At 37.7% G+C, this 60948-nt stretch overlaps 4 protein-coding genes across 5 annotated transcripts in view; 3 read left to right on the plus strand and 1 right to left on the minus strand.

The window, feature by feature from the left end:
* Nucleotides 1–3853, plus strand: part of FGG (fibrinogen gamma chain) — a 7944-nt gene extending 4091 nt beyond the window's left edge. The window contains exons 8-10 of the mRNA XM_045831676.1: nt 1279–1556; nt 2952–3121; nt 3633–3853. Of these exons, the coding sequence (XP_045687632.1) occupies nt 1279–1556; nt 2952–3121; nt 3633–3647 (463 nt within the window). The 3' untranslated portion in view covers nt 3648–3853. The remainder of the gene's footprint in view (nt 1–1278; nt 1557–2951; nt 3122–3632) is intronic.
* Nucleotides 3854–12681: 8828 nt separating this feature from the next.
* FGA (fibrinogen alpha chain) lies at nt 12682–21299 on the plus strand. The gene is made up of 6 exons (XM_045831271.1): nt 12682–12838; nt 15117–15242; nt 15700–15883; nt 17691–17836; nt 18419–19655; nt 20390–21299. Exons 1-6 carry the CDS (start codon nt 12710–12712, stop codon nt 21097–21099), a joined length of 2532 nt encoding a protein of 843 aa, XP_045687227.1. The 5' UTR covers nt 12682–12709; the 3' UTR covers nt 21100–21299.
* Nucleotides 21300–29603: 8304 nt separating this feature from the next.
* Nucleotides 29604–37400, minus strand: FGB (fibrinogen beta chain). Its single transcript, XM_045831668.1, has 9 exons — nt 37264–37400; nt 37011–37034; nt 34548–34754; nt 33865–34048; nt 32706–32933; nt 32073–32186; nt 31356–31481; nt 30868–31153; nt 29604–30275 (listed from the first exon to the last, which is right to left on the minus strand). Exons 1-9 carry the CDS (start codon nt 37330–37332, stop codon nt 30044–30046), a joined length of 1470 nt encoding a protein of 489 aa, XP_045687624.1. The 5' UTR covers nt 37333–37400; the 3' UTR covers nt 29604–30043.
* Nucleotides 37401–45034: 7634 nt separating this feature from the next.
* PLRG1 (pleiotropic regulator 1) lies at nt 45035–60436 on the plus strand. 2 transcript variants are annotated; one of them, XM_045831774.1, is made up of 16 exons: nt 45066–45170; nt 46551–46657; nt 46914–46989; nt 47682–47824; nt 48730–48783; nt 49897–49990; nt 50196–50262; nt 51873–51974; nt 53782–53874; nt 55553–55702; nt 55791–55892; nt 56454–56556; nt 57647–57755; nt 58815–58954; nt 59452–59645; nt 60199–60436. In XM_045831774.1, exons 4-16 carry the CDS (start codon nt 47695–47697, stop codon nt 60256–60258), a joined length of 1398 nt encoding a protein of 465 aa, XP_045687730.1. In that variant the 5' UTR covers nt 45066–45170; nt 46551–46657; nt 46914–46989; nt 47682–47694; the 3' UTR covers nt 60259–60436. The 2 variants fall into 2 exon arrangements, with proteins under 2 accessions (XP_045687729.1, XP_045687730.1); XM_045831773.1 differs by lacking the exon at nt 46914–46989 and having other exon boundaries at nt 45035–45170.
* The last annotated feature ends 512 nt before the right edge of the window (nt 60437–60948 follow it).

Genomic DNA, 60948 nt, shown 5'->3' on the forward strand with positions numbered 1-60948 from the left:
CCAAAGAGATAGATCCTATGTGGGATGGATCTGAGTATTTTGGTACAATCTACTTTCCCTAGAAGTGTACAGAATAATCACTGATATTTACTGAGCACTTAATATTTATCAGAAACCAAGCATGAAATTATAATTTAATCTAGTCCTAATGACTCTTTCATGAAGCAGATAATATTATTACTCCCATTTTACAAATTAACTTTCCCAAGGTCATATTGCTATGACAACATAAAGGTGGGACTTGAACATAGGTAGTTTGACTCTACAGATTGTCTTCTTAACACTATCCTGGTTGAAAAGTGAATCCAGCCTTTTCTGATTTCCTGACTACCTTAAAATTAAATCAGCTGGCTCCTTTAGTGAGGTGGATCCCCCTCTATGCTCAGAGCTATCTGGGGGCTTTGAGCATTGGATACCTAATGAAAATTCAGAAAAATGCTCAACTCCCTTTTTATGAAATAATGCAATATGTTTTGTGTCCAAACACATATTTTTATTTTTTGAAAATCTTACCCGGAAAGTACCATAGTCAGTATATCTGTTCCTATGAAAACATCTTCCATTTTGCAAGTACTGGAGATCCAGGAAGAAGCTAAATATTTTCTGGAAGTCCCTGTTCATGTACCAAGGCCCAATCTTCCCTGAGCTCCATAGAATTCTGGCCCTCATTCATATTTTTCCCAAGGGAGAATCTCTCTCTGTTTCCCCAGTTCATGTTTTGTGGGCCACACAGGGCCCCCTTCTTTCATGTGACATTCTAAGAAGCCCTCCTTATTGCTACTACCATGTTACCTTGGGAAAAAATAGTCCCTTTAGGATTCACCCTTCGGATTGTGTGAGTAGCTAAAGGGGCTGTAGCTCCTTTGAATTTGGCGCATTAACTAATGGTTACTCAGTGCCAGCTAATTACTGTGGTTTATGATACCTGTGTGAACAATGCTAACCACTTAGATGAAAGTGAAAATATAAAATCAGTCACATTCATCCACACATCTGATAATAGGATCCCATAGGCAAAAAGCATTAAAATGGCTGAAGGTTTTAGTTTTCATTGAAATGCCAGGAAGGCTTCTAGAAACCATTCTGGGTGGTGCTGATGAGCTCTGAACTGGCTGATGCAGCCATTGCCTCTTGCCAAGTTTGCAGAAGACTTCATTCAGTGAGCGCATTTCAGACTTAAGAAGCAAAGTTAAAAATTCCAAACAATTGTCCTATAGGAGAGGAAACTTCCGAGATCCCTAAAGAGGCTCAAGATATTATGTGTCTATTTCTTTCTAGTACTGCGGACTATGCCATGTTCAGGGTGGGACCTGAGAGTGACAAATACCGCCTGACATATGCCTACTTCATTGGTGGAGATGCTGGGGATGCCTTTGACGGCTTTGATTTTGGTGATGATCCTAGTGACAAGTTTTTCACATCCCACAATGGCATGCAGTTCAGTACCTGGGACAATGACAATGATAAGTTTGATGGTAACTGTGCTGAACAGGATGGATCTGGTTGGTGGATGAACAAGTGTCATGCTGGTCACCTCAATGGAATCTATTACCAAGGTATGACTTTCTTCCTTAGATACATGAGTTAATGTGTAGTCTATATTTTTATAAAAGGTAAACATAGATAAAAGGAACTGAGAAATAATTAGTAAAGATATTAGGGGGCTTATTATATGGTTCTTGATTTTATACCAGAATTGAATAACTATGCTTATACCTCAAATTGGCCCCTCTGTAAGAACTCCACCTGCTGCAATAGAGCCAGTGGTTTGTCATCACATCTGAAATTACCACCATTAGAGTTGACACTTTGGACTATGGGATCTCCTTCAGATTTACCATATCTATGATCTGGGTGGACTAACATTGCCATATTTGTGCTAGTTAACACATTAGCCTGGCCCAGCTACACACAAGCAGTGTATCAGATATAACCAGTGAGCAGCAAACTGGTGTCTGGAGGAATGGAGTAAAAAGCAGGAGGTGTTGGTAAGGACAGGGGTCCATGGGACCTTGAGAGGAGGAGAGTCCTGCCTAAGAGTCTAGACCCTTACTTTAAGATGGGGGAAAGCAAGCTATAGTTGGCGCTAAGGCTGGAGTACTTGTGAACACTGGTTTTACTTCCTGACAAACTACTGTTATTATACAACAGTTATGTATGAGGAAGCCCTACTGTTGCTAGAAGATCCATTAAGATGAGCCGTTATTTCCTCAGGACATTGCCCTAGCCAATAGGTGCCTTAAAATCCTTTAAAAATGATTTAAATTCACCTTTTGGCTTTCACAAGTTTCTTTTTTTTTAAGAAGCTAATTTATCTTTGCATCTACAAACCATATAACTAGAAGACATTCTCAGGGAAGGAGCTCGATCCATATGAACCAGAGTAGCCATGTTGATGGCCGGTATTGGACCCAGATATTGTTACAAAATTACCCGAGATCTGCTGCCCATGGACAAGGAGAAGGCCAGTCAACCTAATCTCCACTTTATAGTGGAGATGTGAAATAACATTCCGGAACTGTTTTCTAAAGTCCCTCATACTTTCCAGACAATTGTGTTTTCAGATGACTCGAGACCATCTGATCAGGAATTGTGACATTTCTGCCATTTCAACTTACTTGCAGAAAGATGGTCCATAGTAGCTGAGTCCAGATGGTCACACTCGGGGAGAGAGACAAACTGGGGAAACTGGGGTTCTAGCCCTTTTAGTAGGGAATATATTTAAAGAATGAATGTAACTAGAAAATGTAACACAGGATTAAGGGGTTGTTTAAGAATCCTCTTATTTTTATTGTAAATGAAGATTTCAGGACTCCTTAGGGGTATTTTCAGTTAGTTGCTAGCACTATAAATTTGATGTGATAATGGCATCATAAGTGACAGTTCTGTACAGACTCTCTGAGGTACGGAAATGCAGGAGCAGTGATATGTCCGTCTACAATTTGTCTCAGGTGGCACTTACTCAAAAGCATCTACCCCTAATGGTTATGATAATGGCATTATTTGGGCCACTTGGAAGTCTCGTTGGTATTCCATGAAGAAAACCACCATGAAGATAATTCCATTCAACAGACTCACCATCGGACAAGGGCAGCAGCACCAGCTTGGGGGAGCCAAACAGGTCAGCCCGGAACACCACGTTGACATAGAGTATGACGAATAGAGTTTCACACTGAGAATCAGTGTTCATTTCTATTAACCCACAACATTTCAGAAACTTTTCTGAAAGTTTCTTTTCATTTTCTCTCAACATATTCATCAATTTTGTCTTTTATTAAGAATGTTAAGCCTTAAATGGAAATTATAACTTAGTTTGGATTGTATTCCCAAATTACTGAACTCAGAGTTATTTAAAATTTATTTTATGCAATAACATTTTGTATATTTTCTAGGTATATATGAAATAATTGCCATATTTTTTTACATTTTAATGATCACATGTTGTTTTGTCTTGGTGACTTAAAAATTATGTCTTAAATGTTTTTAGTATATGCTAGCAAAATAGGAGTAAATTCTAGCATTTCCAATATCTTAAGTATTTTCCCTTGTGTATTATCTTAAATACTTTATATTTAATTATTTTTAAATGGAGACAATTATATCTTTTTAATATATTTTTGTTTTGGTCATAGGCTGGAGACGTGTAAAAGACCATTTCAAAAGTGATTTACTTTTTCAAAAGGACTTTATTTGAACAGATAAATGTAATATTTTTCATATGGGACAATGGACTTGTAAAGCCTCACTTCGTTTTAAGAGAACAAAAACCCAGGTTGAAAACTCCACTGACAGTTTTATGCTGGTGATAATTTATCTACATGCCATTTCAATAAACTTTTGTTTCCTAAGATTAGATACATGGTACCTTTTATTGACCATAAAAATCACCACTCTTCTTCAATTTAGTAATTACAGTTGGGCAACCATCAGTAGTTCACTTTACACTAAACATTATACCTGCCTGTTGGGGAGTTAAATGAAAAAAAAAATCATGGCTTTTTCCTTCCAGGGGGTATAAAAGAAACACAGAAAAATACAGTAACCCAAAGTGACAAAATTTGATACAAAAACCAAACACAAGTCATAATCACATAACAGATTCAAAGTCCCTGAAGTGCAGCTGGGACACACGGGCTGTTTGGAAATTTTCCCAGCAGAACCTTTTAGCTCCGGACCCCTGAGGCCAGATGCTGGCACTCTGAAAGGACAGGAACTCAGAGCAGAGAGCTTTAGGGAACGATCTGCTCAGTCCCTCCCTGGTAAACAATGAGGTCAGTGGAGGGGAGCCCTGGCTTCATTCTGAACCCAGGGATATTGAGTTCTTAGCAGCCGGAGATGAGGGAGCACTGACTTTCTGTAAGGAACTCTTCAGTCTGTATAAGCCGCCATAAGATTAACCTCGTAAAGCAATTGACTAATTCTAGGAGGGGAGGATTGGGTTGTTCTGAAATCCTGAGGTTTGGCCTTGGATTCCCTTCTTTTCCACAATTTCTGTCCTAATTGTCTCACTTCCTTGTTCTCATGAGTCTTGATTTTAAAATATCCTATTGAGATTCGAGTAAATACACAACTGAGTACCTGTGAGACTTTGGGAAACAGGAATGCTTATTCAGTGTTTGCAGCACCCATTGATGCATGTACCTGTGAAGGGTGTATAGCACTAACATTTATTGAATGTGTTTGTTGCACTAGACACTGTGCTGAATGTTGGGGACACGGCGCATAGTACTATCCTCCTCTCTCCCAGACCTGCTCTATTCCATCCAGTTCTCAAGTTCCAAACAACCAAGAACTCATCCCCTGGTCTTCCTTATTCCTCCCTCCCCATGTCACCAAGTCTGTCAAATCCACCAACATATTTCTTATAGTCATTCCCTTTGATATACCCACTGCCACATGCTAGGTGGGATGCACAGCATCTCCTGCCGGGATAATGGCGCTCACCTTCTTCCTGCCCTTCATTGTGCCCCCACCCTTGCCGCTCCCCCACCTCCTCATGCTCCAAACTGCTTCCAAACTCTTAATGCACACAGTCTACCCTGTAAAGTCTTTTAGGTGAGCAATTTGGTCATACATAGGAATAAGTATATAAATCTTAATGTTTTGATGCAGTAATATGATAGTGATTTAGCCCGAGAATTACTTTTGAAAAAGAAAATAACTTCACAAGATCTCAGAAATATGAATATAGCCATGTATTTAATGACAGTGGGAAATTTAGAAATTATTTAGCAGTGGAAGAATGCACAATCAAGGTAGTTTATTAGTACAATGGAATAGAAAGCAATGACTGCATAATAAGCATTATATCTGAGCATGAACATGGAAACATTTATGAAATAAGTGAAATCTTAGGATAAAAAACAATTCTACAATGATAATATAAAAAGTATATAAGCACATACTTTTCGAACAAAATATAACCTTGATATATATGCACTATTTATACATATTTGTTCTCTCCCAACCAATATATAATATAAAATTTAATAAAAATACTAAACCCAAAGTAAATATAAAGAAATGTAAATGTTTCTGCTTTTTTCCATGGTCACTTGTCCAATGCTCCTTCTAAAACATCAAATAAAAACATCTTTCAGAAACATTTTGGAGTCCTCTGTTTTGTGGGTACCCTGAGTATGTTTGCTCCGTGTGTTGCATAATCCAGCATCGATCAGTAAGGCAGAGCTTCTAACTTGCCCTTCATACACCCCTGCATTGCCTGACTTGTTATAATCAGTACACACTAATTCTGTCGTTAATTAAAAATCCCAATGAGGTGGAGAAAAACACGAACTTCAAAATTCTACTTGTTTATTTATTATTGAAGGGCTACAGTTTAAGAATTAAAGTATAAAATATACATTCAGACTCAAATGGATCATGTCTCCACAAATAAAAGGAAAATTGAAATGATTATCTTGATCAATTAACGTTTTGAAATCCACTTTTAAGTGAAACAAAGGCTTTGGGACTTCCCAGGCAGATTATTTTTCCTCACAACTCAAATCACAGGTGACTATTACTCAGTCTTTCCCTTCACTTTCCCCGGCATAAAAACTCGGGTCACTGCAATATAGGGAGGCTGAGTACAAAACAGTGTGCGCAGTCACACGCTCTGAAACACCTACAGAGGGAAACTCCCCAAAAGGAGGGTGCTGGTACCGAGGTGCTGATATCACGACTTCAGGTCATGCAGCTACAGGGCAGCCTTCTGTAACCACCAGACAGGGGTAATCATTTATCGGACAAATATCAAGATTTCTAAATATACCTCTGAAGTGTTACAGCTTCCCCCCCCCCACCAATTCTCCTCCTGTTTAGTGGTTTTACTTTAAAACCAATCTTTCAGATGTGTGGGTGGGTTGAAAATGAGTGGAAAATGAAGAAATATAAGTACAGACAACATATCTGAGATCTTTACAAGATCTAAAATTCTTTGCCTCTAATCAGTGGACACTAGCCGAGGTATTAATAGTAGGTACCTTGGGTTTATGTAGATGATAGGAGCGAAAACCACAGTACACATTTAATCCAGAGGAAAATATATCTATGTGAGGATTTCTTACCAGTTTGCTGTAGCTCAAAAGAGGAGGAGAGAAAAGAGTTGATGATAATAAGACAAGTTCAAGCAGATGGAAAATAATGAGTGACAAAGAGACCAAGAGTGTGGGAAATACTGTTTCATGTAACTTTTTGCTGTGTGCGCGCACACATATGTTTGTGTCTGCCCCTCAGAGGCAGAAACTGAATTAGCAATACTCCTAGTACACCACCCTCATTCACCTGTGTGCTCAGTTACTCTCTGGATTGACTGATTCTTTTTATCCAAACTTTCTTTTCTTCCCTTTGTCCCCATAATAAATAATCATTCCAATAGATTTGATGTGTGTTTCTTTACTTTAAGGCATTCATATAAATCACAGATTTTTCTTTTGAGCTATTTATTTTCAAATTACATAAATGGCATTATGCAATAAATCAATGTTACTCAGAATGCTGGTCCACAAGTTCTTTGTTATTGGCCTGCATTAAAATAAGTGAAATAATAGAAAATAATCATGTAGAAACATTTTTCTAAATTATGTTGGCTCTGATCACATTTAAATTACATAACATATAATTTTATGACTTTGGAATCTAATAATAAAAATTTGGGCTTGTATTTTGTATGTACTTTTGTAAATTTTATTTTTCTAGGAATTAAATTTTATAACCTAATAGACCTGCAATAGGTTAGAAATGTAATAAAACTAGTCCTCTACTACAAATACTTTGAGAAACACTGTTTAGGTTTTCATTGTACTCAGCAATGTCCACAGTTTGAGTCTTTTATAATTTTTCTCAATTTCCTTTGGAACCCAATGGTTTTAAAGTGAATACCATTTGGTTCCAAAGCTTGTAGCTTTTAAAACTGTATTTTTAATTAACATCTAAATGTATTGCATCATGGTCAGAGAACATAGACTTGATAATATTAATTCTTGAGAGAGAGAGAAAGAGATTTCAGAAATCATTTTGGAACAGAGAAATTATCAGAGAATTAATTGGTCCCATTGAAGTGTATGTAATATAATCAGTCTCCAATAGTGGTCTATATAACAGAAGGCTATTAATACTGTTTCCTTTAGGGAGGAAAATGAACAAACTAGAGATAGACAGATACATATTGGCTTTGTAAACATGAGTTTTGGCCAAATGGTCCTGTAGCCATTGGTCAAATCAGGAACATTAAAAACAGTTTTGACCATTGGCCTGTATGTAGAACACTCCTCTGGATCAGGTTTGAAAGCTTTTGGGAAGGCTGGCTCTCACAATTTCAAGCTCTTGCTCTTCTCAGTTTCACTGGGAAATATTTGAAGTCACAGATAAACTCAAGACCATAGCATTTAATCAAGTCTACAACTGGGACAAACACGTGTTTCCTAAATGAAAATCCAGAATCCTTGTTTCCTACCCCCATTTCCCAGGCGCTCATCCAGGTCTGTGTCTACTGGTGATTCCCAGAACACAAGTGACCTGAACTAGACGAGAGCCCTCCCTAGATAAATTTGAACATTGACTCTGCCTAAATAAACAGCGTGGGCAGAGTCCACTCCGTGATGATAGTGGCCTCTTTTAAATCCTCAGGGAAACGTAGTCAAAGTGTGACTTAAAATATGTATAAAACAACATGTAAGAGACCATGGGCTGGAGATGTTTTCCTTCCTAATTTTCTCTCCTTATATCTCAAAGCTGTGACAAGGGTCAAATGACATATCATGAAATTGCTCTAGACACAAAAACAAAATTGAACTGGTTTTTGCTGTTGAGATTGGTATTTCTGTGTGGGATTTGATTCAATGTTGGTTAAGTGTGGAAATATAATTTTAAAATTTAAATATTTTTGTGTTTATTTTTAATACCCTTTTCATTTTGAAATAATTTTCTTATTTACAGAAAAGTTTTAAAGATACTATAGCTTCCTATACCCATCACCCAGTCTCCTCCAAAGTTAGCATCTTATATTAGCACCTTACATTGCCATGGTTCATTTGTCCAAACTAAGAAACTGACTGTAATAGTTACTATTTTCTAACTTCTACCCTTCATTCAGAGTTCAGCAGTCTTTCCACTAATGTCTTTTCTCTGTCCCATAATCCCATCCAGGATACGTTATATTTAGTTGTCACATTTCCTTAGCTTTAGTAATGGTTTCTTAGTCTTCCTTGTTTTACATAATCTTGATGTTTAGAAGAGTATATTCTGGTACACTGGTCTAGTATTTTGTAAAATGTCCCTCAATTTGGGTTTCTCTGCTATTATTCTCCATAATTTTTTACTGAATTTCATATAAGCAGATTTTTACCCAAATGCCTTTTGTAAGTTACTTTAGTATTAGTATAGAACAATCCATTACAAATAGATTCCAATAAGAACCACAGAGAATTAAATGGATCCTGCTTTTCATAAAATTCCTTGCTGTGGATAGTCTAAGTACCTTACAGATGCTATTTCTCCAGGTCTCAATACATCACTATTAAATCAACACCAACTGATAGATTTTGTTTGCTAAACTTTAATAAAAGAACCACAGTGAACCCAACAGAGAAGTGTGTCAAATGTAATGAATTTAAGGTGTATGATGTTAGAATAATCCATAGTGTAGAAATTAATGTATCAATTGGTTATTCATGTATATGATGGTTTTACTTTTCAAAAATAGCATTTATACTTTAGTAAATGTTCAATGAAAAATATTTGATAAATCAAGTTAAATTTAGTAAAGCACATTATAAGTAAAATTGATTTATCTTGAAAACGGAACTATTTAATTGATAATACAGTCAAAAATAAAAAGAAATAAGGCAGTGGGAAAAACTCAGGACCTCACTTTCACCCAGTTCTCTCTCTGTCTTTCACACGTACACACTCGTGTACACACACATAATTACTCAGTGGAAACGTGATTAAATTTGCATGAGTAAAAGACCATAAAAATTATACATAAAAACAGCAAACAAGAATTCTTGTTTGGTAGGTAGAGAAAATTATATTACTAGAAAATTATAGAATTTAATCTCAAAAATGCTAAAAACTGATTTAATTAAATGAACACTAATCTGGGAACAGTTCAGCTATAAAATATAAAGTGGATTTCCTTCCCAAATAAAGATTTAAAGAGAAATCAAACACAATCAAAATTTTTTTCTCTCCTCACTTCCGTAAGTACAGTTTAGAATCATTTCTGTGTATTTTAGGACATCGTCATCTTCTCTCCACAGCTACAACTTCCAGGACAACCGTCCGGAATCAGGGTAGTGATGGAGTCTAAAAATAAAATTCCCATCAGTTGCTCTTGCACAGATCACCACACAAACTCATTCACCTTCCACAGGAAGCAGCTTGGTTAATAACAAACCTTTACAACAGCCTTGACGTGCAGGACGCAGGGGGAGAAAATAAGACAAAGCTCAATGGCCTTGCCAGCGTGCTCCAGTTAATCCTTCAGAGGCCTGTGGCTCTTGTAAAAACCCGAGACAAAGGCCCTGAAAGAGTATTTTAAGTGCCAGAATCCCCTAAATTTTTATAAGTCATGAATTTCAAAATTTAGAAATTAATTTTAGTACTTTCCTGCCATGCATTTAATACCATTTTAACAACATATTTCCTGTCAAAGTACCATTACCTTCATGTTATCAGAACAATAATAAGTGCACATGTTCATACAGATTTTTATGCTGGAAGACATAACGAGTGTTTTTCAGGAGGATCTTGCATTTTTTTTACCAGAATTAAATCTGATATTTTAAGGAATGTTTCACACAAAATGTAACAGAAAACAATGCAGAAGTGATATATCACTCCCTGCTCTGTGTTTCTAACAGTATTTTGAATCAACCACATGGAAGTTTTTCCATTGTTTTGTACTAGTTTAAACCATATAAGTTGAAGATATTCATCATTTTGATGTACGAAAATGGCAATTTTCTATGGTTTCACTTCTTTCCTTCATAGGCACCTAATTTGCTCACAGCTGTAAGCAACTTGAATGCACAAGATTGCACGTCGTTTGTCTTTCTCACTCAAGAACATTGTGCTCGGGACTAACAAATAGTAAACATAGAGTAAATGGCCATGACATTTAAATGAATGGATAAGGAACTGAACTGCTCTCAGAATTCAATACATTTAAAATCAATTGGTAAAGAAAAGAATAATCCTCGGCTTTCCTAGGAAAGGACAAATACTGCATTCAAAAGAAACATGAGGGTTTTGTTTATTTTTTGTTTTGTCTGCACTTTTAAGTTACGTTTGCACAACAGCAAATACTTAGATGACTGGGTACATATTTTAGTCTTCATGTGTAAGTTTTCATAGGTAGGCACAGTTTAAAACTGAGACATATTTACAGCTCTAGAATTTCTATTCTTTTTTACACTCATTATTCCCCATACAAATGAAATCCATTCCAGTCTTGCCAGGTGGGGTGGCATAACGAATGTGAGAACCCCTGCATGTAACTATTCGTAATTTGTGGAACATCATTAATTTCAAGACGATTAATAAGTGAAACATCCTTTTCGAGATTAGAATGAAGGAAAATAGGATATAGTCTTCTTGGAGAAAAACATGGAGATTGTGATTTAAGAAACTGGAAATTGCTCAGATAATTTTCCCATTTGTAAACATATCCTTATTGTCACATGCTTTAAAAAAATGTGATACTCCTGGTACTATTTGTTGCCTATTGATCTGCATGGCTTTCTGTCCAAACAAAACCTATTTTTCCATAGTGGATAACATGGCTTGTTCAGGGGGTGGAGAGACCAGTCTGGGGGCTCAGGGCAGTGCCAGGCCAAGACAGTGCCCCACCGAAGTGCCCAGTTGGGGGATCCTGGCACTGGAGAGCTAACATGGGAGCTTTCTATGTGGGGGCATTGGGGCATTCTAGGAACAATAGAAGATACCATTCCCAGGGCTCATAATGTGTATATCCCACATGTCATACTTCACAACAACCCTGCAAAATAAATATTGTCATACTCATTAGTACTTGCTTGCCTAGCCTTGGACTAGACTGTATGCTGTGGCTTCATGAAGCTAAATGTGGGAGAGACATGAAATAAAGAAATAATTTCCTGAATACCTCTTGTCCAGCAGTGATAAAATACTTTGAAGTAACACACAACCAGACTAAGGGAACAGCACCTGCGGGTGGATGATCTTAGGATGGAGTGGCAAGGGAGGGCCTCTCTGAGGAGGGGCCACTGGTGCAGAGCCCTGGAAGACGTATGGGGGTCAGAAGCGCTGATCCTAGAGAGAACCATGGAACAGCAAGGATGATGCAGGAGACCTACTCACACTAAATGCTATTTGTTTCTTATCTGAAATTCAAGTTTAAGGTGGGCATCCTGGATTTTTGTTTGATAAGTCTGGCAACTCTCAGCCAAGGAAACTTGGAGATGGAGATGAAGAGCAGGGAAAGGGAATTGGCATGTCCAGAGGGGCAGAAACAGAGAAAAACGGGGTGCTCCATGGCACCCCGATGTTCTCCAGTGATTGCTGACGCGTACTGAGCACTGGACTTAGCGTGTGGCCATCGCTACTCTGAGGGCTTTACAAGGATTAATTCGTTTATTCTTCGTAAAACATGTGTGGCAGGTTATCATTATTCCCGTTTTAAAAATGAGGAATCTGAGACATAAAGAGGCAAAGTAATGTGTCCAGAACCACAGAACCGGGAAATGTTGTAGCTAGGATGTTAAACCCATGTTTGGAGTCGGGGGCTGCTGTCTTTTGGATAGAGAAAAGATTACCTGTTCCAGGTAAGCTTTTAGGGGGCCTTCCGTCATTTTTTAAAGGTCAGATCACCCAGCCACAATTCCTACATGAAGTGAAATACCATTTGTCTAAACTCTGCTTCACCACGGGTTACATACAGCTGGCTTGCCTCAGCCCCTCTCTGTATTCCCTCAAGCACTCGGGTCTGGGTATGTCCTCCCACAGTTCCCCTTTGGATTCGAAAATCACCTTGTTCCTGGAATGTGGGATCTGCCCCTCTCTGTCGCTACCTTCGCAACAGCTTATGGGAAGCAAACAAGTGTGGAGCAATTGAGCAAGAACTTCTGGGACACCAACCTTGGAGAAGAAGCAAGGAATGTGGAGTGCATGTTGACCATCTAAACAGGACAAAGATAATGATTAATCAAATCTCCAGAAGGTTTAAATGAGATGGGCACTGGGAGTGGGGGCAGTCCTCCTTTCTTGCCGCTCCTTGGGAGCCACCCCACCCTCAGGAAAGATGTCTACCGTGAGGATCTTTTGCCTGGTCCTGAGCCTGGCAGGCACAGTTTGGGTATGGCTTCCTTTGCTTTCTCTTCTTGCTCACTGTCTGGTGTTTGTTTCACAAAGAGCTTGCATGTCTGAGTCGACTTTCCCTGTGTCCTCACCCTGTTAGTTCTCCAAACTCTGGGCCGTGGAGGTGAGTTCCCAGACGGGCTGAACACCTCAGCAGTGCTGGGTAATATGACCCTAAGAGGGAGACTTGGGGGGAACACAACAAATTCACAGGGGAAGCTTTAACATATGTAACTCAGGCTTACAACATCTTGGTGGTTTTTTTTAAGGGATGATATCTATGTTGCTCTAAAGCCTTGAGATGGTTACTACTAGTTAATAGAAAAAAAATTCACATAAGTTATTTAAATCTAATTATTATTTTCTTGCTATATGTTCAGAATAAGCAGAACAGTGGTTTAATATAGTTTTTCTGAAAGATTGTTTCTGTGCTTCTTTTAAGACAAACGCAAAGCAAATTAGTTGTCTTTGCAAATATATTACATAGCAAAGTCAGATGAGACTAAGTAATTAGGCAATATGCTTTTTGGAAGCAATTATATTGTTTTAAGATAATTACTAAACATTACAATAACTTCTAAAGTTTGACTCCAGAAACCTATAGAAGAGAAACTTTATTCAACAAGGCTTTTGAAACACTTTGATCTTCTAAAAAAACATGACAAATATGTTTACAAACTCAGTTACATCGAGGCTGTGAATTACTCCAATTTATTTCTTTTCCTTCACCGCTCATAAGCTTTTAAACCAGAACAGAAAAAAAAAACTAAAGAGGGTTTCTAACTTAATTTTCTCTCTTAAAGTAAAACAAGAAGTAAATATTTTTATGGGAAATAAAACTAACATAACTTGCTAAGATGATATTTTGGATAATGCATAACTTTCAGTTATTTTTCCCTGTTATTGGCATAAATATTCAATTTTTGCCTGCTTTTATTCTTGTGTCATTTATTCTTGTGTCTTATATCATCTTATTTCTTAGACAAAAAGATTACATTTGTTACTTTAAATAAATTGTTCTTGATTGCTTGAATTAGTATTGATATTATGGTTGAGGTATTTTTTAAATGAGATGACAAATGTTAGCTAATTATAAGAATAAGCTGTCTGAGATCAAAATAGTCATAGTCACGGACAACAGTGTGGTGGGTATGGGGGGATGGAGGTAGAGGAGGGTTGGGGGGAATCATGACAATGGAAATAATACAATGAAATAGAGTAGTCATAGCAAAATCCTTGTAAGTTGGTGGTACAAAGTAAAAATAGCTTAAACCTAAGCCTTGCATTGATTTGTTAGCTTATAAAATCTTATTAGAATACTTTCATGTCTTCTTTTATCTCATAGATCACAAGAGAAAATTTTTTTAATCTGAATTTCTAATTATAAGATGTCCAAAAATGTTGTCAGTTGTGAACCATTATCTATGCTTTCATTCTATTTTTCTTCATTTTAAACACAAATAAAATATTAGATGAGTGAGCAACCTAAAAAGCATTTCTGAATCTGAACTGGCCACATTTGTGTCCCTGGTAATATTTGCTCAAATTATGGACCTCCAAGGCCATAGCAGAAACTTAAAGGAGTGACAGACATTAAGCCAAGATAATGGAGACTTTTTCCTATTAAAACAGGAATTATAGGAGAAAGAACTCCTTAAATTTTCTGTGATTGATCTACAGACATTAATGAAAATTAAAAAAATAAAATTTAAGTAATTTCGTTCATTCAAATAATTTTCCTTTTATAACAGAGCCTTTAAAAGGTCTACCATTTACTATATGACTTAGTGTCAAACACAGTTAAGAAATTTCTACACCTTATCTCCTTTCATTCTTACACCTTCCAAAAATGGGCTTTAGGGTTTTCATTTGAAAGATAAGGAACAGCTGGGGGGTGTTGAGATTGAGCAAAAAAGAAAAAGAACAGATGGACTTGGTGATTGTGTGGGGTGGAGGTGGAAGAGGGAGTAAGTGGGAAAAATGGTAATGGAAAAATACAATAAAGTTATTAATAAAATAAAACAAAGTAAAATAAATAAAATAAAGTAAAGTAAAATAAAATAAAATAAAATAAAATAAAATAAAATAAAATAAAATAAAATAAAATAAAAATAAAAATAAAATAAGAAACCCAAAGCTTGGAGAGCCCCCAGAGCTGGTGCACTCAATCTCTTGGAAAACCCCTCCTCTACTCTGTGCCTGGCAGGCATTCCAAGTGTCTTTGCCTTATCTGCTCACTGTTCCTTCCTGTTGTGTGTGTGAATGAATCCTTCCAGACTGCAGAGACGGGCCCAGGTGAATTTTTAGCTGAAGGAGGAGCTGCGCGTGGCCCCAGGCTGATGGAAAGACAGCAGTCTTCCTGCCGAGAGACAGACTGGCCCTTCTGCTCCGACGACGACTGGGTGAGCCGTGGGCCTGGGGACGGGGCACCCTTCCTCGTGCTGTGAGAGATGTCTGCCGGCTGACCCCAGGAGGTCGCAGAAAACTTGCTCAATGGAAATCATCGAATGACTCCTTACATGTTAAGTGAAAAGGAACCTAGTCCAGAGAGCATTGTTTAAATTACCTCCCATACTCTGGTCATCAGTGGGATAAAGAGATTGGATTTTAACTGCATGTTCAGAAAGATACTCAGAATCGGAATATTATGACCTGAAGATTTCATGGGGTCTAGTTTGGGATTGAGAGGGTCCTCATTACAGGGCTTCTCATGAGCTCTGACTAGTCCTCTTAAACAACTTTTAAATCAATAGATGATCTGAAGGGACAGGGAGTGATAAGAGCTTCATGGAAACCTTCAAAATTGTACTGAACTCAAGAGATAGACCCTTAATGTAAGTTTTTTCTCTTCACTTTCAGAACCAAAAATGCCCTTCTGGCTGCAGAATGAAAGGGTTGATTGATGAAGTTAATCAAGATTTTACAAACAGAATAAATAAGCTAAAAAACTCACTATTCGATTATCAGAAGAACAACAAGGACTCTAACTCACTGACCAAGAATATAATTGACCTAGTGAGAGGGGATTTTGCCAATGCTAACAGTGAGTATTACATATTTAGTGTTTTGACTTTATAGCACACAACAAAACAACATCAAAAATCCTAAATATGGTGTCTCTTTATGGCAACTGAGGTTATACTTCATGTAAAAACACGTACTGTGTTTCTAAGAGTACATTAAGGTGTAAGTGAATTCTTAAGGAGGGGTTTGCAATTTTGTTATTGTTATAATGTAAAAAAGGTCAGCTTAGAATTGCTTAAGATCACAATGGAAGTCAGAATTCTGGATTGAAGACTAGAATTTAAGTGTTTTCTTTCCAAGGGTATATACTGAAAATAAGCTGGGCCCACCCTTTTGAGTAGATACGATTTGTTTCTCTCTTACAGAGGAGGGAACTGAGAGGTCCAGGGACTTTCCTAAAGACACAAAGCAGTCATGTGATGGAGTTGAGTGCAACCCAGAGACTCCACTAGGCTGATTATGCAGTTGTTGTTGTTGTTGTTGTTTTTAATTTTAAAATACATAGCCATGTTATAGCTTTCTCACGGGATGAGGGCTAGGGCTCATTAGGATCAGGAAACATTGGGTTTGTTCTGCACATGGGCAGCAAGTTTAGTGAGGCCCCAGTTCCTGAAGCCTTGCTGGACTCTTTGTATCTTCAGGAGACACTTAACTAATCTAAAGTCAATGGTGCAGCAGTCATTGGCAAGTGAGTGATCCTGTCGACCTAAATAAAAGGTTAGGAATAATTTCAAATCCGTGGGTAAGAAGAAAACTTCAGTAAGAAAATCCAGGAACACATCTCCCACTACACTATGTCTGGCTATCAAGAAAAACACATGACAAGGCACAGCAAAAGGCAAAGGGCATGCACTGAAGAGGCAGAGCCAGCATCAGAGCCAGACACGGCAGGGAGGCTGAAACTATCAGACTGGGAGTTTAGAGCCACTAATGGCTAGTATGCCAAGGATTCTAATGAATGAAGTAGAGAATGTGACTATGCAAGAACATGGGCAATGCAAGCAGAGAAATGGAAATCCTAAGAAAGAACTAAAATTAAATGCCAAAGATTAAAAATAATGAAACAGAAGTGAAGAATGCCTGTGACAGGTTCATTACTAGACTGGACATGGCTGAGCTAAGAATCTCTGAGTAAGATGATATACCAATAGAATCCTCAAGAACTTATGCATTCATCCTTCTACTAGTACAATCCCATAGAATGTACAGCAGCAAGAGTGAACCATAAGGTAAACTATGAACTCTGGGTGATTATGATGATCAATGCAGGCTCATCCTTGATTTAAAAAAAGTGCCATTCCAATGAGTGATGATAACGAGAGAGACTATGTATGTTAGGGGCCGTGGGTATGTGGGAAATCTCTGTACCTTCTCGATTTTCTTGGAAACTTAAAACTGTTCTGAAAATGAATTGATAAATACACATACACACAAAGAAAAAACATAGGAAATTATGAAAACAAAAATCCAAGCACATGTTTGAATCCCCTGAGTAAGCGTATGATGAAATAATTGGAATGTGATAAAACCAATTTTTTATCTCTTAATCACACCTTTAAAATTCCAAAGAGATTTTTTCTTCTGCAATTATTTGGATTACTAATTGCTAGCAGGACACCTTAACTGGCATCCATGATGACAACAGGGCTTAACAGTGTCCAAAAATCAAACGCCTAAGAGACTCGCAACTCACAAAGTTAATATCCAGAGAACAAACTATTATGAAAATAAAACAGGGAGTATTTTTAAGTAGATTTCCTTCTTTTGTTGGTTATTACAAGCAGATCATGCAGCAGCTACTTTAATATCCGTATTTTCTATTTCAGACCATGATAATACATTCAGCCAAGTGTCGGAGGACCTGAGAAGCAGGCTTGAAGTTCTGAAGCGCAAAGTCACAGAACAAGTACAGCATATCCAGCTTCTGCAGAAAAATGTCAAGGCTCAGTTGATAGATATGAAACGACTGGAGGTAAGGATGTGGCTCTATCACTGGATTTCCTTATTTTTGAATAACAGGGAAGAGCAAGGCAATAGCCATTCGCTGGACTGCCTACTACATGTAGAGCAAAGCGTTATATGTCCCTCATCTACCTACAAAGTGGGTATTATTCCCCCACTCTACAGATGAAGAAAAAAGCTCAGTGATACTAAATAAAATTTCCCAGGGCACATAAAGAGTAAATTTCAAAATCAAATATTTAGTCCCTGCTTGTCTTATTCAAATTCCTGATACTGCCAAGCCTCTGAGCCCTCAGCCTCACTGAAGATCACTTCATTAGTGTTGCCTTTCAGAGGGAATAGCAATTTGCCCTTGACCTGTTCTAGGATGAATCCAAATAGTTCCTATTGCTTCTCCTGGCCAGCCTTACAATACCCTGCATCTCTTCCACTGAGGATACTACATAAATGGAAAATAAAATTTTGGTTGGTAGATTTCCAAGTCAAAGAAATGAAAACAGTTTCCAAGAAATAAATTAAGTAGTAAGAACTCAATAGATATCTTATATTTGCATATATCTACCTTTTTTCTTCTCTCTCCTCTTCTGTCTAGGTGGACATTGATATTAAGATCCGATCTTGCCAAGGGTCCTGCAGTAGGTCTGTAACGCGTGGGATAGATCTACAGGACTATGAAGAGCAGCAGAAACAACTTGAACAGATCATTGCCAAAGACTTGCTTCCCTCTAAATATAGGCAGCACTTACCAGTGTTAAAGATAAGCCCGGCTTTAGATTTCTTTCCCAGAGATTTCAAGAGTCAGCTTCAGACAGCCCCTCCAGAGTGGAGGGCACTCACAGAAATGCAACAGATGAAAATGGTGTTACAGAGGTCTGGAACAGACGGCAATCCCCGAGGAGACTCTGCATCTTATGGAACAGGACTAGCCCCTGAAAGCACCAGGAATCCTGAACCTGCTAGTACAGGAAATAGGAAACCTGGCAGTTCCAGACCTAGTGGTGCTGGCACTTGGGAATCTGGCAGTTCCAGACCTGGTGGTACTGGCACTTGGGAATCTGGCAGTTCCAGACCTGGTGGTACTGGCACTTGGGAATCTGGCAGTTCCAGACCTGGTGGTACTGGCACTTGGGAATCTGGCAGTTCCAGACCTGGTGGTACTGGCACTTGGGAATCTGGCAGTTCCAGACCTGGTGGTACTGGCACTTGGGACCATTCAAGTCTTGGGTCTGGAAGTTTTAGGCCAGATAGCTCAGGGCATGGGAACACCAGGCCTACGAATACAGACTGGGGCACATTTGAAGAGGATTTGGGAAGTATAAGCACAGGGTCAAGGAAAGAGCACTACCACACAGGTAAACTGGTCACTTCTGACGGAGGAAAAGAGCTTCTGATTAGTAATGAGAAGGCCAACACTGGTGGCCCAACCCCCGGTCGTCGTTTTTCATGCTCCAAAACCGTCACGAAGACTGTTATAGGTGCTGATGGACACAAAAAAGTGACTGAAGAAGTGGTAAACTCTGAAGATGGTTCTGACTGTGGGGATGCAATCGATTTAGGCTCATACAGTCTTTCTGGCACGGGTGGCCTAGATGACTTCCGTAGGAGGTTCCCTGAGCACGCTGATTTTTTTGACATGGGCTCAACTGAAAAATTACTCTCGTTACCTGCGCACAGAGAATTGGAGACTAAGACCCACTCTATGAGCTCAGCATCTGACTTTATAACCGACTTAGGGGAATCCAGTTCTCACCAAGTCAAAAAAACTTCTCTTGACGTCAGAGGAACTCGTACTACCACGAGAGGCCGTAGTAAAACTCGCCCAGCCAGAGGTATCCGCACTTCTCCTTTGGGGAAGCCTTCCCTGACCCTCTAGACTAAGTTACTTATTTTTACAATGTGCTCCCATGGCACTTTGCAATTCTTTCCTAGCCTTCTCTCATGCTTTATTAAAATTACACCTTTTATTTGTTTGTTTTTCATGCTGGACTGTAAGTTCCACAGGGGCAGGGACTTTGTCTATCACATTCACCTCTGTATCCCCACATACCTAATAGTGAAGAGGGTCACCATTCAATAAATACTTGTTAAATGAATGAATCCCACTGAAACTCGATTTTGAGTTTGTTTAACCAATTTTTTTACTATTCAAAATGTGCATTGTTGGAATCATATATTTAGAGTGGCTCTCACTTGAAATGGGGATCAAGTTAGAAACAAGTTATATTAGTGCTAAATGATGCTTAGTTATATTTTCTGGTTACTTGCTATTAATCAGTACATGCAAGTAAAATTCCAAATCCATTGAAGAAATCCCCTTTGCGATGTGTAGGTATAAATGCCACTCATTTGCTTATGATTCATTCCAGTGTAAGTGTATTTTTTCTCCATAGAGGGAAGGAAGGAAGAAAAGAGGAAAGGAAGGAAGGAAAGAGGGAAGGAAAAAAGGGAAGGGTAGGTAGGAAAAGGAAGCCAATATCTTGCCTTTGTTTTAGTCTGGGCCATTCCTATCTTTGTAAAGGTAAATGAGAGTAACTTCTTCCAACCAGCTTAATTTTTTTTTTAGACTGTGATGATGTCCTCCAAACACATCCTTCAGGTGCCCAAAGTGGCCTTTTCAATATCAAGCTACCAGGATCCAGTAAGATTTTTTCAGTTTATTGCGATCAAGAGACCGGTTTGGGAGGATGGCTTTTGATCCAGCAAAGAATGGATGGATCACTGAATTTTAACCGGACGTGGCAAGACTACAAGAGAGGTTTCGGCAGCCTGAATGACAAGGGAGAAGGAGAATTCTGGCTAGGCAATGAATACCTCCACTTACTAACCCTGAGAGGCTCTGTCCTTCGGGTTGAATTAGAGGACTGGTCTGGGAACTGGGTATTTGCAGAGTATCACTTGAGGGTAGGCTCTGAAGCAGAAGGCTACGCTCTGCAGGTCTCCTCCTATGAGGGCACGGCGGGTGATGCTCTGATTGAGGGTTCCATGGAGGAAGGCACTGAGTATACTTCTCACGCTGGCATGCAGTTCAGCACCTTTGACAGGGACGCAGACCAGTGGGAAGAGAACTGTGCAGAAGTCTACGGTGGAGGCTGGTGGTACAACAACTGCCAGGCGGCCAATCTCAATGGCATCTATTACCCTGGGGGCTTCTACGACCCCAGGAACAACAGTCCTTATGAGATTGAGAATGGGGTGGTCTGGCTGCCCTTCAGAGGAGCCGATTACTCCCTCAGGGCTGTCCGCATGAAAATCAGGCCTCTGGTAGCCCAGTAAGCTGACAGAGTGGAAATGAGAGAACTCCGTTTTGTTTAGTGAAGTGGAGAGAAAATAAGGAAGATGAAGGAGTCAAGATTCTCTACAACTTAAAAATTCCCGGGTGCTATTTTATTATTTTTTGTACTGTAGCTAAATGTAACCGAGACATATTAGTGCTTAAAAAAAATAAAGTTATATGATTTTTTAAACCTTTAAAATAACTCTGTGAGTTTTAAAATTTCTATAAGGATACACCAAGGGGCATTCAGTACATCAGAAAGAGGAAGTCAGATGAAAGCTCCTCTCTGCCACCCTTAAGGGTGTTGTTTGCAGTACTTCTCTTCCCATACCATTCAAAGTCATAGGGACATGGTCAAGTAGGAAAGTCACTTTGGCCCGTGTGGCTCAGTTGGCTTGATTGTCGTTCTGTAACCAAAAGGTTGTGGGTTTAATTCCTGGCCAGGGCACATACCTAGGTTGTGGGTCTAATCCCTCCGCTGGGTGTGTATGCGATCCCCAATGTTTCTCTCTCTCCCCTTCCTCTCTCTCTAAAACAATGGAAAAAAATGTCCTCTAGTAAGGATTAAGGGAAAAGTTATCTCATATTTAATTGGAATGACTTAAAACCAATCAATGTTTTAAATTGCAAAGCACTAAATTTAACAATGGGTGGCTTTTGTAGAAGAATTCCCAAAGTCATTTTATCTCTTCTGCTGGCAAGCAAATCCAGGAAGGCAGGGCATGCACTCCATCAGAACAGAAATAGAGTCTATTCATAATGAAGACCACAATGCACACTAAATATTTTTTCCAGAGTCTAATCAATTTCTTTCCAAAAAAAATACTTGGAAAAACGCATTTAAATTTTTAAAAATATTTGTAAGTTTCCAAAACCAGATAGCATTTACTCATTGGTAAATAATTTTCATAGCATTTATTTTACTTTATTTTCCCACCAGTTGTAACAGTCTGTGACACATTAGGTGTTAGTAAAGTAAAACTTTTGTTTGAAAGCACCTCCATACAACTCATAAATTCAACATATTACATTGGTTAATATTATATTTTGATCTAAGTTGCATCTCTGATCTTGGTGGCCTCAGCTCCTGCTCCCAATTCTTAATTCATATTTTATCCTAGTGAGTACTACTTGTCATGCATTCTTAAAAACGTATTAAAATATCCCAAGCACATTGGGATCCCAATACATTGCACTCAACTGCATAGTTTCTATCCCAATATAACTGCATTCATTCTCCTTGTAAGGGAAGGAAAGAGACGGAGGGAGAAACCGCATGATGGATGAGGGAGGGAGGCAGGCAGGAAAACAGAGAAGGAAGGAAGGGGTTAGGGCTAGGGACCAGAGCCTGGGAAGCAGAAAAGTGAGCATAAAAACTCACAAGTGAGTCACATGTGAAGTCTCAGTATTCTTGCTTTTCCTTACGTGCAAATAAAAATCCTTGCTACAAATAAGTGATACATCTCCAAATCATTGGATACTTGCATAAGAACTTCCCATGAATTAAAAAAAAGTTTCATTTATTTTAGGCAATGAAGTTCCATATTATCTCTCTGCCCACCTTGTAGTCACTCACACATATACCTCCTCAGAATTTTATTTGTAGGAAGAATTTTATTTTCTACAATATCACTATCTCACAATGTCAGGTCCCCAAAACGAAAATGACTCTGAGTGTGAAGGGTCATTTATTTCTCACTTACTTTGAAGGCTTAGAGTTCATTAGCAAAGAGTAGGCAACTTTTTTAAATTTAATAAACAACACCCAATATTAGTACAATCATGAAATTAGACATACAATTTAATTGTGAGAAAAGACACCAAGTATCTCTTTCCCATTTTACCTTACCTTTAACCTGTTGCTCTATTTCCTTTGTTCCTGAAATTAAATATTAAGTCAACTTCTCTGATGATCATTTACATGGAAACCCACTTTAAGTTGGTTTTCACTCTCTTGAAATTGTTCTCCTTAAAGTCAACAATAACTTTGTAGTTCTAGAGTTAATTTCCTACATTCAAGACTCTTCTTACTTGGCCTTTTTAAAACATCTGCTACCAGTGTCCCTATCATTCTCTTCGATCTGTATTTTTCTCATTTCTGGTATATCATTCCTAACCATGTCACTTTCCTTAGTCTTTTTAACTGGCCACTTCTTTCTTAGACCACTCCTTAAATGGAGCCATTTCTCACTACAATAATATTAGTACTCATTTTTATCAGTGAGCATTAGGTTGGACCCATGTGGCTTAAGGAAAATGGACACTTATTTTCTGTCCACAGAAATGCCTACAGGAACATGTCCCCGTAGTGTCTTCAGGAAACCATCATCCTGATAAGTGGCTTCCATCCTCAGGTTTACCTCATGGTTTAAACACTATGTTCTCTGGAAATCTGGAAGAATGAGGAAAGAGAAGTAAAAACAAGTGCCTTCTCTCTTTGAAGGAAATTTCCTGGATGTTCTGTATGGCACTTCTTCTAATATCTCATTAGCCACAGCTTGGTCACACAGACATACCTAGCCACAGGAGAGGCTGAGACACCTAACTGTTAGCTTAGATACAGGCTATCCCACTCAAAATTAGGATTCTGTTACTAAGGAGGAGACAGAGAACAGATGTTGGGTAAGCAATTAGCAGCTTATCTCTCCTATCTTTCCTATCTTTCCTATCTTTCCTCTCCTTATGTGTACATTTTCTCCTTGGTTAATTTGACAATCACCATAGTTTCAATTAATCCATAGGTTGATGATAGCTGAATTGAAAACTTCAGTCCTGACATCAGATCCATTATTTCCACTAATACTGAACACGTCCGGTTAGACGTGTAATTTCTCATTAATTTAAGATTAAACCAATAACCTTTCATCAAAGCCTATTGCATCTTCTCTATTTTTTCTCCCATTCAGAGGCATCATTAACCTTGCAGTTTTGTAATTTGGAAAATTTGGGCTCCTTCTCAGCTTCTTTATTAAAATTCCTGTAACTAATCTCTTCCCAAACCATCTTTTACTCTAGAATTGGTCATTCTAACAGCATTTTTGTATTCTTATGCAATCTTGTGTTATTTTTTTTCTGATTTAGGCTGTTCAATAGTCTCTTAACCTCTTGCTTTACCACTCCTCTTTTTGTTCGTCCTCCATAGTTACCTTTTCAAAACTAAGCCAAATCATGGCTTCATCTTGTTTAAGACCTTATCTTAAGGTCGAGTTAAAGCAGAATGGAAGAACAAACAAAACAGACACGTAGCTACAGAGAACAAACTGATGGTTGTCAGAAGGGAGGGGCTGGGGTGGTGAGTCAGAAAAAGTAAAGGGGAATAAGATGTACACACTTTCAGGATTCTTTGGTTGTTTTCCCAGAAGTGGAATTTCTGGGTCAAAAAGGAATCTTATTTTTAATTTTTTGAGGAAACCCCATACTGTTTTCCATAGTGGTTGCAACAACTGGCCTTCTGACCAGGAGTGCACTAGGATTCCTTTTCTTCACATCCTCTCCAGCATTTGTTGTTTGTTGATTTATCGATGGTAGCCATTCTGACAGGTGTAAGGTCATATCTTATTGTGGTTTTAATTTGCATTTCTCTGATAATTAGTGATGTTGAGCATTTTTTTCATATGTCTATGGGCCATCTGGATATCCTCTTTGGAGAAGTGTCTATTCAATTCCTTTGCCCATTTTTTAATTGGATTGTTTATTTGTATTTTACATTTACTTAAACATAAGACTATTATATATAGCATTCAATTTTAATTATTTTTCCCCACTGGTATTATTGATCTAATTATACTCTATCATGTTTTCCTTTTGTAACCAACAAAATACATTTCCACTTTAGTTAGCTGACATGAGGGGCACAGCTGGTGAATTAGAACAAGACAAGTTCACTAATGTCTAATCATGTCTAGAAAAGCCTGAAAGAAAATGACACCATATTAATATAGGTACACCCAGGTTACAAAAATCATAAACTAAACATTAGTTATACTTGAATGAAGTAATGCAACATTTATGGTATACTGAAAGAACTTGAGAAGAAGCAACACCTGGATTTTGGTAGCCATGAATATTATACAGGTTTAATTAACCATTTTAGAAATATCATATTTTATTTATTGATTGATGCATTTATTGATTAACCCACATCTTATTTTTAATTGACTCCCAAGCACTTTAAAAGCTGGTGATGGAGAATAATTTTTAATAGGGGGAAGGAAGGCAAGGGCTTTAAACATCATAGATGGTAAGGAATTTGCATAGTAATTCAAATGAAGTCTTATACAAGAGCTAGACAGTATGTCTTCCATTTCCACAGTGTAAAAGCAACACTTTGAAACCACAGAGGCAAGAACATTTAAGTTTGAACTGATTAAACAGTAGTCAGCTATTAAACAGTGGTCTCCCTGTTCATCAGCTCAGGGGTGAAGGTGGCTACATGTGGATTGCAACAGAGCACTCTAGAAAATATTTGCTAAATCCACCTTGGACTCTATCTACAATAGGTCAGTGACCTCAAGGTCGCATGCCTACATAAACCGTTGCAAAACTGCATTGAAAGTATATCCTTTGGAGAGATAAAGCACATGTTGCAAACAGCTGGTGAATCTAGGTGAAGGACATCAAGGTATTCATTAAACCATTCTTGTCATTTCTCTGTAAGACTGAAACTGCTGAAAATACAAAGTTGTTGGAAAACCATACTTTAGTCCATATACAAAACAAAAAACATGTCACCTATTGGTCACATCTTGGTTGCCAAAAGGAGAGAAAGAGCACAGTGGCTAATACTGGTACCAGTTGAGACTTGTCGCATAAGCATATGATTCTCCCAGTCTAATCACTTAGGAAATAAAATACTTGAATACACAGAAGGCAATATCATGTATCTGATTGCTACCTTACATACAAAAAAGGAACAGTTAAGAATTTATATAAAAGATGATTATGCTAATAGAAAGCTGAGGAAGAATATAAAAGATAATTCTCAAAAGACAAATGATCATTAAACATTTTAAAATCTCTTACTTGCACTAGTAATTAAAGATATGAAAATTAAGTTGCCAATATTTTAATTATAAAATTCAGAATTAGTGAGGGAGAAAAAATAAAAAATACCTGTAGTTCTGCATATACCAAGTGTTGTGAATTGATACAATTTTTGATACAACTCTGGAGAGTTATTTAGGTATATATAATATATATATAATACATATATTACATTTTCCATATATATTATATATACACATATATAATATATGTATATATACATATATATACATTTTCCATATATATTATATATATTATATATATATATTTGGCCTTTAGAATGCTAAAACCTGTTATTTTCTTTAGAAATTCTGCTTCTAGGAATTTATTCTAGAAGGAAATAGATAGTACTGTATATTATACTACATACAGACTATATATATGCAAAAATTTAGGCATGCTAATTTCAGTATTATCTTGTTAGAAAAAGTTCAGAAAAATCTAAATGTCAAATAGCGGAAACTTGCTTAAACAAATAGAGAATATTCACATGACGGAATGTCATATGGCCATTAAAAAGCGTATTATACAATTTGATATTCTAGGAAATATCAGATAACATAGAAAAATTTCCATGACACAATGGGATGAATTTAGGTAATAAAATATGTACAGAAAAACAAGAAAAACATAAACCAAAATATTAGCTGCTTCCATATTAGTGCTGAAATTACGTGGTTCTACATTTTTCTCTATTTTTCACAATGTCTACAAATAATAGGTACCACTTGCATTATCTAAAACAACACTTAATGTTGATAAAATACACAGCAACCCTTCCATTCGATAGCTTGAGCCACAACTGCTCAGCAACACAGTGCGGCGTGGTGCAGAGTCGAGCTCCAGGGGAAGCTCGAGGGGAGGCCCTCCGATCACTAGCCTCAGGGGAGGGAGGGGTGGAGTTCAGGAATGGCAGTCTCTGGTCTCTGTACCAATGGTAGGCAGCATCTATACTTCAAAAAATCTGGAAGTCTCACCTAGAGAATCATCAGAGGCTGCGGGCCATCGGAGCTGAAATAGTGGTCCCAGTGTTTGGAGACCATGCTGGTAAACCCCAGTCAAATCCTGAACATAGGCAGTGGCCACTTTGCAGTCACAGTGATTTCAAAAATGATCATTTGCTCTAAATACTGCCTCATGGTCAGCATTTGAGTGAAAGACAGGAGTCTCCGGTAAATACCAATGTCACCAGGATCAGTTGTTCCAAAATCCAGCCAGTGACCAGAGTCTCTTGAGGACATTTATTTAAAAATACAGACTCTTAGGTTCTTCCCATGCAGACAGTCTGAGGAAATAAACCTGGGTGACACGAGGAAAACTGTATTTTAAATAAGCTCTGCAGGTGTGGACGATAGGTGCTTGTGATGTTTGGTGCTAAGGCTGAAACGGAAACGCCAGCTGAGGGCAGCTGCTGGTGTTGCACTATCCACACTTCCGCCCCAGGTGGGGAAGCCTGTGCTCCCCTGAAAAGGTGATCCTTTCGTCGCACTGGTTAGCTGCTTTTCTTGGTCCCTAAATGCAGAGGAACTAGAAGGTTACTTCCTGAGTGCCTATATCCTTTATAGTTACTTTCAGTCTTAGTTGTATAATAAAATACATTATACTTCTCATGCCATAGTCTGGGATTAGGAATTTTCAATTCATCTTTTTAATATCTTCATAAAAGTCATGAGTTTATATTTTTAGCTACTGTTTTATACATTCTAACTAGGGGATACTCCCCTTTTTATTATATTCACAACTATGACCCTTGAAAGGGCAAAATCAGATATCTAGCATTTCTTATCAAGTGACACAGTAAGAAAGCCTACTTCTTTCCAGAGACCTAGATATTACGCATCACCCTCGAGAGGTCTCTGTGTATCTGCTACTTGTCCATTAATTAAGAACTGATCGTCAGATTACTGACTACAGTGGTTTTTAATCTGTGGCTTTACTTTCAGCTCTAGGAATCCTTTAGAAAGTCTGTAGACCCTCGGTGAGTGCTCAGGGGGTTAACAAAGGTCGGAGAGGCACTGCTCTTGGGTGAGGCCCCTGCCACCTGCCACCCACAATTCCGTGCACTGTGGGTCCTGTCAGCCTTTCTGCAAAAGTTCTACTTTCAAGGATTTCACATTTTGAGTTTCTGTCTGTGCCTTTATCGGAAAATGTGTTCTATATATTTAAAGACAAGGTACCTAAGAACTTGATAATCATTGGATTAATCACCCAATATTTACGAACTTATGAAAATCAGCCTTTCTGATGGGCTGATGACTCTGGAATCACAGATGCGTAAAAGCTCACTACTAGTGAAGGAGGAAGGTAGATAGAGCAAATAAATAAGAGAAGCTTGAGAACAAAGAACAATTTGCCAGATGGATTTGAAGGAAAGACACTGTTACCAATGGGAGTGTCACAGAAAGAGGACCTGACCCTTCCTAGAATGGTGAAAAATTCACTGTGACAAGAAAGCAGATGTGGGGTGGGGGTGGGGCTGAGGGCAGTGCTTGGACCATTTTCACTCCCAGCTAAGGAATTTTGACTTAAAATTTAGATAACAGGGAAATAACAGTGAGCAGAAAAGTAACTTGATCAGAATTTTCTATTACTATATTAGGACACTACACGCAGTAACAGAGTAAAAGATAAATGTAGTTAGGGGTATAAGAAAACCAAGTAAAAGTTGAAATTGGATTTGATGAGAAATTATGAGAGTGATAGCATTTCCATGATAAAAATTAGCAACCTTTGTCACACAGCGGTGTCCAACCTGTGGCCCAGGATGACTGTGAATGCAGCCCAACACAAAATCGTAGATTTACTTAACACATTATGAGATTTTTTTTGAGATTATGTGTTGCAATGTATTTAATGTGTGGTCAAAGGCAACTCTTTTTCTTCCAATGTGGCCCAGAGACTCCAAAAGGTTGGACACCCCTGAAGGTTAAGAGGATGAACCTCAGGACCATACGTTTCCAAGAAAACCAATGGCAGTGACGCTAAGTTACAGAAAGGGGACCTGGGGTCGAGTTGCCCAGGGCAGTTGGAGTGAAGTGATGGGAGAATACAAAGTAAAAAAATGTTGAGTTGATAAATTCATTTCTTGGGGAGACATGGAGAAAAAAAAAGTTCACATCTACCTCAGTTCTGGTGTAACTATGTGAAAACCAAAAACCTGATTGAAGCCAGTCAGCCTAGTTTCCAGGGGAATCAGCAACTGCTGCTTCCTACAGCACTATTCCCCCCCACCAAAACCAGATGGTGAAGACTGGATCCTGATAGTGCTCTTGGGAACTCTGATCCCAAAGCCTGGCTAAGGGCCAGGGCAGTGGTTCTCCACGGTGCAGAGTGAGATTTTGAATCTTCAAATGCTCAGTGCCAGTTTAGGAGTTACTGGAGGCTGTGAATACCTCTCTTTTCTTAAAAGCTCCATGCCTAACTCATTGGCCACCCGGATTACAAAATAAGAAAACATGACTTTATTGAAGCAGAGACTAGTTTAATTGATAAGTCTTTTTGAAAGTCTTCTGTGACAGCCCTTACATAAATAAATAGAGTTTTCAAAGTGGAGAGTCATACATAAGCTTTTAGTTTGCCTCATCATTTTTCTACAACAAGGATAGAAAATCCCTCTTCCTAGCTTGAAACTTTTCACAATCAAGTGGAACTGAAATTCCACACTGACTGTCCACAATGACCCTCTGGGTTACTGCTTGGTGTACAACATGAACGAGGAGCACAAAGGAAAATGGTGTGCTAACTTTAATGTTACTTATCCTAAATAGGGTTTCCAAAAAGTCACACTCACAGCCTTTTGACAGTTTTAGAGGGATATAATATATGAAAGAAAATTCCAATGACATAATATAAAAAAATGTTGTTACACACATAGAAGAATAAAAATCTATGTTTTGGGAACTATTGCTGTGGGAAGTAGGGCCTGATCTTCATAGACATCTTCTTCATCGAATACCAGGACCCCTTCCAGTTCATCCAGACCACTCCGTCATCTGTGCCGTGTTTGGCCATGTCCCAGCTGTACTGTCCACCCCAGTAGTATCTGCCATTTGGATTGGCTGCGTGACATCTATTATACCACCATCCACCGCCATCTTCCTTAGAGCACTGTTTCCTGGGGTCTGCGTTTATCCTGAAAGGAAATGTGTTTGGGGTTATTACAACTGCAGTGCTGTCCAGTTAATTCAATGCAAAGAGGATGTTGTGTGTTGTACCCCTTCCCTCTGGTTCTATAAATAAAGTCACCCCAATACACCAAAGACTTTCTCTGCCCTCGAGCAAAGAAGGGAGAGAACTGGGCCTATGTGGCACATTCATTTATATTTGTTACTTTATATTGAACTGATAGCTTTCCTATCCCTTAGTGTTAGAGTACTCTGAAAAACAAAATGAAGCTTCCAAATATGTATATTTCAATATAGAGATAAGGAAATTTTTCTGAACACTCACTACTCAAAAGGTAAGAGTGTTCTGATAATTAAAGTTCTGTCTTTTAGAGTTGCATGCCTTTGAATAAGTTACTTAATCTCTCTAAACTTCATCTGTCAAATGAGAACATAAGGGCAACCTTATCAGAATGATGCAGAAAGAGCTTACTTCAGTGGCTGACATGCAGTGACTACCCACGAAAGGAGAGTTATTAACCACATCAGCCACCATGAATGATCCCCAGGAACAGCATCAGTGGGGGCTTTGGCAGCAGGAGGGCAGAACACAACACGTACCAGCCGTCATTGTCTCTGTCGTAGGTGCTGAAGAACATGCCATTGTGAATGGTCATGGTTCGGTTTTCTCCCACGAGCTGAGAAGCTCCTTCCATGAGGGCATTGCCAGCGGTGCCCTTGTACTTGTTCACCGAGAGCTGGTACTTGTCCGCCTCGTTCTGCATGGTGAATCCTCCGTAGCGCGCTTTCACCTTGTCCCCTTTCCAGTCCTCCATTTCGATCAGAAGTTCAGTGGGGCCCATCTTGGTAAGCTGACTAATTTTATCATTTCCAAGCCAATACTCACCTAAAAAAATCAATAAATAAAATCTCACCAAAAATAAAAACTTTAGAAACTAAAAACTACCTTTCTTCTATTCTCTTTCACATTCTCTTCATAAATTCTTCCAAACCTCCTAAACTCCTAAAACGGACTCCCAACACTGTGTGTTTCTTCAATGGAAAGAAACCCACTTTTGATAATTTCATTTTGCACTCTCAGTGGTTACCTGGGAGGCCACAGTACTTTTTCCCATCTTCATTGGTTGCGATATTGCCAAAGCCTTGTTTATATGGGTCCCATTTCCTGCCGAAGTCAACGCTGCCATCTTGACGGTTCTGAACTACAGTCCATCCTTGGGGACAAAGAAAGAAAAAAGCAACAGCACATATTAAACAATAACAAGTAATGTCACTTTGAAGGAGATGTCTGAATGCTTTGTCTATTTAACTTCTATTTATGCCCCTCTATGCTTAGTGCTCCACAATAGACACAACAAGGAAATAAATATGAGAAGAAAACTCTTAAAATCTTTAAAAACTGTAAGTGCTTTATCTCACCCTGAATTGTGAACCAGAAATATTTTATAACTTTTAAAATATCAGATTGAACCCTGGCTGGTGTAGCTCAGAGGATTGAGCATAGGCTGTGAACCAAAGGGTCGCTGGTTCAATTCCCAGTCAGGGCACACGCTTGGGTTGTGGGCCAGGTCCCCAGTGGGGGCCACGTGAGAGGCAACCACACATTGATGTTTCTCTCCCTCTCTTTCTCCCTCCCTTCCCCTCTCTCTAAAAATAAATAAATAAAATCTTAAAAAAATAAAATATCAGATCGATTTCCAAATCGAGTGGCCCATTGTTAATTATGTTAAAGCTAAGATTTATTTTCTAATACTTTGTGGTATCGAAATAATTACACAATAACAGGCCAACAACTATCAGCTTACCTCCACCTTCCGTGTTCATGTCACAGTACACTCTGTAGGGTCTGACAGAACTGTGAGGCTGAATGAGATACAGTTCAGAGGTTTCCCCTCCGTTCCTGACAATTTCCTCACACTCTGCAACCATAAGGAAACATATTGCATTCAGGAACTACAACTGTTTACTTGGTCTTTCCATTTTATAAGATTACATAGGTTCCCAAGGAATATTTTGTTTTAGACATCTGAGGACACAGCAGAGAAATGGAATCTTTTCCCAAAAGAATCAAAGTCAGTTTTGACTCATATCTGCTAAGGGAATGAAAAAACCCCTCCCCTGGGCTATCTGCCAGGTATAAACGACTAGAACATGTGGGATGAAGAAACTTCTGCGTCTCCTCACTCCTCTGCCATCTGTTCGAGCAAGGACGCACAGCGCCACGAGGGGCTACGCCGCCGTTACACTGCATCCTGCTCACCCAAAGCAGGCAAACACACTAGGCTCTATCAGAACACAGCACGTTGGGAATGTGCTGTGATGTCATTAGGATCCGTGGGAGAGAATCCACTGGGCTTTTTTGTTGTTGTTGTTACCTTAGTTTTAGAGAGCATGCATTCCTCTGAAAGTCTCCAAAAATATGTTTATTAACTAGTTACCTTTGCCAGACACCACAGGAATATTGCAGCTGACAGTGCAGGGGGTGCGGCAGTAGTCCATCTGGACGGACACGTCGGATTCCAGTTTCTGGATTTTGCTTCGCAGATTTTCCAGGATTGAACGGAGCACACGAAGGCTAGTCGGGATGTTACTAGTCAAGGTCTCATCTATATATAATCGGTAGTTTTCCAGGTCTGAGGTGTACTCATTTACGACATTTTCGTTTTCTGCAAAAATGAAATTATGTAGAAATAGTTAGCATTTTTCTCCTGATAAAAAAAATTAAAAGTAACCAACTACACAATTGCGATTTGGATTTTCTGAGAATGAACAAAAGGGCACTGAGCCACCATCAGGCAGTCATGCTATGAAGTTGACCTTGACCTCATGGCATATGTACATTAACATATATTCTAGCTACTGTCCCAGTAATTTATCTGAGGAGCTAAAAATTGTGCTTACAGATAAATACGATAGGTTGTTTATATCTTTGATGAGGCAAAAAAAGAAAGTATTTAGACCTTCCATCTTAGAAGTTCAACATCTTATGGAGTGGATACACTAGATTTATTTATTCGTCTCACATAAGTATAGCAGAGCCTTCATATTTACAGAAGAGATGTCACAATTCCTTTGAAAAATATCCAAATTTGGGCGTCCTGATCACTGAGATGTCAACGCCAGACTCACTCACCAGCTAATTTCTAACCAGCAAGCCCATCATACCCAATTCAGATCTTAAGATTCAAATGTTAGGCATCATTATTTGCAATATAATTGAGTATATCCTGGACCACCCTCTTATATTCAAAACCTCAAGTGTTAAATATATAAATGCTAACTTTTTTACTCTGTGAATATTGTCTTTTGAGTGACAGGTTTCTTAGAGACTGAAAATGAGGACTCGGAAAAATTTTCCATAGAAAACGATCCTTGCTGACGCCACACTGGGAATGCATTGAATAGTGTGCTTCTCTGACAAGCTGCCGGTGAAGGTGGTGGCGTGAGGACTCCAGGCTGACCGGGCCAACTGGAAGCCTACGGGTGTCATTTAGCCTGATCCAGAAATGTTACTCTTCTCAAAATCGTGCGTTCCCACGGCAGTCTAACAGTCCCTACTGTCGAACAGAATCAAATAGAAAACACGAGGATATGTACCTCTTACTTGCTTCTGCCAGTTTTTCCACATGTCTCTCAGCACATTCATATACTGAAAGGTGTTGTGGGAGGTCTGGGAAATGGACTCCATATTATTATTTAACTCATTTACGCTGTTTCTGATCGGTCTTTCTTGTTTTACCAACGTTTCTTGCAACTCACATCCTGTAGGACACAACACTCCCTGCAGACAACGAAAATATCAGGTGTCAGATGAAGAATTTGGATGGTGGTGTATTTGTGAAAATTGCACGTAGTGAAAATTCAGTTATCATTAGCCAATACAAAAACTTGTCATTTGCTTTTCTCTCTGTGAGCCCAGAAATTCTAGAGTCACCACTGTATTCTTATGAAGCTTAAAAATAGGCCTTACTATAAAATAAGTGTAAATATAAATGTAGTAAATAAACATTTCTCACCCAAACAAATAAAATGGGCAAAATACAAAGGTAAAAGACAACACGCATGTGTCTTCAATTGCACTCTTGGGCCCAGACCAAAGAAAACTACAAAGAAACCTTCAACCAAAGACCCAACATGTTTATGTTTTGTAAGTATTTCCAAAATAAACAAAATAAAAACAGCGGCGACGTGGGTCAGTGCCAGAGGAGGAAGCCGCGATGAAGGCAGAGGCTTTCTCTGCATGGGCCACCCACCGCGCAAGCAACCGTCAGTGCACCCACCAGGTCTGGGTCAGCGTGAAGGCAGCCCCCAGCATCCGGGGCTTTTCTCTCCACTTTCTTTTGGCTGGCAGCTACTTTGGCCGGACGAGCTCGATAGCCACCTCCGCTGATGGGGGGTGGGGCAGGTCTCAGGCTGGGAGCCTCTTCCCTCCTCTTGTCGAGTGGTCGGTGACCACGGGCATCCTGACCCTGGGCATCCAAACGGATCTTCAGAGAACCAGGCAGAAACAAAATGTATTGTGTTATCGAAGACTTGAGATGTAACTATTCCAACGTCCTCATTTTATAATTTACATTATCACAGGACTGATGATTTGCTTAGGGCCCATCAACTAACTGCCCAGTTATTTGTAAATCAATAGGTTGCTCAGGTCTTTTTAGTTACAGCAGAAAGAAAAATTGTGCAAAAAGCTATTGTATCTCATGTAGTTTTTAAATTCTCAAGCCACTTGGATTACTAGATTTCTATCGTCATTGTTCATTATTTCCCCATGTTTAGTTTTTATGAATTAGTGATTAATTTGGATAACTCCTACATAATTATATCCTAAAGTAGTACAAATTCATTCATAATAGGACAACCCTTGACTCCAACGTGTCTGAAAAGAAATAAGGCACTCTGGAGCTACACTGCCTGGCTTGGCTCTACCACCTACTAGCTTATAAAACCTTGGGCAAGTTATTTTATCTGTACCCATTTCCTTATCTGTAAAATAAGGATACTAATAGTATCAGCCATTTAAGATGATTGTAAGACTTAAATAACTTATTGCATACGATACCCTCAGAAGAGTACCTGGCACATAGTAAGTGTTCGTTATTATTTTCACTGCAGTCGCACATAACAGGCACTGTAGTTTAAGTGACCTTTTCCACTGCTAATCTGCAATTTTTACTCCTATTTTCTATCAGCAAAACTACTTGATAAACATTTCTAATGAAATTTCCTACGTGATTTCTTTATCAAACATCATGATTTTTCATATTTAAAATAATCTTGAAGGTATGTCTACTACAGTTAAAATTATTTGCTAACATACAAGGTATTACATTAAAAGATGATGAAGTGGAAAATATGCATCACAATGTAAAAGGGCTGACTTGGATTAACTGTGTTATCATATGGTTTTTGTCAATAATTATACCCTTTCAGGCTAAATAACAAATTAAGGAAGAACTAGATTTGAAGCAGAGACGAAGCTTTCTAGTTATTTTGTGAGTCTGAAAATCATTTAATTACTGTCATTTACTGGTTAAGTTATAATATTTAACATTTAGTTGCAGGGTGCTAGGCTTTAAACCCAGGCAGGTTGGTTCCTGATTCCCCTGCTTAACTGCTGGATTTAAACTATAGTATCTGTTACGTGTGATGGCAATAAAAATAATTATGTGTGAAGGTGTGAGAGAAATATATATATTTTATTTCAAAGATGTGGTTTCTCTGTCAGAGCTGGTCTGTTCTAACAGGAATTTTATAAATGTAATTCACCTGGATATTACAAATCAATTCATAAAAAAAGGAACAATGCTTTCTTTTTATTTCAGAGCGTAGAAGTAGCATTGATAATCTAGCTTTACAAGAGACAAAGAAATAAGAAGTATTTTAAGAATTATATGGGCATTTAGGTTTATGAAGGCCACTTATTAAAATACCTAAAACTAGAAAATCCATTTTGAAGCCTAAACTAGAAAACTGTCTCTGTAGGGATTAGTTTGTGGGCAAGAACATTAAAGTGCTCAGCCACACACTTCACAAACGTTTACATACTCTCAACAACTTTCTTACCCCATGCAATTAACCAGACAAGGATATTTTTGTATGTATAGTTTTATAATTAGATCACTTAGAGTCCCTTCAAATTCAACAAATGATTAAAAATGAAGGACATCATTTAAAATTATTGTGTACTTTATTTTAGTGTCGCAATGCCATGTTATATACAAGATATTTGATCATGATTCATTTGATATTAAAATTAAAATGCTTTAAATTTTCATTTCCCTAAATGCATTTCTGTACTTTTGATATATCCAAACCCATAGGAATAAATCAGCAAAGATAGTACCTGAGGAAAAACTGTTCTACATATGAATGAATTAAACTGGGCTATATGTTTTATAATCATTACTAATAACGGTAAATACAACCTATGTTTTAAATTTTCTAATTTGAAAAAACAACATTGCATTTTCTATCACTGCACTTGATCTATTCTGGTTTTAGACTTAGTTTATAATTTTCATTCATAAATAGCCAATAATTTCAGCAACTATGTGTGATCCTCCTTCCCCAGGGACAACCTATCTACCACAGCATTTTTTTTTTGTAAAATACTGTTCTTTTGTTATTCTATAGTCTGCCAAATTTTCAGATTTTTATTCCCACAATTTAATAAAGTGTTGCTAGAATCAAACAAAGTTCATAGTAGTCAGGATAACACCAAATAAGAATAAACATCTTACCTTAGGTGTAGGGTCATCTTCATCCTGGGAAAAGGAAAGTGATAAACCAGAAAACAAAAATTTGTTACTTTGTTTTATATAAGAAATACTATGTAACATTGTTTAAATAAAATGGGTTCCTGAGATTGACAATTCCATTTCATAATTAAAATCAAGATTAAAATTTCATCAAAATAAATATTCCACATAATTATAATTATTATATTTACATGAATAATATTAGTAATAATATAGTAATAATTTTTTAAGTCACCTCATTTTCATAGTCTGAAGTGGACTGAACTACAAAAACACACAATAGTAGCAGGAATAGATGTTTCATGATTTAAAGTTTTTGGAAGTTCCAAGAAACTGTCCTTTGCTGGTGAACTTAACTGAGAGCACTTCAATCTTATATATACCTGAATCCCCGGTTAGGTATGACTTTAAATGGTTAGCTTCCTTGGTTAATGTTTAATTTTTTGGTTCACTTCTTGGCTGAACCATTTTATCACTTAAGCAACATCTTCCCAGCAAGACTTATTTACCTGTCGTTCGACTGTTCTCTGTTGGCTGCATTAGAAACGCCAAAGTTCTTCGATTGAGTTCACTGGACAACGTGATGGGAAATTAGGACATTCCTAAAAGAGATGTGCACCCCATTTCCTGTAAATCAATGTGCATGCTATCTAAACTTACAAAGAATGGGTGAGGAAAAAATACTTTTAACCCAGGCACAAAATAATTGAACTGTCTCACAAGGCATCCACTAACTCTGTGAGCTCACTAAAGGTATAGCATAAATGCTTATGTTTTGTAATTCAGTTTTAAAATAATCCATTAAAATTAAGCATAATGTTATATCACTATGTATTTATTAATTGGCATTAATCAGAACCACAAAACTATAGTTTATCCATTGTGCAATGATGGACAAACATCAAAAAGAATTGTCTCTTCTTTTTCACTCTGACCACATGTTGTTCTTTCTTAATATAAGCTAAAATTTTCAACTAATTTTAAGTAGTATCAAAATAATTAGTAGATCATAGGTTCCTGGATCAAAATCATCATTATAGTGATTGGATACATATTTCACATTTTATTCTTAAACCACATATATTTTCTATTTTATATTAGATTGTATTGTTTATAAAAAACAATGTTATCTTTTTAAAAAAATAATTTTATTATTGTTCTAGTACAGTTGTCTGCATTTTCTCCCCACCACTCCTCCCGACCCCAGCCAAACCCACCTCCCTCCCTTGCTTCCACCCTCCCCCTTGGTTTTGTCCATGTGTCCTTTATTGTAGTTCCTGAAAACCCTTCTCCCCACTGCCTGCCCCCCCCCCACTACTGTTAGATTGTTCTTAATTTGAATGACTCTGGTTATATTTTGTTTGCTTTCTTCTTTTGCATTATGCTAAGTGAAATAAACCAGGTGGTGAGGGACAAATACCATATGATCTCACCTTTAACTGGAACATAATCAACACAATCTATAATAAAAAACAATGTTATCTTAACACTAGTGAGGCCTTCACACATCAATTTTAAATAGATGCTCAGAAACTGACTGGGGCCCGTCTCTTTTCATCATTTCCTAGAAGCCACCAAACCTGTCTCACCTTCTCACTTGCGAGCTGCAATCACCATGAGCAGCTCCTCTGGGAATCACTAGGTAGCCAAAATCAACACCACGGATCCCTCCGGCCATGCTGCTTCGCAGTATTTTCTGGGTATTTTTGTGTAGAACATGAAACATTCTCACTAAATTTTTAAAGTATTTTATTAAAAAGAGATCAGGTTTGGGTCAGGAGAGTATGTTTTAAACAATGCTCTGAAGCGGGCTCTTGATGACAGAATGAGACCCACTGAATGTCTTTTTGTCTCGGGAACATAGGTGGCCTTCCCAAACTCTTTTCATTCAGGTTTATAGAAGCAAAGCATTATATTTAAATTAAGCAAAACAACTGATTGGATTTTTCTATATTTGTGTACCATTCATTAGGAAGTAAATTGTGTACTTTAAGATTAGTGTAGTTTTCAGTTTTCTTAGAAGAATATACAATCGGACTGAAAAAAATAAATGTGTGCATTAATTAAAGTAAGATGCAAGAAGACTTCCCTTCAAAATGTAACTGAGAAAGAGCTTATTTTGATAATCTAAGCGGGCTTTTATTTTAATGATGTCAGATTCTGATTTAAATCAGCAGTGCTGATTTAAAAAAGATTGACTATTATATATCAATTTTACCTCAATAAAAATAAATAAAATAAAAAGACTGTAAAGAAGACTAAAACATGTGTTTTTCCTTTGAGGTGATATTACCATACTATTACTTCATCTTCAAGCACTGACATTTCATCAACTAGCAAAAGAGCCATTATTTAACTTATGGAAGTTTAATTTTTAAAGTTCTTCAAGCATATTACACAATCTTGCACAACATTAAAGCAGAAACTCCTTTACATTCCCACTTTGCCATTCTGGCCATCATCAGTAGGAAGGTGGAAGAAAACTGTTAGGATGTACGTTCTGTAAGAGCAGAGCCTTAACATTTATTCCAAAGGGAGGTTCTTGACAGCCTCCTCTGTGGCAGGTAGTGTGCTAGGGGCTGGAGATACGTTGGTGAGCAAGACAGGCATGGTAGGCATTCAATAAAAACCTGTGGAGTGAATGAGTACACTAGCCTTCTTTGAAACATACCCCAGAGGCCAAACTCTGGTAATCGTTTATCTGATTTAATTCTTGAAACCACTGTCATGCAGATGATGAAACGGAGGCTAGGAGAAGATGAGTCAACTACCCAAGGCAAACAAGTAGTAAGTACTTGTACCAGGACTTGACCCAGGTCTATCCGATCTCCCAGTCCATGCCCTGTGTCCCTTACACCACATTGCCCAACAAAACACAAACATCATAAAGAATTCACTGGTACCTTTTTTGCTTTGCTTGTTGTAGTTGTTTTGGCTAGCCCATTGTCCTGGGGTGACAGTGTCTCGCATTGGCACACTCAGTCCTAGCCTTTATTTTCACCTACAGTTTTACTTTCTTATAAGGGCATGGGTATGGATATTCATGTCAGTGTGAGAAGCATGCCTGATGCAGTGATAATAACTATGAGTTTCTTTAACTCTAGTCTTAGTTAGATATGTTTTTCTGTAGTTATAGACAGCTTCACGAACACACTAAACTACCTAATATTATAAAGTACACTGCCATGTTTTCAAAGAGAAAGAATATATTTGCAGACATTTTGCTTACTAAATTACTTAAGTCCTTTGAAAATGTTGATGCCATTGGTGGAGGAGGAAGGGAGTGCTGTGTTCAGTTATGATTTCAGGTCAATAGAGCAGTGTTCTTCATATTCCCTGCTCCCATTACATAAGTCAAGGGCAGTAAATCAGTGACAGTAAATCATGTGTCCTGTCCAGCAGCTGTCTGGCGTCAGGGGCAGCTTTGCCAGCACTGCTGGTCGATGCGCTTGCTGTTGATACTTTCACAGTTCATGTCAGGCCCAGTTGGTAAAGCACAAGGCAATTTGTGTTCATCATACAAAGCACCTACTTTGTGGCAAGATAGTGTGCTAGGGGCTAAGGGTACTTTGGTAACCGGGAAAGACAGCACCCTGTACTCCTGAAGTTTTATGTCTAGATGGTGAGTGGCAACAGAGTTTTGCCACCCTACATCTGCCTCTTGGGATAATTATTTTAAACTGATTATTAAGAAACAAAAGACTTAGAAAAGTCTTTTCCCTTTTTGACCCTTCCCCTTTTCTGCCCAAAATATTCAAATGGAAAGACCTGCTGCAGGAAGAAAACCTTTAGCCTAATTTGAATGAAGTGGGGTGGATAAGAAGACACTAAGCAGGGACCCAGTTGCTAGGTCACCCTTGTCCCATTGAAGCTAAAATTTTCTGCCATGTGTGTTCTCTACTCCTTCCTCGGTTACCTGTAAATCTTCCATCTTTATTTTTGAAATCTTAAGAGCCCATTTCTTCCTTTGTCCAAAATGATACATATACCCAATTTTGCCTCACTGTCTGGGAATTTTCACCCTTATGTATTAAAACTGATTTCCAGCCCTGGCTGGCATAGCTCAGTGGATTGAGCACGGGCTGGGAACCAAAGTGTCACAGGTTCGATTCCCAGCCAGGGCACATGCCTGAGTTGCAGGCCATAGCCCCCAGCAACCGCACATTGATATTTCTCTCTCTCTCTCTCTGTCTCCCTCCCTTCCCTCTCTAAAAATAAATAAATAAAATCTTTAAAAAAAAAAAACCTGATTTCCATACGGTATCTGTCTCTGTTAATTTATAAGCCTAGCTAAAAGAATTTAGAAGGCAGGAGGAAAAATATTATCTTTTTTTTAGCTCTTCCAAGAGGAAGACAGAAAGCAAAAAGTACTTGTAAGATGTATTACGCCTAAGACAGGGAAAGGTGAGGTTTTGGAAACAGTAACTTAAGGCCCTAACCTCTTGCAGAGGGAAAAGGTACTTAAAAGGCAAAAGCTTTTAGACTGGAAACTTATTTGTTTGAATGACAGTATGGTTTATATCATACATCTGACACATGGAAGGTGTTTGATAGATATCTATTGAACAAGATTTGAACATATAAATGAGTGACTGATTTAATGAATAAAATAAAATACTGTACTCTTTAAATAGGCATAGCTTTTGAGAAACTTTGCTAAATCATTGTTAGTCTTTGTGGGTACTTTTCTCCTGATACTTTACTAAATTGTTGTTAGTCTCTGTGTGTGTTTTTCTTGTTTTATACTGAGCTGCAGTTTGAGAACCACTATCCACAGGGAAGTTAATACTGAAGAGCTGGAGGCCCGCTTGGACCAGCGTTTCGATAGGCAAGCCTGAGACCAGGGAGGCGGTGACCACTGTAATTGGTTAGCCATCTGCAGTGGGAAAGCAGGGATGATGAGGATGTGCTGGCTGGTGCTATTTCTTGTGGAGAGACTCCCTCTATTGACTTAGAGGATGCCACTCTGTTTTTCTTAAGGGGACTGATTGAAAGCAGAGCATGACAACATGGAAAAAATAGGATCTTTTCTTCTTCAACCCAAAGCTGATCCCAAAAACTAGAGAAAAGGCAGAGATGCTCGCCTGTTTCTGTCACATTGGGACTCGAGACCACAAAGGGTGTAATAAACACCTGTGGAGTGCTGCCCCCTTTGCTTGGAATGACCCCTAAAATGCAGGTGTGGGGTTACAGTGGTCCTGTTAGTACTGTGGTACTCTGACCCTAGAGCCACAGGTCACTGGGTTAGGGGTAGACTGCTTACCCAAGTCATACTCATGGCAGTTTTCTAGAGAGAAAGTCTACCAGCTCTAGCAGCAGAAATAACCCAAACTTCTAAACTTGATCATTTTATTCTTCTGCCAAATTGGTGAGATATCTAGTTGTTTTTCTGATAGTACCCATGCCCCATTATGTTTCGGTTAGTTAGATTGAGATTGTTTCTAAGGTTTGCTAAACTGATCCAAGGGGAAAATTAAGATAAATTTTTTAGGAATCAAACTGACTATTTTTTAAAGGCATAAATTGCACATTAGAAAGAGAAGCTGTATTTTCAAGCAATGCAATAAATGATGAAGTTTTTATACTTACGTACATAGTGCCAGCAATAAAACTCTATAGAAAATGGAAAATTTTATTTTATTTTGGAGTGTTTATAATTTAAAAAATTTTTCACTATTTAATAACTACTTCTTAAATTATAAATATTTTTCTGTGAAATGTGCCCAAGATTAGATTAATGACATAATAGACATATTTATAATTTTGAGTCTATCCAAGAATAAGGTATGCATTTTCATTAATTCAAATCTTTTAAAATGTTCCTTAGGTTTTTTTAATCTAAGTCTTGCACATTTTTTCACTTACTTCTGTTATAAGATGGTTTTCCCATATACTTTAACTGCATATATGAAAGCTATTGATTTTTTAATATTATTTTCGTACTCAGATACCTTGGCGAATTCTCTTATTGTTTCCAACAGTTTCTCCAGTTGATTTCTTATTTTTTACCACTTATTTCTTCTCTCATGAGTAGAACTTTCAGAAAAAAATGTGTGGATAATAATGGTCATAGTAAAAATTCTAGTTTTCTGGCTTACTAATGAGGATGTTTTTAATATTAATCTATAAACATGATAATGATTTTTGGTAGTATGCTTTTAAAAGAAAACCTAAAATTGCCTAAATTATAATAGTAAAATATTCAAACAATCAAAATGCTTTAATCTTCTTCATTATGACGTCAAGAAGTTTTCTGCCCACTAAACCCATTTTTGCAAATCATACACTTTTCAAATAAGTTAGTATCCTATAACTTAATATCAGAATTAAGTTTTATTTACACTAAAATTTGGCACTAACTTATCTAAATATAATGAAAAATGTGTTTTTTTAAAATTTACTATGATTAGAGAGGCTGACTGTCATCAGGGAAGCAATTCTCTGCCGTACAGAAAAGGGATAAGACTAAATTGATGGTTGTTTAAAAAGTAGCATCTTTTTAAGGGTGAGCACAGAGCACACACCTACAGATACACACAGTTTTATATTTGAAAGAGAATAAAGAGATCCCTATGTATAGGTGAGTTTTTAAAAAGTAGCTTAACTAATCAGGGGAGGACTTGTGTTAAATTTGTGCTATTGGTTTCACACAAACAGACTGAACAATATTTACATTAATAAGTTACTCCTGCTGTCTGATTTAGGGAAAATCCTCCTACTCTTATGAAGAGCAGCAGTGACCCCTGCTGCTCAATTAAGACAGCTCTGGGTGTCAACCAGGACAGGGATTCTTTACCTTTTCTGGGTCCTGGATCCTTTTATGAATCCAAAGAAACCTACAGATCCCACCAACAGAACAAAATTTAGGTCTCTATACACACAAAATTTGCATACCACATACCAAATTTTGCCGTGTATAACGCACACTTTGCCCACATTTCTGAGGGAAAACTAAGGGTCCATATTATATATGGGTAGTGCCTGAAATAACTTGGGTCTGTCGTTGTGTTTTGTAATTATGTCATTACATAAAATTTCTTGTACTGTAATATGTTAAAAACTAAATGCTAAAATTTCCTTTATAATACACAGGTATCTAAATATAAATAAATAAATAAATGATTGAATTAAAAAATTAAAACTAAAAATTTTTTCCTGAAAGTTTGGGCCAAAAACGTGGGTGTGCATTATACATGGCAAAATACATCAGGTAATTCATGGATTCTTGAAGTAGGTAACAGAGCCACTGAGCCCTGTCTAAAACGTTAAAGTATGTAACTCTGTAAATTCAAGAGAGCTTTTAAAAACTAAGAGCATAGTCTAGTCCAAAATACCAAAATTATTACAATGCTTTTGTGAGTCTGGGGTTATAAATTGTTTTTTCAGGAAGATTAACTAACAAACTAACAAATCCAAATAGACGATTATATTCCATAGGTAAATTAGACTCTTCCTTATATTTCTATAATTTACTGCCATTTAAAACCATGTCCCATTGTATGTTTATTATTGTCTTTGTAACTATATTATGATATCTAGGACAGTGTATATTTTATAATTATGGCATTTCCTTGCAAGTTCTACCATCAATGACCATTGTCAGAGAAAATCAGTTTTAAGCGAAACTCACGCTCAAATTCAGAGTGATTGTATTTTCAAGTATGGCCTTAATGTGTTTAATTAATTAAAAATTAATGAATTCCTAAGTGAGATTATCGATTTACATTGCTGTACTTTTGATAGTTTCCCCCCCCTCTCAAATTATATGCCGTACGCTCTGAGGACAAGATCAATAGAACTGATTATGGCTAAGGAAAAAGCAGAGTAATAAAGTTCGTTTATTTAGGTTTGTAAACGTCCAAGTCCATCAAATCTTTTTTACATAGAACCACACGTTTCCCAAGAGCCATCATTTCTCCAATCCGAGACTCCGCCCCGGAGGCGGCCGGAAAGAGAAAGGCCCGCCCCTCGACCCCAGGAGGCCCGCGGGCGACCAGCGTCCGTTGCGCGGAGTTGCGTCACATCCGGGGTCAGGACGCCAGATTCCGGAAGAGGGTGCACAGTTGTGGCCGCTGTTTCTGCGTTGATGTTTAGTTTCTTTGCTGCCGGAGGGGCGGAATACATAGCAGCATCATGGTGGAGGTAAAGCGACGCTTGGGTGCCGAGGAGTATTTGCTTTGGGGCTGTTTTGCTTTGGCTGCGGTCGTGGGGGACCGAGGGTGTTGGGAGTCTGGGGAGAGTAGCGGCTGGGAGGGGAGGCTCTTTGGCCGAGGCGGACAGTCTCTCAGGCTTTTCAGAAAGAGGGAGAGACTGGGTGAGAGCATGAGTTGCCGGTGGCGTCAGGGCGGGAAGCCTGAGGTAATGCTCCCAGCCTTTATATGACCCTTGGGCACTTGAGGTGGGCTCTGTCCTGGGAGGCGGGGCTTCTGTCATTGTCCGACCACTGGTATTTGGCGCCTGCGGGGTAGTGTCAGTGAGTCTGTGTCCTAAGAGATTGGCGGTCTTCTCGGGTGTTCACTTTGTCTCTTACTCCAGCTGTTCCCCAGAAAAAATCTGCCATTCTTGGATTTTTGCATCTTTTCCTAGTTTGAAAAACCATTCTATTGGCAAGCCTTGTTTCTCTTTTCTGAGAACTGTTTCTTGACTTCTGTCCATACCCACTGCCATTATCTTAGTGAGACCAACATCGTCTTTCATCTGGACGGGTGAATTAGCTCTCAACTGGTCTTGCTTCCATTTTTGTTACAACTCTCCCTCCCCAAAGTAGTGTGTTTAAAAACGTTAGTTGGTCCTTTTTCCTCTTTTTTTAACTTGGTTAAAACCCTTTATTAGTCGGTCCTATGTTATTAGAGCAAAAATACAGATTATTGCAATGGTCTGAAAAAACCCTTATCTGATCTGGACCTTGTCTGTCTTGCATCTCAACTCACCCTGTTACCGAATATATACAATTATTCTTCAGCTTCTGGCATTATTTCCATTACTGAACATCTTTGTACATGCCTTTTTTCCTCTGCCTGGATTTTTACCTATTTTCTGTGCAAGGCTCATTCCCTTTCTGTTTAAAGACCACAGAGAGATCTTTCATAACTATCTTAAGTTCTTGATCCATTCTGTGTCTCAGTCCTTTGTTTATTTTTCATAGTACTTATAAAACTGAGGAGTTCTTTTGCTTTTTTTTAAAATTTGTCTCCTCTTCGCACAGGGACCATGACTGCCTTTTCATCACTGTTAATTAGCTTCTAGCACAATACATACCAGACACATAGTAATAGCTCAGTAAATTTTTATTAAATAAATGACTAATCTCAAGCATCACTCATTTGGTCTACTTGGTGCTCTAGCCAAAGAGGAGCTTTCTCCATTTCTCTGAGCTTGACTGCTGTAGCTTGCTACACATAGCGGTGGTGAGTGGTACAAAGATTTTTACATTTGTAAGCATGTAATAACTAACTTGACTTTAACTTAGGTTTGATGTGCACGGTTTGTAGCTAGATATGTAATTACACTCTTTCTTTCTAGGAGGTACAGAAGCATTCTGTGCATACACTTGTGTTCAGGTCATTGAAGAGAACCCATGACATGTTTGTAGCTGACAATGGAAAACCTGTGCCTTTGGATGAAGAGAGGTAATTGTTGGAATATTTAAACTTTCAATAGTTGGGGAAGAGAGCTGGGAGAAGGGAACCTTTAAGGTTTAGTGATTAACACTAACACACATAGGCTATCTATTCAATAATGAGTGGTGTTAGGGCATAATTGAAGCTGATTTAACTTTTTTTGGCCTTATCTATTACATTAACTTATTAATTGAATTTTACAAATGCCCAGTAATTAGGAGAGGGTGTAATATTTTATAATCAATCACTTTGTATGTGCTTTCAGCTTCCCTCCCGCTGCTCTCAGAGCCTTGCTGAGCTGAAACTGTACCTGGCCAGTACTTCTGCTCCCATCTTTTCTCGTTAGTATGCTGAAGATTTTTGAGTGGTGGCATATTTTTGGTTCTACATCTCCAGCTCCAGTCTGGGATTGCATTATGAGCATTGTTCCTCTTTTGTCCTTTTCCATTCTTTTAAAATCTGCTTAATTCCTCAACCAAGCATTTATATTTAATATGTAAATAGAACTAGTCATAAAAGTAAAATAATAGGTACATTTTTTAAAAAAAGATATTGTACTAATTAAGTATTTTGATTAATTCTAACTAACCTTTTTTGCTGTACCCAGTAAGGGTTATTAGAAAGCTTTTACTACATTTTTATATTTAGATATTTGAAGGATAATGTATTGATGCTGAGGGTTTTTTTTTTAAGATATATTAGTTTTTATGAATTTAAAAATTAGTTCAACCCTTGATAACTCATCATGAAAGGTATTATTTACATTTATTGGTTAACAAACTAAAATATTGCTTAGACTTAATGGATGCTGCGTGGTGAATTGTGAATAAAAGTGTGGAAATGAACTTGGAAATTTTTAGGTTTTAAAATGCAGTTTAACTTTAAAATATTTATAGAAATTTTTTCTACATGATTAGGAAAACCTAATCTATTGAAGTACTTGTTTCTTGTCTATCTGTGAATGTATTTACATTGGTGAATATATTTAAAGTACTCAACAATACATTCTTATGTTTATAACTTTTTAAAATAGTCACAAACGAAAAATGGCAATTAAGCTAAGGAATGAATATGGTCCTGTGTTGCATATGCCCACTTCGAAAGAAAATTTAAAGGAGAAGGGTCCTCAAAATGCATCGGACTCATATGGTCATAAACAATATCCTGCTAATCAAGGTGAGTATGGCGTTGTCAGAAATGTCAGGACTTGCATGTGAATTTTAAAAGTAGAGAAATGAAATGTGTTGTTAGTGCCCTATGTGGAAGGGCTAATTAGAGCCAAACCCTTTTTAACACCTGTACTGGTATTGTGGTAGAAGTCCTGATTTCCTCATTGGAGCAGTGAGTGAGATTATAGGTTGGTGGTTTTTTCTGATAGGAAATTTAAAAATGATAGTATAATGAGGGCAGAAATTCTTAGGAAATGGAGAAGGTCATGATGGAGACTAAAGGAAAAAATCCTAATTTGTGGGGAGACTGTATATCTTTTTCAGAAAAATGACATTAAGTACTGAAATTGTACTGAATAGAGATAATCCAAAATTCCACAGGGACACCATTTGCTTAGAAGAAAAACCAGGGTGGTTTATTATTTTATAGGATGATCTCTATGTATTGCTGCATTACAGCAATGCACAGGCTTTCTTGACATCAGATCAGCTAATGCTTAAAGAAATCCCTATACATATGATCTTTAGTAGTCCAAACAAAAATGATCAACCCTTTATTTCTGAGGCTTAGGTTTAGTTGTGAAACTTTTACCAATCTGGCTGATGATTTAATATTTAATTCATTAAAAGAGATGCTCCTGCCCTGGCTGGTGCGGCTCAGGTGGTTGGAGCGGATTTGATTCCTGGCGGGGGGCACATGCCTAAGTTGCAGGTATAAGTCCCGGATGAGGCCGCAAATAAAAGGCAACCAATCAGTGTCTCTCTCCCTCTCTCCTTCCCTTCCCATCTCTCCAAAATCAATAAGCATGTTCTTGGATGAGGATTAAAAAAAATTAAAAAGAGATGATACTAGTATATAAAATCAGTTTTGCCATTGATGAATTTCTCTCTCTCCTTTTTTTTTTTTTGAAGGACAAGAAGTTGAGTATTTGGTGACTGGTACACATCCCTATCCGCCAGGACCTGGTAAGTGACTGTGTATTGATAATGTCTTACTATTACATGTGTTTTCATGAGTGACCTAATGATGTGATTCTTATCAAGATAAGCTCCGTAGCTAGGCATCCAGCTATAAAGTACAAGATAAGCTCCATAGCTAGGCATCCAGGCATAGCTTTTTAGATGATAATTAACTAATACTTAGTTTCATAAGCATTAATTTGGCAAGCATTCTTAAGCATCTCTATTTTTTAGGCACTGTGCCAGTAATTCAAAGACAATACTACTGCTCTAGTCTAAGGCAAGCTTATTATTTGGAGGTTTAGGCAGACATGTAAAGCTTATAAAAGTGACACCAGAAGTGTTAGTATAGAAGCAGGTATGATAGAAATGTTTCATGGGTGTGTGTATGGAGGAATTGACACACAAATGGAGTGGCCAGATTCATAATAGAGGATAAAAGCTTAGTATACCTAGGCTCTAGTAATTTTATTTTATTTTTTAATCCTCGCCCAAGGGTATGTTTATTGATTTTAGAGAAGAAGGGAGAGAGAAGCAGGCAGACATTGATGTGAAAAAGAAACATCAATGGGTTGCCTCCTGTTCGTGCCCTGACTGGGGATTGAACCCACAATCTAGGTGTGTGCCCTGACTGGGACTTGAATCCCCAACCTTTTGGTGTATGAGACAATGCTCCAACCAACTGAGCCACTCAGCCAGGTGGTTCTGGTAATTTCAGAGGACAGGATTTCCCATATAGAAAGTATAGGAGAATTAGTCTTCTTGTTGTACAATATACATTTATTCTTCAAAGCATTCTGTTAGTATTTAGGGAACTACTTAATTTTTTTATCTAATGGTAACATCCCAAGATTATATAAATTTAACTTTATTGTCTTGGGCTTTGCTAATACCAAGCTGCTTTTGATTAAATCAAACTTGAGTTATATATTGTGGAGCATTACTTGTGGTAAAAAAAAAAGTAGCAAAAGACACGCAAAATGTAATCAGTTATTGAAATATCACCACTTGGAGATAATCACCATTATGTTCGTGGTATGTGTTCCTCCAGGGTTTTATTTTAAATGCAAATGAAAACAAAGGTAGCTACTAAAAGGATTTTTTTTTTTAACTTAACAGGAGTTGCTTTAACTGCAGATACTAAGATCCAAAGAATGCCAAGTGAGTCAGCCGCACAGTCCTTAGCTGTGGCTCTACCTTCTTCTCAGGCCAGGTATGAAGTATTGCGCTTCTAATTACAAAAATTCTGAAAGCATAGTTTACTGTTCATATTTTTGTTACCATTTTTAAATTTCTTTGTAGTTATGTATTACATGACACTTTATCATTGCTTGCAAAAATGTAACATACAAAGTTCATTCTGCAGAACATGTGACTGAGGGTGTTAATTACTTAGAATATGGTGTTTTTTGCCTCAGGGTTGATGCAAATCGTAGTGCACCTGCTGGAGGTCCCGACCGTTCACAGCCTGCAGGGATGACTTTGGTAAGTTTCTCCGTGTCAGATCACATGCAGGTTCCCACCTTTTGTAGCATATTTCCTTATTTCCCTTTATTCTAAGACTCTTACTTTAAATATTAAAAAGAACTTTTGGGGGGAATTGTTCAAGTAAATTGCAGCCTGAGCTAATTGTTAATATTTTATAGCCCTAAAATTTAAGTTGCTAGTGAATTGACGTATTTTTGAGAATTTAAAATTGTGTTAATTCTATGTCTACTTACATGTTGTTATATTTATCTTGATGAAGATGATGTGATGTTGCTTTTTATTATCCACTGTTAACTATATAAGGAATGTTATTCTGAAACTTGGGTCAGTATGTTTTAGATATGAAAGCCTTTTTAAAACTAAGTTGATTTATACCGTTGAAGTTGAGTGCTACTAGTGTTGTAATTTCATGGGCTATACAACCAGTGGTGTATTAGAGCATTTAGAAATATATAAGTTTATCTGTAAGTAAATGGCAGTTGCTGTTATTATTGGTGGAAGTAGTCAGAGGAGAATAACTGAAATTATGCTGTCCCTGGAAATCAGTGCAGGCTCTCCTTTGTCAGTTGCTTTGGCTTTATGGAGTGAGTGCAAGTGTAGTCCTGCCATCACTCTCCTTCTTCAGTCTCTCTCCGCAGGTCTCCCTGCTCAGGCTTTCTCCTCCTCAGGAGGAAGAAATGTTAGCTACTTGAGGGTAGGAGCCTCATGAGCTCAAGTTTTTGGGTAGCTGGACAGATGCTAACAGAAGATTGTATGTTAGCTAGAATGCCTTTTAAAATAGTATTGAAATATTTGGGGGGAAGATAAATAGAAAAATCTATCAGTCTCTTCACTGCAGCATTGAATCAGTGATGTTAAAATATGACAATGAAGGGCAATGGCATTAGTCCATCTGTAGTCACTTAAATAATAATAAGAGCTTACATAGGGCATTTACTACTCTTAATCTTCATAGTAACTGTATCAGGTAGACACCGTTGTTTCTTTTTATTATTTCCATTTTAAAAATGAGGCACATGGTTACATGATTTTTATGCGAGGCCAAACAGCTATTAATTGGCAGAGCTGGATCTTGAACTCACGCACAGTGATATGTGCTCTTAACTTTATGCTCTTTCTTTTTTAAAGAGGGGAAGGGAGGGAGAAAGAGGGAAAGAAACATCAGTGTGTGAAAGGAACATTGATTGGTTGCTTCTTATGTCAGCCAGGGACCTGACCTACAACCTAGGCATGTGGCTTGACCGGGAATCAAACTGGCAACCTTTCAGTTAGTGGGACAACACCCAACACACTGAGCCACACCAGTCAGGGCAATTTTATGCTCTTAACTTTAATACTCTGCCTCTCAGGTTTTTAAATTGATTTTTAAAATTAACATAACGAAAATATAGTTTTGATTAGAAATGTTAAACTCATTTTCTAGTTACACAGACATTTTTAGTTCCCCTTCCTCTTTATAGAGGGGAAGAACAGCTTTCATAAATCCCATCTTTGAATTTCCATTATAGAAAAAACATTCATAAATCCCCTCTTCCATTTTCTTTTTTGATAACATGAAAACTTAAGTGTGATACCTTTAATAATAATGTAGTTTATTCCGTATCTAGGCTGTTATGGAGGGGGGCAATGCCAAGAACTCTACGCTGATGGCTAAAAAGGCCCCTACGATGCCGAAACCCCAGTGGCACCCACCATGGAAACTCTACAGGGTAAGTGAATTTGTATATTATTCCACTGTATGTGCCATGATCACTGCTTTCCAGTTGATAAGAGCTGAGTGATAGATTGAGGAGGAAAAGAGTGAATATGAGAACCGGTAGAGTGATCTGAGGTGGGATGGGGAAATGCACTTAAGCACAATATTAAAAGGTATCTTGGAAAGGATACTTGTATTTTGCATAAAATATTAAGCAAGTGTTGGCGAGGATGTGGAGAAAAGGGAACCCTAGAACACTGTTGGTGCAGCCACTGTGGAAAATAGTATGGAATTTCTTCAAAAAATTAAAAATGGAACTGCCTTTTGACCCAGCAGTCCCACTTATGGGAATATATCCTAAGAATCCCAAAACACCAATTCAAAAAAATATATGCACCCTTATGTGCATAGCAGCACTATTTATAATAGCCAAAATCTGGAAGCAGGCCAGGTGTCCATCAGCAGATGAGTGGATTTAAAAAACTGGTACATTTACATAATGGAATACTATGTGGCCATAAAAAAGAAGAAAATCTTACCTGTTGTGACAGCATGGATGGACTTGGAGATTGTTACTCTAAGTGAAATAAGCCAGTCAGAGAAAGACAAATACCATATGATCTCCCTTATATGTGGAGTCTGTTGAACAGAGTAAGCTGACAAACACAATAGAGACAGAGGCATGGCTACATGGGACAGACTGACAGCTGTCAGAGGGGAGGGGGGTGGGACTGAATGAAAGAAGGTGAAGGGGTGTATCGCATCGACACAGACAACAGTGTGGTGACGCCAGAGGGAAGGGGGTGAATGGGCTGAGTGGAGGAGGGCAAAGGGGGTAAATGGGAGCGTTTATAACAGTGTCAACAATAAAAAAGTAAATAAAAAACAAAAACACAACAAAAATATTGATAGAAGGCTACTAATTGTGGAGAGCAGACAAAATAAATTTAGCAACATGCTTGAGGTATTTAATAGGTTAAGGGAAAAACAATATATCAGGACATTTCTTTGGCTCTAATGATTACCTTTTCAATTGTAGTGAATTAAAACGACTTAAAATATACTAGATCTTGCCTGGCTGGCGTAGCTCAGTGGATTGAGTGCAGGCTGCGAACCAAAGTATCGAAGATTCGATTCCCAGTCAGCACATGCCTAGGTTGCAGGCCATAGCCCCCAGCAACTGCACATTGATGTTTCTCTCTCTCTTTCTCCCTCCCTCCCCTCTCTAAAAATAATAAAGTCTTTAAAAATATATACTAGATCTTAGATAAAATGTACGTAGTAGGAAAAGTACAACTACATATAATTTACTATATTAATGTTTAAATTTTAGATTATCATACAGTAAATAGGTTTTCTTTGGTATCCAGATCTAACCAACCTTAATATCTATGTAGATCGGGTAACCACTACCACAGTCAGGATGTGGGAATTCCGTTTTGTACAGCCGCACCCCCCGAACCCTGGCAGCCATTTGCTTTCCATCACTACACTTGGGTTTTTTCAGCTGTGTCATATGAGTGAAACCTTCTTTCACTCGCCTAATGCCTTTGAGATTCATCCAAGTTGTTGCAAGTATTGGTACACTCCTTCCTATTTCAGAGTAGTATTCCATTGTGTAGACACCACAGTTGGTGTATTCATTCACAGAGTGAAGATAATATAATACTCTAAAATCTAATTGTTAAATAATCTTATAATCTTGTCATTTGAAGATATTGGAGGGGCAATTTAGATTTGAATATTAACTTATAAGTAATGAGTTGAAATTGAACAACCTTTAACTTTTATGTCCATTCTACATTTCTTTTTTAACACAGGTGATCAGTGGGCATCTTGGCTGGGTTCGATGTATTGCTGTGGAGCCTGGAAACCAGTGGTTTGTTACTGGATCTGCTGACAGAACTATAAAGGTAATAAGGAAGGGAATGCTTTGTGTTTGCCGTGTGTATTTAGTCTGTTTTATTTCTTCTGGTAAGAACTGCTCTTATAGTTCCTCTGATTTGTTAGACTCGAATATGGAGTAAAGCTTATTGTCTATGCCAGTTAATAGTCCCATCTGTTTGAAAAGTGGTGTTTCAGCAACAGTTTTTTCCAAATAGAAAATGCTGACAACCTACCACAGATTCCTTGGTACTTAATATTTTTCTTCCCTAGTTATAAAATTAAAGCATGCTCATCTATAAAAAATGTGGAAAGTGCAGAGAAGAACATAGACCTATATGTAATCCTACCACTGTCAGATATTTGAATGAATTTCTTTTTAGTGTTTATTTCTGTGCCTGTGTATCAGTGCATTTTCTTCTGAGTTTTTTCCTGTTTGTAAAAATATGTATCTTTTAAAAGTGTTTTTTGCACTTAACGTTAATTATGTCAAAGGGCCATCTCTGTGAAAAATCAGTCATCTTTTTAAGTGGTTCCATGGTATTATATCATTTGCATATTTTATAATCTATTCCTGTTATTGGGCATCTTAGTTTCCTGACTTTCACCATCATAAGTAATGCTGTAATTAATCTTTGTGCCTAAAGCTTTTTCTGGTTTTAAATTATTTTATTGCTGATTCCCAGAAATGGAATTAATGGGTCAAACATTTTTGAAGTTGGCACCCAAATAACAAATTATTTTCTAAAAATGGTGAATTGGTACTTAAAGTATATGAGGAAATTCATTTCAGCCTATTGATTGTGTTTCTCTAAAAAAGTTTTTTGAAAATACTAGGTTAGTTTCAAGTTTGCAACATAATCATTTGCTATTTGCATATATTGTGACATGATCACCACAAAGTCGAGTTAACATCTGTCACATTACATAGTTACAAAACCTTTTTTCTTATAATGAGAACTTTTAAGATCTACCCTCAGCAACTTTCAAATATGCAATACAGTGTTATTCACTAGAGTCACAACGTGTACTTTGCATCCCTGTAACTTACTAAATTATAGCTGGAAGTTTGTACCTTTTGACTCCCTTCACCCCCTCCCCCCCAGCTTCCGGAGACCACCAGTCTGTTCTCTCTGAATTTGGCTTTCTTTTTTCTTGTTCTTTTTTTAAGTTTCACATACAAGTGAGATCATATGCCATCTGCCTTTTTCTGTCTGACTTACTTTGTTTAGCATAATATCCTCAAGGACCATTCATGTTGTTATAAATGGCAAGATTTCATTCTTTTTTATGACTGAATATTCCCTTGTAGATTCTATCTATTTATAGTTAGAATATACATTCTATCTATTTATCACTTAATGGGCACTTAGGTTGTTTCCATAGGGGTTTTTTAAATGGTTGCCATCTATGGCTAATTCACTATGGTATTCATACTTTTATTATCAATGATATCCTATGTATATTAAGAATGTTAATCTTTTGTCATCTGTTACAAATATTTCGGTAGTTTAAGCATGCCTTTTAATTCTGTTTTTTCCTTGCTTTTATTTTTGGTGGTATTGGAGGGAGCATTATTTTGCAAATTTAAACAATTTTTATGTTTATAGCTTTCACATTTTAGAGACTTCATTTTAACATCAGGTTTCTAAACTTTTGTTTGGGGATAATCAATAAGAAGAAAAGTGAAATACTCTTTCATTGCAGATCTGGGATTTGGCCAGTGGCAAATTAAAACTGTCATTAACTGGTCACATTAGTACAGTTCGTGGTGTGATAGTCAGCTCACGGAGCCCGTACCTGTTCTCCTGTGGAGAAGACAAACAAGTCAAGTGCTGGGATCTTGAATATAATAAGGTAAGCTTGGATATAGGGATGTAAAATGTATGAGCTACTGTTTTTCTTTCTAATTACAGAAATTTTAACTTTCCTGCTGTGTTTGTAGGTTATAAGGCACTATCACGGACACCTGAGTGCAGTGTATGGTCTGGATTTGCATCCAACGATTGATGTGCTGGTAACCTGTAGTCGAGATTCGACTGCACGGGTAAGTGGAATGGAGCCTTGTGTGTGTGTTTGTGAATATATTGCATTTCACAGTAGGCGTGTTAGGCGTATTGGAGTCATATGTTGTTTGATAGAGAAGTATAGATAGTTACTTTGACCCCGGTCCCGGTCCCTCCATTTCTTGACTTGTACATTTTTATACCTTGATCATCAGTTCTGTGGCCTCACCACACTTATTATTGGGAGTGCCCTGTCCCTGAACTGCTCCACTCTCATGTGTTCTTCCATGACCACAAGTGTCGTGCACCAGCTCTTTCCTTCAGTAGTCCCGCTGTACCCGTCCTGAGACTTTCAGTCCCCTGAGCTTTTCTTTTAGCTCTGCTCCCACCCCCCGCCCCGTCAGCTGTCTCTTATCTTCAGCCCCCAGACAGTTTCGAGATTACTATCTCTTATTTAAGTGCCTTCTTCCTTATATTTAGGCCTGGCTGTGTAGTAAATTCCCGGCCTTGAATTTGTTGAGGTACCTGCCTGAGATAGGAATACCTGTTCTCATTGATAGCATGGCTATTGATGTTTAGTGTGTGTGTGCACCTTTTTACAGATTTGGGATGTGCGAACTAAAGCCAGTGTGCACACGTTGTCTGGACACACGAATGCGGTTGCTACAGTGAGGTGTCAGGCTGCAGAACCTCAGATTATTACTGGTACGATTGATGCTTTTCAAGTTGACCATATATTCATATCAACACATTATGATTGTGCATTTGAAATTTATTGTAGTAATACTTCATTTTTATGCATACTTTTTTCATATCATAGAATGTAAATATCATGTAAGGTCTGACTAGAAAATGGTGATATTAGATAAATTAAGCATTATTTCATAGTATCAGATTTATTGGTCTAGAAAATTTTTTTAAGAATATTTATTTTAGAGAGAGGGGGAGGGAAGAGGAAAGAGGAGAGAAACATCGATGTGGAAGAGATACATCAATCAGTTGCTTCTTGTATACTCCAACCTGGGGACTTGGCGTGCAACCCAGGCATGTATCCTGACTGGGAATTGAACTGGTGACCTTTTGGTTTGCAGGCTGGCACTCAATCCACTGAGCCACACCAGCCAGGGCTGGTCTAGAAAATTAAAGTTAGAAGACAGGATACCCTGAGACTAATAACCTTTAGAACAAGTTTAAGTCATGTTTTATATAAAATAACATTAATAACAGTGGATCTTTACTCTAAAACTAGAAAATAATTCCGTGATATATTTTATTAACTAAAATATTATTTGAGGTTTTTTCTCCCCTTCCACAAGGGGATGACATCATGTATTTGTTTTATTTGTTACTGGCATCTATCTGTTCAGACTGTTCAGTTGACAGTACATCAAGCATATATTACATTTTTTTAAGAAATAAATTTAAAACCTGCCCTGGCCAGTGTGGCTCAGTTGATTGGAGCGTAGTGCCATACCAAAAGGTGCAAGTTCAATTCCCAGTTGAGGCACATATGAGAAGGCAGCCAATTGGTGTTTCTTTCTCACATCAATGTTCCCCCACACTCCTCTTTCTTATTTCCTTCCTCTCTGTCTAAAGGCAATGACAAAGCTTCTCGGGCAAGGATTAAAAATTTTTTTTAAAACCAACCTAAAATTTTGGAAGATCAGAGCAATTAGCCAAGAGTTGATAGGACTTTCATTTGGTATATATGTGTCTGGGAGAACGCATCATAGTTTATTACAGTTTTGCATTCTTTCCCTGATGTATGTTTTGGGTATGTGTATTTTCGTTATAGGAAGCCACGACACTACAATACGATTATGGGATTTGGTGGCTGGCAAAACAAGAGTTACATTAACAAATCACAAAAAATCAGTTAGAGCTGTGGTGTTACATCCAAAACAGTAAGTGTGTTTTCCTGATTAGTTTCTCTTCCTCCTTCAGTTTTTGGTATAGGACAGAAATACCAACATTAGTACTACTTTGGTAGTCATTTAGACACTCATTTCCAGGCCTGTTCTGCTTATGAACATGCATTTCTTTTATTTTCCTTACATATTTTACTTTGTGCCCTATAGATGAGGAAAGTTTTCTGCATGGTAATTAATGATAATGTCAAGTGAAACCATGAATAAATCATATTTAAAAGCTGCATGTAAAAATAGAAGCTAAGGGTAGCTAAATTTAATGTTTGGACGTAAGTGTTGTTTTTTGTCACTGAGATATACATAGAATAGTGTAATTCTTAAGGAGGAAGTTAATATACCTATGGGGGAAAGTAGGAGCTGAGAACATTACGTCCAAGGTATCTAAAGAACTGGTGTACAGTATCCCAAGCTACTTTTTGTTGTATCACATCACCCTAACCTTCTCTGTTCGTATTCATGTCTTTTTCTCCTTCCCCTCCCTCTCACCCTGAGTCCCTCTTCTGCTTTTCTCTCTTTCCGTCTTCCTCTGTCCCTTTTTCTCTCTCTTCCTCTCGCCCTTGTTTCTTTCCTTTTCTCCCATTCTTCCAGTTGCCCTCCCTCTTCTCTCTCTCGTCTTCTCTTTTTTCTCTCTTCATTCTCATTTGTTCTCTCTTTCTTTTCTCTTTCATTCTCTTTCTCATTTGTTCTCTCTCTTTTCTCTCTCATTCTCCCCCCACCCCCACCCAATAGTTGCACAGACGCTTACCCTTTATGTGAATTTATTGCTGTAGCTCAGTATAGAGCATTGGGGAAATGAGAAAACAATAAAACATTAATCTAGGCCTTAAAATACATTGAAAATAATTTGAAAATCTGATTTAACCTTGGACAAATGTCTTGATGTTTTTACCTCCTGCTATGACAGTAATGGTTGGCCGAAACTACATGGATCACTGAGTACATGTGGTAAATAAATACAGCCATGATAAGCTTCTTTAAATCTACCATTTATATTTAACTTGGCTTATTTTGTTACTGTTTTTAATCTTCTTTCAGCTACACATTTGCCTCTGGTTCTCCAGATAACATAAAACAGTGGAAATTCCCTGATGGAAGTTTCATTCAAAATCTTTCTGGTCACAATGCTATTATTAACACATTGACAGTAAATTCTGATGGAGTGCTTGTATCTGGAGGTAAAATAAAATTTCTGATAAATGTGTTTTTTAGTCTGTCATTTTTACTTTTAGTGACTGAGTAAACATTTGTGAAATTCCTGAGCCATCACACCTAAGTACTATAGCAGAACTTACCTAAGTAATGTGTATTTGAATGTTCTTATGTGTGTTCATGTTTATTCATAATACATGTAGCATATTTCATAGTTCAGTCTTCTTTGAGTTCCCACATGATATGTCTAAGTTTGGGATTTATGCTGGAACTCTCCTGAAGTTTGGTTGTGCATTCTGGAATTGGATATCATTTTGTGGTGCTTTTTGAGATCTATAATAAGTTCTGAATTAAGCACAGATGAAAGTGGAAAAACCAATATTAAGAGAAATTTGTGCCTGTGTCTTATATATGTTTATAACTGTAGTTATTGCCATAGTGCTCAGCTAATGGTTGGTGCTTATTGCTTGTCAAGCTGAATTATTGAAGGGGTACCAAGTGTAACTGCATTTTTCTTTTTAAGCTGATAATGGTACAATGCATCTTTGGGACTGGAGAACTGGCTACAATTTCCAAAGAGTTCATGCAGCTGTGCAGCCTGGGTCTTTGGATAGTGAATCAGGAATATTTGCTTGTGCTTTTGATCAGTCGGAAAGTCGTTTACTAACGGCAGAAGCTGATAAAACCATTAAAGTGTATAGAGAGGATGATACAGCGGTAAGTTCTCTATTTCACATATACATTAAAGTAAGTCAGCTGTACAAATTTTGCAAGTGTTTTCTTATTTAAAGTTATTTAAATTATCAGAAGGGAAAATAATGTTAGTAGTATTAGAGTATTTATCTTGAGTAGTGTCTTGCTCATAGCTTTCTGTATTGGTTTCATTGATGACAACAAATCCATAGATTGTTTTAATTCCAACTTTCCCTATTACAGTTACTGGGGAAAGGTTGTACTGAAAACAAATAGATTGTTATGCAAATAAATTCTAGAGCCATCAGCTTTGGTGTTACTAGAATATCTACTTAGCAACTTAATTTGAGGTGAAAAACCATGAAGTGAATATAGAGTGAACTCATTCATCCTTTACTAGATCCAGATAATGCCAACAGTTTGTCAACCATTTCTAAAATTGTTAAGTAACTTACAAGTAAGTTATAGTGCCAAGTAATAGAATTTAGAACAGATACCTTATTTTTGCTAGAAAGGAAGTTACCAAATATGAAGTAAACTAATACTTTGTCTTCTTATTTACTTTTTGATTTTTTAGACAGAAGAAACTCATCCAGTCAGCTGGAAGCCAGAAATTATCAAGAGGAAGAGATTTTAATGTGGCATTCTCTTCAAGATGTTTTTTTTTCTTTTTTTTTGTTTTTGTTTTTGTTTAGCCTGGTGTTGATGAGGATATCCAGTCATTCCATGCTCTGGCTAGGATTATAAAGCAGAAACTCACATGCTTGAATCATTGCTGCTTAATATTTTACAATAAAATGTGTTGTCTCCCCCTCCCCATGTTTTTATTTCTAAAGTAAATAAATAATTTGACATCCTAGGAAGATGCAGATATCAAGCACATGCAGGTTTGTTAAGTATAACTATGCTAAAGATAGAGTATTTTGTCAATTTTATTAAAAGATACTTTTTTTCCTTTTAATTTAACCAAATTGCCTGTCATAATAGGACTTGTTTTGAGGGGAGCAGTTTGGTTTCTTTTTTAAATTCTTTCAAACTAGTATCTGTGACTGATAATTTTGTATTAAAGGATTTGAAGTCTTAGTTTAACTGACATATGTTGATTCCACGGACGGTTTTTGAGTGCATGTTCTGCGAAGTGCCACACTAGATCACTGTTCAGGATACAGACAAATAAGATGCGTCCATCCTCCAAGACTTCTGGTTTATTGTAGAATGCTGTGATAGAGGTGCAAGGGAAAAGCTGGGGTAGCACAGAGGAAAAGACCTTTTTTTTCGGGGAGGATTGTGGAAGACTTCATAGAGTTGGTGGTATTGAGCAGAACCT

This window comes from Phyllostomus hastatus, unplaced genomic scaffold (genome assembly GCF_019186645.2).
Source record: "Phyllostomus hastatus isolate PE091 unplaced genomic scaffold, TTU_PhHast_1.1 phas_contig_159, whole genome shotgun sequence".
Lineage (NCBI taxonomy): Eukaryota > Metazoa > Chordata > Mammalia > Chiroptera > Phyllostomidae > Phyllostomus > Phyllostomus hastatus.

Coding starts and splice junctions, on each gene's coding strand:
- FGA (XM_045831271.1), top strand. CDS start 12,710: ATGAGATGGGCACTGGGAGTGGGGGCAGTCCTCCTTTCTTGCCGCTCC. Junction 15,243..15,699: donor TCTGCTCCGACGACGACTGG/GTGAGCCGTGGG, acceptor CTTCACTTTCAG/AACCAAAAATGCCCTTCTGG. Junction 15,884..17,690: donor GGATTTTGCCAATGCTAACA/GTGAGTATTACA, acceptor TTTCTATTTCAG/ACCATGATAATACATTCAGC.
- FGB (XM_045831668.1), bottom strand. CDS start 37,332: ATGAAACATCTATTCCTGCTACTATTGTGTGTTTTTGTAGTTCAGTCC. Junction 32,187..32,705: donor TCCTGTGGTGTCTGGCAAAG/GTAACTAGTTAA, acceptor TTATGGTTGCAG/AGTGTGAGGAAATTGTCAGG. Junction 30,276..30,867: donor GACAGAGACAATGACGGCTG/GTACGTGTTGTG, acceptor ATTTCCTTTCAG/GATAAACGCAGACCCCAGGA.
- PLRG1 (XM_045831773.1), top strand. Junction 47,825..48,729: donor ACAATATCCTGCTAATCAAG/GTGAGTATGGCG, acceptor TTTTTTTTGAAG/GACAAGAAGTTGAGTATTTG. Junction 57,756..58,814: donor GTGGTGTTACATCCAAAACA/GTAAGTGTGTTT, acceptor ATCTTCTTTCAG/CTACACATTTGCCTCTGGTT.